This window comes from Filicampus tigris, chromosome 6, assembly GCF_054856515.1.
Source record: "Filicampus tigris isolate MCC_2025a chromosome 6, RoL_Ftig_1.0, whole genome shotgun sequence".
Lineage (NCBI taxonomy): Eukaryota > Metazoa > Chordata > Actinopteri > Syngnathiformes > Syngnathidae > Filicampus > Filicampus tigris.
Genome location: NC_141222.1, coordinates 3,121,628 through 3,193,716, shown reverse-complemented (window position 1 = coordinate 3,193,716; position 72,089 = coordinate 3,121,628). Strand labels below are relative to the sequence as shown.

Here is a 72,089-nt window from a genome sequence, read left to right as displayed (position 1 = left end):
TTTTTTTTTTTGTGGGGGGGTGGTACGGAGCGGGGGGGTCATAATTTTTATGAATAAGGGCGGGGAATGCAGCCGCAAAGGTACCCAAGTCAAGGGTGGAGGGTTGCAGCCGGACCGGCAAAAAAGCGTCAATTGCCCAGCTCTGTTTTTTTCTTTTTTTAAACTCACTCCATCCATGACGGTGGAGAGGTGGTGTGTTCGTGTGTGGGTGGTCTGTGTGTTTCTATGGGCGGGGTGCGAGGGGGGGATGGATGATTCGGTGATGAATCTTTTGAACGGCTCTTTTTGATGAACTGATTCTAATGATTCAGTTCACTGAAAAGACCTGTCATGCCCATCTCTACTACAAGTATTTGCCCAAGGGGATTTGCACGATATGTGGAGCATGCGCAGAAGGTTGCCAAGTACGGCAACTATACTTGGAAAAAAATACATAGGTAAACGTTAACGGGTAAACGGTTGACTTTAAAATATCAATTGAAATTACACATACAAATTATAAACTTTGTAATAATTCGATAGTTACACTTCAAGACATTCTTTCGGCACGGGACAGAAATTTCACCGAATGTCGACAGTTTCCCACTATTTCGGTCAAATCCGCAATGAATTGTGGATAATATGCTTCGGCTGAGGGGCCATGAATGTGGGCTCAGTCGAAGTGCGGAACAAGGGCGCAAAGGGAGCGCAACGACGGAGCACTTCGCAGAAGTGGGACACCGCACACAGGGGTCGGCAACCTTTTACACTGAAATAGCTAGTTTCACCCGGTTTCCACGGAAAAGAAAACACTGGGAGCCGCAAACACTTTTGGACATCTGAAATGAAGATGTTAGTGTCATGATTCTGTTTTGTGTTCCTGTCAGAAGGCTTATTGGGGGGCGTGTCCTTCGGCACCACACCTGTTCAGCATCAGTAATCAGGGGCTTTAAAAGGACTGCGGCGTCGAAGGTTCAGCGTCAGACTATTCTCCTTGCTTACTGTCAGTGCGCCAAGCGAATGTTCGTGACTTACCAAGATTTTGCTACTAGTATTTTTGTCTGCATGATTTTTGTCGAGTATAGGAATTTTGTGTTATCTCGTACGGTATTCTGGTTTATTTTTCTAATTGGAGTGGCACTGATCCCGTTGTGACAGGTGATTTCGCGTTGTAAATTTTCCTTGCCTTATTTGCAAGCGTCTTTGGTTTTCCCCCAAATTTTCCCCAGGCAGTTTGCCTGCGATTTGATTTGTACTTGAGTCAGTATAGTAATTGTTTGTTTTATGTAAATATATTTTTGTTAATTCATTTCTTGTCTGTCTGCATTTGTGGGATCCCATCACTTTCGGTTCCATCAGAACCTTACAGTTAGCCTATTCGTCGCCAACCGCGTCTATAAAGTGCATAATAAAATGAAGCAGACTTACCTCATGGGTCAGGATTGAGGGGGTCTTTTTGCAATGAAATTAATTAAACAAACAAACCAAGGTAATCCAGCGAACCTTACTATTTTCACAGTTATTGTCTAAAAAAATAGTAATAATAATAATAAAAGGAAATCAAAACACCACTCTGCGGTAAATAGGGGTGGCCATTACGCCACACGGCTTCTGCATTCCACAGACAGAGGACACATCATTGTGTCGCACACACACACACAAGTTGTGGTCAAGAGAGGTAGGGTGGGACGTTCCAAGATGGCCAAGAGGTAAGTAGATGCTTACTACCGAGCTCTGCAAGAAGAAAAGTTATAAAGCAGTGGAAAACAAAAAAATTTGGACTTTGTTTAAGACACTTTCAGCTATGTTTAAGACAACATAAAGCTGTTGCACCCAAAAAAAGGACAAAATGAAACCTGTTCGTGAGAACAAAAGGCTGTTGGAAAGCACCAAAGGGAAGCTAATGCTAACAGAAAAAAGTGCTAGCAGTAGCATCAGAGTGGCTCGCAATGCTCTCATTGATAATTGCCATGACTACACTGCTTTTCTGGCAGAAGATATGGCTGAAGAAATTCCAGCTCTTCCACTCACACCCACTAAGTCCCCAGCGCCAAAGAAAGATATGCACGAAAGACGGGATGCAGAAAACGTGGGCATTGTTGCCAGCTTGTCGGAGCTAATCAATGCCAGATCAGATTCTCTTGCTATGAAGATGGAAGGTCTTAAAAAGGCTATGGACTTTGTAAGTGAGGAAATCAAAGATGTGAAAGAAAAAGTGGTCAATCTAGAAGCAAGAGTCTCTAAAGAGGTACTCTGTTTCGACACGTGCCAACAACGAATTATCGAACTGGAGAGGTATTCACGGAGACAGGAACTCAGGCTCTTTGGAGTGAAAGAAACAGAGAAGAATTGAGGAAAGTCATTGAGATCTGCCAAGCAATGTTACCAGAATACAAGACCCGCCTGCCTGATACTGTGGATATTGTACACCGCCTTGCCTTGGTCCCAAACACCAAAGCAACAACAACAAACCAAGGGCAGTCATTATCCAGTTCATCTCACGGGTCTGTAGAGATGCCATATGGAAAGTAGCAAAAACGTCCCCGTTCCTGAAGTAGAATCACCTGAAGTTTGCTGAAGATCTTTCTTAAGAAGATCGAGAACGTCGGAGTAGGCCGTGGCCCGTTATTGAAAAGGCTCACAAGGAAGGTAAAAAGGCCTACTTTGTGGGCTGTTGCAGATTCGTCGAGGGTTCAGAGGTTTCCCTAACTCCAGGATTGTCAGCTTTGGGCACAATGCCGAGGCGTGGAGGACAGTTTAGGATATTTTAATGAAATGGCAAATGATACAGGGAAATACAAATCACATGGTAATGATACTTGCCTAGGCGTGGTGACAAGGCTTGGCTTGACTTGACTTGGTTTGGCTTGACTTAGCTGAGAGAGTTGACTAGGCGTGGCGTGGCTGAGAGAGGTAGGGAGAGATGGAAAACAGGCTGATAGGGTCTCTTGAGGACCGGGATTGAGCAGCCCTGGGTTAACACTATAGAGCGGAAGGAGCACATTTGGACACTATAATCATAGCGAGACCGACAGGAACATTGAGAAAAAAACCCCAACAAGACAGACAGATCATGACAAGGATGAAGTTGGCTCTTTCAACCTGCAGCATTTGGCTGTCTGTATCTTTGCTTGACTTCCATCACAAATTCTATTTTTCTACTAAGATACAAATCTTTTTTTTTTTTTTTTTTTAAAGTTCTCACTCAGGTTAACTATTTATTGATATTGTTCAAATGTTATGCTTTTGCATTCCTACTGGTCAATTTTGCACCTGGTTTGTGAAAGCTCAATTTTCAGTCAATTGCATTTGTGTTCATTCTTACCGAGATCAGGGGCGGAGCCAGAACGTGGCTAAAGGGTGGGCCAGGAAAAATAAAAGTGGGCCTGAATATTTCTCTCACTGAGCACAATCCTCCTATCCCGACACATCGTATATTAAAATACAATGACAAACTGAATAATATGGACAACCACAATTACGCCATTCTTAATATTTACTCAAAAATTTAAAGTGTATATATATATATATATATATATATATATATATATATATATATATATATATATATATATATATCTTCATGAATCTCACTGGGTGGGCAGTCCGTCAATCCATACAAATAAAATCAATAAAAATTACAGACGAAGTAGGGACGGGGCCATTAGAATCGATTAACGGAAAAAAAAAAGAAGGGGCAAAAAAGTGCTACAATGCTTAAGTAGGTTGAAATCCAGCGTAGGGCTACTGCCCCTTAAGACATGTTTTGCTTTCTCCTTAATTGGGATAACTGTTGTTGTGATTTGGGCTAAACAAATAAAAGTTTATTTGATTTAGATTTTTTTACATCCCATTCATCAGAACTACATCCAGTTTTCTTTGGGTGAGCAGAGCGTGTCCGTGGGTGGGCACTGACCACCCTGACCCCCCACCCCGGTAGGTGAATGTTGATCACCGAAATTGCACAAAGTCTGAGGAAAGAAGTAAAAAACTTGGATCTAATAAGACATGATACACGTTTTTTATATAAATAACATATTGACGGAACTGTTGTTGCACTGTAGTTGGGCGTCGGCTACCGCCCACAGTAGCCGCGTTGGAATAATAAAAAGGGCAATAACTAAGCTACGTCTGACGTCGTGTCTTTGGTAAACGTTACAATACACTTCAGTTGGACACTTATGATTTATGTTCCCAGGCCACGCAGAGCCACAACATAAGGATGAAAGAGGCTCCGGAGCCGCGGGTTGCAGACCCCTGCTCTAAGACAAGGGTGCAAAATTATGATCTCTCTGTAAATGTGTAAAAATGGTCCAAAATTGAACATTCAAATTTTCACAACTGTTAATTCCTGTTCATTTTAGACAGTGGCTGCATGGACTTTTTTTGTACTTCTCCGGGTGCTACATGTGCCTGCCAATTTTCGTAGGCCAAGGTCAAGGATTTGGGTTTTTCTACTCTAGGTGGTGCCACAGAGCCATTTTGTCTTCATGATAACTTTTTTTCACCAGGCCCAATAAGTGTGTAAAATTTGGTGAGTTTTCTTGTATGTTTTGGTCCCAAAAAAGGTGATTCATTTGCAAAATAATAATACTACTAATACTACTGCTATTACCACTAATAATAAGAATAATGATGATGAAAATTATTTCTACAAAAACAATAGGGACCTCACAGTGGTCGCTCCTCAGGCCCTAATAAATAAAAGCGTTCAATTTTATTTTTTAAATTGTTTTTATTTTTTGGGGTCCAGAGAGAGCCTGGACAGGTAAAGTACTCAGATGCACAGAAGTTAAACTTGTCTGTTGCAGGGATATATGTTGCATTAAACCATGTTTAAAAGATACATGTTTTTACCAGTCTTGGCGTTAAAAAAAACAACATATCTCTGGCTATGGGCGGAACTCCAGCATCTCGAAAACCATTAGTTTTCAGGAAAAAAAAATGGCACCTTTGTTGATCATTCAACATATGTATCAAATATAGCCTTTTTCAACACTACAGTGAAAAAGAGGGGGTGGGGGTGGGGGTGTTGTTAATGCAACCACTCATCTTCCTTCAGTCAATGACTGTAAAATTAGATCAGGAAAGTCTTCTGCAGATAGCAATATAAATTATATTGTGCAACCTGATCGTCTCTCAGATTTCACGAGATCCAATGTCTGAATTTCAGTGAGTCCATAAAGCGTTGTAAAATGAAGATTATTTTTCTCATTGAAATAGAAGTAGAAATATCTACTCTCAATCTTGAGATCATTATTTCAGAACAGGATTCATGCTGCTGTACTTTATATTTGTATATTTATTTTTATATGTTAGCTTGTTCCCCGGGAGATTTTTGTAATGAATAATAGGCACCTTGGCTCAACAAAACTGATCTAGTCAATACTCTCCTAAATAAAAGCCCAATTAAATACTGTTCATCTTATATGATGCACATAGACTAGTGACGTGTTTGTACAAATGTATAGTGATTTCTAACAGGCGGTAATCTAGTCAGTTCTGTGCTGTCAGTGCTGGCACTTGAAACGGATATCTGGTGCCGGTCGACCAATCTCTTTAAGGTCCTGGTGGTCGTATGTTCGCGGAACCAATGGTGCATAAACAAGGCATGAAATAACAGAGGTGGGCATTCCGTCAGACTGGTTTGTAGAGGACGGACGACAGTGTTGCTGACATGAGACAGATAGACGGGAAACTAAAACTAAAAAAAAAAAAAAAAAAAGATGGACTAAGCACAGAGGGTTTTTGTCCTTCAGTGTAATCGTCACTAACCAATGGACCTCACAGTCCATCACTGACAACTGCCCGGTTTGCTGACGAGTGACGGAAATGCGCGTGTCTCGCGTGTGTTTGTTATGATGGCAGGCTTACTTGTGTGGACTGCATTGACTCTGTATGAACAGTAGGTGGCGCGTGCACCAAAGAGAGACTTATGAGTTAGTCTAATTAATGAGCTAAGAGGTAATAAAGTAGTTTTAAATACAGAGACAGTTTTCAGAGAAGTTCTTGGAGTTAAGTTGTATATTTCTATTTTTATTTTTGAAAGAGTAGGGTTAGGTGGCTGTGAAACGTTATTTTACCGCCCCACACTCCATTTCAGAAGGTGGCAGTAATGCACCAAAAGTTGTTTTCCAACCGCTAAAAGAGAGAAGAAGAGGATGACTGCGAAGAAGAAGAGTGACAACATCGAAGTAAAAATATGAATTTATTGTCATGGACACTTTATTTCAATTTCTATAAGGACTTGGAAGCATTTTAATCAACCAGGATTGTACCTTTGACAACAATGCGATACATAATTATGGTTAAAGGGGAAGTCTATTAATTAGAATGCCCTGTTTCAACTAGTTGGCCTGCTGGAAACATATGCTTGAATAAAATATGTTTGGGTTGATTTCCTATTTGGGTAAGCAACATTTTAAAGTAAAGCTTTTAAGAGTTAAAGCTGCAGTAGGCTCCTGGATGATGAATTATGGCAACGTTTTCTAAAATGCCGAAATCTGTGAATTAGTACGAAAAACAAAACTGTATAGTATAGCTGTTAGATGAGGCTAGTATTAATGCTACATGATAATTATTAGTGCTATTTTACACTGTTTATTAATAAATGAAAAAAAATGTTGTGAGTGCCTATGACTATGACACCTGCAAACCAAACTGTTTGAATGGGTTTCAAAAGTCGTTCCACCCTTATTAATGTTCATGTGTGAGGGAGTGCCATTACTGTGCCTAATGCTAAAAGCATTTATTGGAAGCTGGTTGGATCATTTACCTCACGCTAGCAGGACTACATTTCCCATGATTCTTAGACATGAAAGCAGGAACTAGCTGTACTTCTGGTATGACCAAAATATAGCCCGAGCCGCTATCTTGTCGCATAAAGTGAAGTTGATCATAAATTATATAGTTTGGGTTTATGGATGGAATCAGACTAGTTCTTATAAAAACAATCTGATACCGATCCAGTCATTTTGGCCTGTATCGGACTCGATACTGATACAGTGGATCGGATCGGACCACCTCTAGTAAATTTATTTTTTGTGTGCGTGTAATTTTAATTATTTCTAATATGTAAGTTTATTTTTGTACTTTGTATTAATTATGTAAAGTAAATTGAGTTACCTCGTGTATGAAACATGCTACTGTATATAGCGGCATTAAAGTAGTCTTAAATATATCCACTTTCTGCTGATTACTCTCCCTGTTTTAGTTAAATAAGTCTTTAATGATGCACCTTGACTGACATGTTTCATATTCATAATATTAAATCCATATTGAGTTTTATGAGTTCAAGACTGTCTGCATCACAAATAGGTCTGTATTCCTGTGAGCTGAACTCCTTTTAATTCACATTTCCGGATGTCACTCCCTTGTTGCTCTCCCTACTCATTACTCATCTGTCCTCTTTCCTACAATTCGACATGGGTGGATGAGTTGATATTATAATTATTTATATTGTGGCGGACTTTAAGACCATGCCTCTCACCCAGCAGGTATACAGTTCGGGGCGTGTTTGCATGAATGTTTTTGGCTCAATATTAAATTGTGGTCATTCTCTTGTTGGCAGTCGAAGAATAAAGATGTGTTAACAGTCAGTTGTGTTTCGCTCCTTTTTGCTGCCACGATGTTATTATAATTACAAAGTATTATCACCCACTGATGACAAACATAAGTGAATGAGCTTAACTCCTACTTCATGGTATGAATTGAAGCATAAAGTTCACTCCAAAACTGGATTCATCTTTATGTGAACAGCCAGGAGCTTCACATGCATTGCAGACAAACTTGTCATTTGACATATTATTAATAATATGAGATTTTCTGATGTTAGCTGGGCCAGGGCTGCAGCTAATTAATTGTTCCTACCAGCAGCGATGAAAACTTACTTAAAAAAAAAAACAACTTATATCCATGATTCTTTAGATTCTTTTCCTCCCCCCGTCTGCTCACAAGATACGCGTTAATGTAAAGTACACTCAACGCTAATGGACTGTATGCATGCAGCACCCCCGCGTTAGATGTCATAAGGCACCAAAGCTTCCAGTGCTGGGTAGATGTGATGTAACCCTAGCCGTGCGCTCAAAAATCCATTTAAAAAAACAGGATGTCATGAAGTGCTCATCTCAGTATTGCAGTGGACTATTTACCCCAATGGCGGTCTGTAATCATTTCCCAAGCAGCAGGTAAGTTAGAAAACATCTGACAGTATAGTCTTTAACCGACTCAGCAAGAACAGGGAACACTCCTTTCTTTTACATGAAGACTACCCAAATTCTAAAAGTACAAACTAGATCTCTTAGAGCCGTCATTTTTCTTTGACGCGACGGTCTAAAACGCTTTATGTGCGTGGAAAAAAGCTTAAAGGGATGCTTGGGTTGGGATGGCCATGTTTCACTAACGAGTTCATTTTATATATTTTTTGATCAGGAAAATTAAAAGAGTTGTCATTTTCTATTTTATCAATTCATTTTGGAGAAATTAGGAAATAAGTGACTCCATGTATAACGCTTCTTTTTAATGAGGAAAATGGCTGCGCCCCCTACCGTTCCCTCCATGTTTGGTCGGAGTCACTGGAGGGACCGATCTTCAAACCCTCCTTTGGAAATCATTGTACTTTCATTGCTTATAACGTCCAAAAACAATTGGCACCAAAATTAATGTGGACATCCGTACTAATGACCACTTCAACATCCATCCATCCATTATCTATACTGCTTATCCTCACAAGGGTCGAGGGCATGCTGGAGGCTATCCCAGCTGTCTTCGGGCAGTAGGCGGGGGACACCCTGAATTGGTTGCCTGCCAATCGCAGGGCACACAGAGACAAACAACCACTGCAAACATATGAAAGACTGGGGGTGGCTGGGGGAGCATTTTAATACTGATGTCATTTTGCAAACCTATTATATAAGTGCCAATGTTAAGCTCATCCAAGTGTCCCTTTAACGTGGCTTAATGTTAGAAAACTACGACCAATCACCCCCAAATCATGTCTACATCTCTACCTATGCCCACATCAATCTCTGAAAATAATTAAACAATAATTGACATAATGCAATACGATACGATACAAAACAGTGCAATACAATAGAACTTTATTTATATAGTTCATTTCACAACAGCTGCAGCTGTAACAAAGCATTTGACATATAACATAAAATAGCACTAATACAACAACACAGGAAGGTCATTCCAGAGGGAAGAACCGGCAACAGAAAAGGCTCGATCCCCTCTGACGTTCCGCTTAGAGGTTAGAGCCTCATCCGTAGACCTGAGGCGCTGGGCAGGTGCATAGTGGTGGAGGAGCTCAGAGAGATACAGTATGCAGGCGCAAGGCCATTTAAAGATTTAAAGACGAATAGAAGTATCTTAAAATGAACTCTAAAATGCACTGGGAGCCAGTGAAGGGAGGCCAGAATTAGGGTTATGTGCTCCCTCTTCCGAGCTCCAGTTAGAAGGTGAGCAGCAGCGTTTTGGACCAACTGGAGACGCTTGAGAGAGGACTGGCTGACTCCAAAATAAAATGTATTACAGTAATCCAGCCAAGATGCAACAAAGGCATGGATAACTGTTTCTAAGTGCTGATGGGAAATTAGGGGCTTTACCTTAGCCAGCTGTCTAAGGTGAAAGAAGTTGGATCAAACAAACAAACTCTGCAAACTCTCTTCCAGTTTCAGCTCTCTGTAGTTACTAGTTCCGTTGATAAAGACTTTTTACTCTACAACTTCCGTGTCATGTCTGCATATGGGTCCAAATCTAGATCCTCACGTGACAGAACGTACTGACCTGTCGTGGACCCCTCAGACACAATCCATCAAGCCGAATACATCACCACCTGCTCCTAACCATCCCTCCACCTCCAATCAGGGAGTGATTGTCTCACCTGGCTGCTGCTTTGCCTTTTCATTGGGAACCTCTCGTGTCGCCCCTCCACGATGGGTCGCCCAGGCCATCGCAAGTCCCGGTCTGCCTCCAACCGCCCTCAGCCTGCCAACCACCCCCACACCCTTCGTGTAAACTCTGTCTTTTCTTCCAAGTCTCTCTCATATTTGCCATCCAAATGTCCTAGTTTTGCACGTTCCCCTTCTAGTTTAACATCCGATGTTTTGTTTTTTGACTCTGATTTTTCTGACTGTGAAGATGGCCACGATCTCCTTTTTGATTCTGATTCAGATTTTGACACTGATTTTGGTTTTCCTCTTCCCTACCCCAGTCATTATTCAAGCCCTTGTCAGTTTTTGTCACGTTTTTCCAATGATGATCCCTTAGCTTCCGATTCAGATTTTGACACTGATTTTGGTTTTCCTGATCCCTTCCCCAGTCATTATTCAAGCCCTTGTCAGTTTTTGTCACATTTTCCTGATGATGATCCCTTAGTGTCCACTCCCGAACCCTTCCCATCAGAGCCTTGCTTGGGCACCCGGTTGGCCATTTACATGGGACTGCCGCGGGTTGGCCAATGGAGACGCCCGAGTAGAGGTTCTGGTTCCTCCCGTAAGTCCGCTTTTTCCAAGTCGCGTGATTCCAAACCTTTACACTTAGTGTCTGCCGCTGAACCCTTTCTTTCAGACCCTTTTTTGGGTGCCTGGTTGGCCATTTTTTGGGCCTTTCTCAGACAACACATCAGAGACAACCCTCCAAATTTAAGCATCTCATTAAGCACCGAAAAAGAAAGTAACAAGGTGATTATTTTATTTATTGTTACTTGGCTTTTTCTAAACTCGTGCTGCCTTTATTCAGAGTGTTCCTGTGTTTCCGATTTGATAAGCAACGGAATCACTGTCATTAGACAGTGTCACATTTCAAATGTTATAAACAGAGCTGGGCACTAACCCAAACTTCTCAAACACAGGTTGTTCACTTAAAGGTCAAGCAGAAAAGTAAACAATTAGTTGTTCCCAAAATTTATGAAGCTCTCGTATCAACTTGCTTAGGACATTTCACAGGCTACAAAGGTATACAATAAATGGCAGTTTGTGAAAACGTGCAAAGGAGAGTTAGGGAGTGAGGGGACGCGACAAAGCAGTTTATGTATGTTTATGTGTATGCTGTGGCTATTTGCAGTTGCACTGTCAAAATTGTGACTCTTTGCCTTTGAGTGGTTGGAGCCACCCCTGCACTTCAAAATGTTGAGGGACTACATCAGAGGACAGACTGCTGTTGATAATGGCCAAAACCGATTCACCAATATTCGGGAGAACCTCCTTTAAAGGGGCGAGCACCTTTTGACTAAGAGTAACGATTGAGTACTCTTGTGATGATATTGGAGTCATGTCAGTGTGCAGGCCTGCCAAAACTGCTCCAACAGGTTCCCTCAGCTTGTACATTCGTTGAAGCATTAAAAACGTGCTGTTCCATCTTGTCTCGACTTCTCGAGTGAGCTTTAGTGCTCATTTGCTCTCGCACCCGTGTTAGCCGATCCTACTGTAAATTGGTAAAGTCAACTGTCGCTGCAGCAGCATCTTACAATTAAACTGTGGGATTTAGAATTGCAATGAAAGGAACTCACCTTTGCAGTAGTGCTGCTCATGAAGTAGCCTACTGTTTTTCTGGACTTCTCCCTAATTTCACAGAACACAGAGTTCTGGGAAAGAGCCTTTTTTATTAGGAGATTTAAAGAGTGATGTGAAGCTCCCTCACACAGGCACCCATATTTGCTCATCTGTAGCCCGATTATGCGCCGACAGACGTGTCGCAGACAAACGTAGTGTCTCGTAGCCGATTTTGAGTTGTCTTGACGCATCATAGCCCGTGTAGTGTGACATACTCAACGATCGGTCGTTTGGCGTTTGGGATGCTTCACGAAAGAAATTAAAGCGCCATTAAACCATTTCGTAAACGATTTCAACACTTTGGACATCTAAAATGAAGATAAATTTGTTTGGTTTTCTTTTGAATTCTGCGACAGAATCGGGTGGCTCGGACTAAACGATATATCAGCGCATCCACCATATTGGATGCGGCTATTGCATTAGCCATAAAATAGGCAAATAATATTTTTAAAATTGAATTAGAATGACATAATGCAATCCAAAGCAATGATTCGGTATTAATCCAGTGAGCTCAATAATATATCTCCAAGGAGCAAGTGAATGAGGCATCTTCACAATTTGCTTCACTTTTCCACATCCAATACGGCTGCAAAGTTTGTATAGGTGTGTGCGCGTGCGCGTGCAGGGGTGTGTGTGGTGTGTGTGTTGGGGCTCTGAGAGCATTACAACGAGAAAGAAAGTGGAAACATGATGCTGATGCGATTCGGATTGGTGAAGGTGGTGAGTGGGCCTGGGGGCGGTGTCTTGAACAAAAATGGGTGATGGTTGGTTAATAGCGAGAGAGGGAACTGCTTTCTAAGGCACAGACACTCTGAGTATCAAAGCACATACTGTAGAGTCGGAAGAAAAACATCACCTGAATTTTACTTTGTTGCAGTGATTTCTCTTCTCATTGGAAATTAACAGCATGCAATTCCGAAGTCATACAGCCCTTCTATTTTTGGACACCACTGTTGATGTCAATGGTCAGACTTGAAAATGATGTTTCTTTTTTTTTTTTTTTTTTTTTTAAACTAAAGTTAAATGTCATTTTGGGACCAAAAGCTGTAACTGCTAAAGGAATTTCTGCTGCTACAGTTGGAATACAGCTAAATCTTCACTATTAATTTAATAGACACTGCATCCTTTGCACGACTGTATAGTCATTTATGTTATAGTTTCACATTGTGTTCATACTAACTTACACATTACTAGCATGTGGTCTTGCATAACTGACTTCTTTACCTATGAAACCACTAAATCAGTGGTTGTCAAAAGCTGGACAATCGGCATCATCAACCGGGCCGTCCAACTCCTCATCTTTACTTACTTCATTGGGTGAGTAACAGTCTATTGCCAAACAACAAATCCAAACTGTAACTGTACAATATTGCTAAATACGGTACATAACAGAAAATCAAAAATCTTGCAATTGTATTTTGAGCTTTGAGCGTAAAGATGACAGAACTAGTCAATTATAGATATTTTTTCATTCACTTTTAATGTTTAACCTTTAATCTATTTGAAGTTACTCTTATTGTATCTTGTTATATTCTTTGCGTACTGTAAGTGGACAGATACGAGCAACGCAAGAATTTCACTGTTCTGTGCTAACGGTGCTACCATTCCGTTTTTACTGAACACATGACAAAAAAAAAAAACAACAACAACAACAAAAAAAGATACTTTACCGGCCTCTAACCAGTGTCCCTTGCTGTTTCACGATTTTTTTTTTACAATGTATTTCAGGTGGGTCTTTGTTTACGAAAAGGCTTACCAAGTGAGGGACACAGCAATTGAATCTTCAGTGATGACAAAGGTAAAAGGTTTTGGAGTCTACAATGACAAAGTCATGGATGTTGCAGACTATGTCACACCAACACAGGTATGAAAAATTTCAGTTGCTGACATTCTGTGGCATACAGTGGTGATGTGCTCATTTATTTGTTTAGGGGGCTTCCGTCTTCTGCATCATTACCAAACTGATAACAACAGAAAACCAAGTTCAAGGATACTGTCCAGAGGTCAGCCCCTGTCAATGCTATGAGTGTAACTAGTGAAGTATCACCTTACAAGTGACGAAGCGTGATATGTTTCTCTCTCCCTATTCTATTTCCTCTCACTCTTACTCACCATGCCTTCTGTTTTCCTAAATGGCTGGGTAAAACTAGTACCCCCATCACTGAGGCCAACACAGTATTTATTCACTAAAAACTATACTGCCAACAATAGAATATGTTCCCGATATGTATCCATAGATTGCAATATCATACGATTCACTCAATTTATAATATAATACGATCACTCAATTAATACATTTTGATAAGATATGATGTAACAGTACAATATGATGCAGAACAAAGAGGATTGATGTGCTACTTGGCAGTGTAGAAACCCTTGCATTTTTATCTCTGTTTATATATTTTTAACACATTTAACAATGAGGAAGAAAGACTAACGTTCATAAGTTCATAAGTATATACAGTGCCATGAACATTTTTGATAATTTTTTTCATTGAATAAATTGAGCGACACTATTTCCTCAATGACACTCGCAATTGTGCATAGTTTGGCAGATACGTACGTACCTGTGAGAACCTTGATGAGCGTTGACAACAGAGATGTTTTGAGAAGAAACTGAGGAGCAAACCATTTTAAATGAACCTGCTTGTCAGAAATTCTTGGCACATCTGTATGCAATAGAAATGTCATGTCATCTTCCAAACCGCTTATCCTGTACAGCGTCGCGGGGAGGTGCTCGAGCCTATCCCAGCTGACAATGGGCGAAAGGCGGACTACACCCTGAACTGGTCGCCAGCCAGTCGCAGGGCACACACACAAACACCGTCACTGAGCGCGAACCGATCCCACGCTGCCCGCACAAAACTCAGGCGTGTGTACCACTATACCATCAGTGACCCTCAATAGAAATGTGTTTTGGATAGAAGAAAGAAAATAGTTTTTTTCCTGTATAATCAACGTTCTAAATTAACACCCACCAACCCGCCAATTACAGATTAAAATTCATTTCTGTGGTTGTTGATATAAACTTACCAGCAAGTTTGGCTGGTGAAGCATGAGGCAGTCGTGTCTGTATTTATGCTTGAACTTTTTTGTGGAAGCGCTGATTCTGGCTTCTGTGAACTGTTTTTAAATGACAGTTCATTTTTGTTTATGAGTGCCAGGTTTCATTAGACTTCCAGGAGAAAACTCTAACCCTAAAGAAAAACACACGTTAAACGAGCCTTCATATGGAGAGGGATAAAGACCTTATTTAACGAGCATGATGGCAGTTTGGGAGATTTTTAAAAAAAAACAGAAGAGGAGTGTGACAACAGCAAACAGTGAAAGTGTTACTGTATTGTGAACTGGACAAGACACAAAGCGTTGGAGGGAAAAACATGTAACTGAAATCCAACCGACAAAACAGACAGACCATGACAAAAGCTACCTGGGAATCTATTCTCAGTTGGAGTTGCTATCAAAAAGGGAATTTCAGTACAGTTCAAGAAATCTCACTTAGTACGTGGGAAAAATGGAACTCTCCTAGAAATGGGAACTCAAAGAGCTGACAGACTTTATCAGCTGGATGTTGAAGGAACTGCACCTGTCTGTCATAGTGCATCAAGAGCAGCTAGTCTATGGCACCAGCGCCTGGGACACACCACCAAGCTGAAGGAAATGAAGGATCTGGTCAAAAGAGTGGACTTCTCTGCAGAAACAGAGGTTCCTTTCTGTGAAGGGTTTGTGGAAGGCAAACTCTCCAAACAGCCATCCGAGTCGATTGGGGAAATACGCTCCAAATGCAGAATGCAGATCGTGATGTCTGTGGTCCCATGCAGACTGAACGTATTGGTGGAGCAACATATTTTGTGACATTCATAGACGACTACTCTAGATGCTGCAAGGTGTGCTTCATGACATGCTGCACAAATTTAAAGAATTTGAAAAAACATTCTCAAATGAATGCAGGCAAAATATCACAAGACTGAGAACAGACAATGGTAGTGAGTACATATTAAGTTAGTTACAAGAATATCTGAAGGTTCAAGGCATTTACCCAAAAATGACTGTACCTCACTTAGCACAGCAAAATGGTGTTGCAAAAAGAAAAAATAGGACATTAGTTGAAGCAGCTAGAAGCATGCTATCACATGCAAAATTGCCAAAGATGTAATACTGTAGCCACGGCAGCTTACATTCAGAACAGCCTGCCCACATCTGTCCTGGAGCAAGAAACACCCTACAAAAAATGGGGTGGGAAAAAAAACCTGATATGAGTCACATGAGGGTGTTTGGCTGCATTGCTTATGCACATATCCCCGATGAAGATAGACGCAAACTGGACAAAAAGGCTGTGAAACTTTGTTTTGCGGATATGCAAACAATGCAAAGGGCTACCACATGTATGATGAAGAGAAAAAAGGATCTTAATCTGTCGTGATGTCGTCTTCAACGAATTCAACTTTGATTGGAAACAACAAGTGGAACTAGAGAATGCAATTCCTGGAGAAATTGCGTGTGAAGGTGAAGGAAGCTGTATGGAAACCTCAGAATGCGTTGGAATGAAGTTGAATGAAGTTGAATGACCTTGAAAAAAATCCGAAGGGAAAAAAGAAAAGAGGAAGTAAGGAAACAATGAAAGAAGGAAGTCAGGGAAAAAAATAAGGAAAACAAAGAATGATGGAATCAAAGGAAGGGAGGAAGAAAGGAACCAAGATAGCAAGGAAAACAAGCAAGAAAGAAAACAAAGTAAGAACACAAAATAGTAGGAAGGAAAGGATAACGCGAAGAAATGAGGAAGAAAGGACACTAGGAAGCAAGGAAGGAAGGGAGGAAACAAGGAATCTCGGGAAGGACGGAACCTGCTGATGAGAAATCGGAGTGTCCCAATATTTTTGAACAAAATGGCCACTTCATTAGGGACACCTGGGAATGAGAAATTTGGGTGTCCCAAGTCTTTTGAACAACATAGCTGCTTCATTAGGGACACTTGGGGATGAAAAATTGGGGTGTCCCAATACTTTTGAAAAACATGGCTGTCACATGGGACACCTGGGGATGAAAATTCTGGGTGCCCCAGTACTTTTGAACAACATGGTCACTTCATTAGGGACACCTGGGGATGAAAATTCTGAGTGTCCCACTACTTTTGAACAACATGGCCGCTTCATTAGGGACACCTGGGAATGAAAAATCAGGGTGCCCCAATACTTTTGAACAACATGGGCGCTTCATTAGCGACACCTGAGAGTGAAAATTCAGGGTGTCCCAATACTGTTGAACAACATGCCCATGATGGCCGCCGCACTGGGGAGACCTCGGGGTGAGTATCCCCAGTCTAGCAAATGTCCCTCCCCAAGATGGCCGCCGCACTCGGGAGACCTCGGGGTGAGTATCTCTAGTCTACTTAATGTCCCTGCCCAAGATGGCCGCCGCACAGGGGAGACCTCGGGCTCTAGTATCCCCAGTTTAGCTAATGTCCCTGTCCAAGATGGCCGCCGCACCGGGGAGACCTCGGGGTGAGTATCCCCAGTCTAGCTAATGTCCCTGTCCAAGATGGCCACCGCACCAGGGAGACCTCGGGGATGAAAAACCTCCCAATACTTTTGAACAATATGGCTGCTTCATTAGGGATACCTGGGGATGAAAATTCTGTGTGTCCCAATACTTTTGAACAACATGGCCGCTTCATTAGGAACACCTGGGGATGAAAATTTTGGGTGTCCCAATACTTTTGAACAACATGGCCACTTCATTAGGGACACCTGGTGATGAGAAATTGGGGTGTCCCAATACTTTTGAACAACATGGTCGCTTCATTAGGGACACCTGGGGATGAAAAATCGTGGTGTCCCAATACTTTTGAACAACATGGCCGCTTCATTAGGGACACCTCGGGATGAAAATACTGGGTGTCCCAATATTTTTGAACAACAAGGCCGCTTCATTAGGGACACCTGGGGATGAGAATTCTGGGTGTCCCAATACTTTTGAACATGACAGCTTCATTAGGGACACCTGGGGATGAGAATTCTGGGTGTCCCAATACTTTTGAACAACATGGTCGCTTCATTAGGGACACCTGGGGATGAAAAATCGTGGTGTCCCAATACTTTTGAACAACATGGCCGCTTCATTAGGGACACCTCGGGATGAAAATACTGGGTGTCCCAATATTTTTGAACAACATGGCCGCCTCATTAGGGACACCTGGGGATGAAAATTCTGGGTATCCCAATACTTTTGAACAACATGGTCGCTTCATTAGGGACACCTGGGGATGAAAAATCGTGGTGTCCCAATACTTTTGAACAACATGGCCGCTTCATTAGGGACACCTCGGGATGAAAATACTGGGTGTCCCAATATTTTTGAACAACAAGGCCGCTTCATTAGGGACACCTGGGGATGAGAATTCTGGGTGTCCCAATACTTTTGAACATGACAGCTTCATTAGGGACACCTGGGGATGAGAAATTGGGGTGTCCCAATACTTTTGAACATGACAGCTTCATTAGGGACACCTGGGGATGAGAATTCTGGGTGTCCCAATACTTTTGAAAAACATGGCCGCCGCATTAAGGACACCTGGAGATGAAAATTCTGGGTGTCCCAATACTTTTGAACAACATGGCCGCCTCATTAGGGACACCTGGGGATGAAAATTCTGGGTATCCCAATACTTTTGAACAACATGGCCGTTTCATTAGGGACACCTGGGGATGAAAATTCTGGGTGTCCCAATACTTTTGAGCAACATGCCCAAGATTGCCGCCGCACTGGGGAGACCTCGGGGTGAGTATCCCCAGTCAAGCTAATGTCCCTGTCCAAGATGACCGCCTGTCCAAGATGGCCACCGCATTGGGGAGACCTCGGGGTGAGTATCCCCAGTCAAGCTAATGTCCCTGTCCAAGATGGCCGCTGCACTGGGAAGACCACAGGGTGAATATCCCCAGTCTAGCTAATGTCCCTGCCCAAGATGGCCACCTGTACAATATTGCCGCCGCATTGGGGAGACCTCGGGGTGAGTATCCCCAGTCTAGCTAATGTCCCTGCCAAAGATGGCCGCCACACTGGGGAGACCTCGGGGTGAGTATCCCCAGTCTAGCTAATGTCCCTGTCCAAGATGGCCGCCGCACTGCGGAGACCAAGGGGCAATAACACTGGTCCACTGGAAATGAATGGTGAATACTTGAATTTTTGTGGGTTTTTTAATTGTGAATGAGTTGAATGTTTGGAAAGTAGGAATTTTGGGGGTGTTGAAAAGCTGAATGTGAGTTGAATGAGTTGAATGACTTGAATTTGTGGAAATTGGGAAGGTGTAAATGTGAGAAGTTGAACGTTCCAATGGAAATGAATGGTGAATAGTTGAATTTTTGTGGGTTTTTCAAGTGTGAATGAGTTGAATGTGTGTGAAGTAGGAATTTTGGGGGTGTTGAAAAGCTGAATGTGAGTTGAATGACTTGAATATGTCGAAATTGGGAAGGTTTAAATGTGTAAAGTTGAATGTTCCAATGGAAATGAATGGTTAATATTTGAATTTTTGTGTTTTTTTTTTATGGGTGCATAAGTTGAATTTTGGGGAAGTAGGAATTTGGGGTGTGTTGAAAAGCTTGACGATATGAGTTGAATGAGATGAATGTTGTGAATTTCAAATTGGAATGATGTAAATGTGAATTGCTGGATATGGCAAAGGGAATGAATGGGGTTGTTTGGGGTGAAGAACGGGAAATTTGGGGGAAACCGTAAATTTTTTGAATGAAAGAAAAGGACCCCCGGAAGCCGTGAATTTTTGGAATACATTGAAGTTGGAATGGCGAGAATCGGTTGTAAAATGTGGAAATAGAAGAACGCCAAAAAAGTGCAAGGAATAAAATAGAAGAAGAAGAAGAAGAACTAGAGAATACAATTTCTGGAGAAATTGCGTGTGAAGGCGAAGGAAGCTGAAAAAAAACTGAGCAATGCATTGGAATGAAGTTGAATTAAGTTGAATAAAATTTAATGATACTGAATAAAGTTGAATGATACTGAATGATGTTGAATAAAGTTGAATGAAGTTGAATAAAATGGAATAAAATCGAATGATGCTGAATAAAGTTGAATGAGACTGAATAAAGTTGAATGATACTGAATAAAGATGAATAAAGTGGACCGAAAAAAAAGATGGAATGGCCAGGGATTAAATCCACCACCTCCTGATTAGGAAACCACCACTCCACCACTGAGCTAAACAGCCTCTGATATTGGAACATGAGTTAAATGAAGTGAAGCCTGTGAATGTGCCATTGGGAATGCGTTTGAAGGTTGAATAATTTGAATTTTTGGGAAGTAGGAATTGAGGGTCGTGTGTAATGTGAGTTGAATGAGCTGAATGTTGTGAATTTGAAATTGGAATGGTTTGAATGTCAAGTGTTGAATGTGCCATTGGGAATGAATTCTGAATTTTGCAATTGTTTTTTTAAGGTTGAATAATTTGAATTTTGGGGAAGTAGGAATTGCGTGTGATGTGTAATATGAGTTGAATGAGCTGAATGAAGTTGAATGAGCTGAATGAAGTTGAATGGCCTCCATGAGCGGGAATCGAACCAGGACGGCAGATGGGGAAGTGTTGAATGTCCCATTGGAAATGAATGGGGTTTTTTGGGGTGAAAAATTGTGAATTTGGGGGGAACCGTAAATTTTCGGGGCAAAAAAAAAAAAAAAAGGAAATTCTGATGGCATGAATTTTTCGAATAATTTGAAATTTGAACGGGGTGAATCGGATGAAGTATGTGGAAGTATTAGAACTTTGAATTTGTCATTGAAAATGAATGTGATTTTTTGGGGTGAAAAACAGGGAATTTTGGGGGAACCATAAAAATCAGGGGGGAAAACAAACGGACTCCCGGAAGCCGTGAATTTTTGGAATCCATTAAAGTTGGAATGGCGAGAATCGCCTTCACACAATAATAATAAAGACAGAAGCAGAAGCATTATATGGAGACCATACTCAAGATATATGGAATGAACAATGAAAATCCTGTGGCAATTCCTGCTGACACTAATGTCAAATTAAAGCGCAAGTCAATGCAAACATATATTTTTTCAGGAATATATTCTATGCAGGCCCACTAGTTTGAACAAGGCATTCTGATAAATATTGCGTTTATGGAATAAGAGTTAATCCACCTGTTTTTAGCCATCTATGGGAGTGGCCATTTTGTCACCTCTGTCGACTGAAAATTATATAACAGTTGCTCAGGTAACGACCAATCACAGGTCACCAGTTTTCTGATGCTGAGCCATGATTGTTCGTTATCCGAGCCCTGAGCATCTGTTTTTGTCTTTTTCAGTCGGCAGAAGTGACAAAATGGCCATGCCCCTGAGATGGCTAGATTTTGCTGCTTGACTCATCTTCCACAAACACAATATTAATCAGAAAGCCTTTTTTCAACTAGGGGGCCTGCATAGAACATATTCTTGAAAAAAATATGTTTGGGTTGACTTTCCCCTTCATGGAAAAGTGATGCATTGGTGTCAGTAAGTCAGTAAATCAAAAAACCTATCAGTCAATAGTAGGAAGTCTACTGTATGCTCCAATGGCCACCCGACCAGACATACCTCAGGCAGTGAGTACTGTGTCTAAGTTCAACGCAAATCCGGATACTGCACATCTGACATCTGTGAAGAGAATATTCCGATACTTGGAGGGGACAGCAAACCTTTCTCTCAAGTATGAGCGGTCATATACAGAGGTTTTGATCGGATTTTCTGATGCTGATTGGGTAACACATTTCTTCTAAGTGGAGGAGCCGTGAACTGGCTTAGCAAGAAACAGTTGCATTTTTAACAGCTGAAGCTGAATATGTTGCACTGAGTCAAGCTGCTCAAGATGGTATCCGGTTGAGACGGTTACTGAGTGATCTTGGGATGAAGGCTATGTCCACAGTGGTCTTGGAAGACCACCAAGGAGCCATCCCAATTGCAAAGAATCCTGTGGACCACTCCAGAACTAAACACATAGACGTTCGCTACCACTCCATCCGTGAATGTGTACAGAATGGGCACATTGATATAATATACTGTCCAACAAACGACATGAACGCGATATAGTGACCACGCCACTTACTAAACAAAGATTTGAAAATCTTACGAGGGAAATTAGACTATTTCCAATTTAAACGTAATAATTGGTGTTTGATTAGTGAATTGGTCAAAATGAACCTTGAAACATGTGATCAATATAGAGTTCCAGAAGTTCACTGTGAAAGGGAAATGTGTTTATATTTGTTTTCTTTACATTTTTGGTAAAAGGGTGCACAGCTTTGTAATTTTCCAAGTGCTAGATGCCATTGTAAAATTAAGTGGGAGTGTTGTAGTACAGTAATTTTGTCAACAGGTGGTGCTGTTACTCCATGCTGACATTGTGTATGTCAAGTAGTTTTTCTTATACTTCCGTGTCTTGGCTCTGCTGTATGTTGCTGTGCACTTCGAAAACAAAAAAACAAACAATCCATGCTCTACCTTCAATATTCAGTGTCTAATAAAGGTGCCAGCCATAGATATTAAAGCTCATATTAACACAGAAAAACACCCAAAATGCTGTATGAGGCGAGAATTCATCTGCAAGTCGACTGAGTTGATTAATTGTTAGACCCGGGAAAACAGGATAGAGAAGAAAACTATTAGAAGAAAACTAAAGACTGAAATCATTTTTTTCTTTGTTAAATTGATATAATTATGAGACCACTGTTTTATTATTTACGTTATTGCAATGAAAAAAATAGACATATTTTGTTAAAGCTGGCTTTTCTATAGAAGAGGTATTATATTATTATATTATTTATTTGTCAAGTAAGACTTCAAAAGAGAGGTATTATGTTTTTTGTTTTGTTTTATTTTCCATCCATCGCGGCATACTATAAATTAGGAAAAAAATATAATTGTGATAATGGCACATGCAGTGCAGAATGCAAACGACGTGCAATACAGTCATATATGACTTTATATATGGAAGCTGTGTATGCTTTAATCTAACTTTGACCAATCAGATGTGCATTGCCATCCAAATAGGGGAACAGTATCCAGTGGCATTACTAACACCAAATACCTGTAATGATATAAGAATACATTGAGCCTCCTTATTTTCTTCATGAAAAAAAAAGTATTTCATTGGATAATAAAGATGTCTTTTCGTTAGGAACATGTTAAATATCGCAATAATATCAATATTGCGACACCATACTGCATGTTACTGCAGTCTTACTTTTAGAGTTGTAATGTATGGAAACTTTGAGTAAACTTTGAGTATCATTGCAGTATCTCCAGGGTGAGCAAAGTGTCCTATTTTTGGAAATCAAAATATGGTCACCCTATTTAATACTACAAAGTCAAAGATGAAAGAACATTATGTGACACAGATGTCTTTGCAAAAACTTGCCCAACCCAAAGAAATCATAAAAGCAAAACCAGTAGGATTTCAGTTTGTACAACAATTTAAATTAAAGCAACTTTAAAGAAGAACCCTCACATTCAAAAAATTCTAAAATGTTCAGACTGGATTCAAACCTGTATCTGTGTCTGAACTGTATTCATTTCCACTACTCTGCTGCCTGTCTATAATTAATTGAGATTTATTGATTTATTGTTAATTCATGCAGCTTTAATAATGTATTGAATTCTATGTTTGATAGAGTGAAGATAAATATATTTGTACCCACGACAGCAACTGCACACGGCATGTTAACAAGCCAGGAAGTTATGGTGAGTTTATGATCTCTTTGTACGAGTAAGTTTATAGATCATTCTCACAATTCATCTGCACATGCAAAGGAAAGTGTGAAAAACTCAATTGCACAACTGTTTATTCTTTTGTTGCTCAGGAATTCTTACAGGGAGATGTGTTGCTTTCAAAGCCACTATCAAAACATGTGAAATCAAAGGGTGGTGTCCTGCTGAGATTGATACCATAAAAACGTAAGACACGCTGATTTTGCATATGTGTTTGTTTGTATTCCCTGACTTGTGAACAAGATACTTGAACTCCTCCGCTTGGGGGTGGATCTCATCCTAGAGAAGGCACTCCACCGTTTTCTGACAGAGGACCGCGGCCTCATATTTGGGGGTGCTGATGCTCGTGCAAACTGCTTCACATTGGACTCCGAACCGCTCCAGTGAGAGCGAAAGACCATGGCTTGATGAAGCCAACAAAATCACTGTAAAAAGTGAAGACGCAATATTGAGGTCACCAAATTGGAGAACTCAAGGCCTCGACTGACCCCTCACACTGGTGGTAAGCCCAAGGTAAAGGGGACCCACGTTGTCTTTTTAGGTTGTGGCTAGCCACAATAAGCTTGACCACTAAGCTTGGCTCCAGAGTGGGAGCCTGATGACTCAGATCCAGTAAAGGGGGAGAAAAAGTCCAATTTTGTTGGTCATCATAGTGGGTTCAGAGTCCTGCTTTGTTTTGTCCCCTCCCTAGGAATTATTCGCCCTACGAGGAGCATAAATATGGACATTTTTTTTTACTTTTTGAATTTGATGATTTTTTAAAATGTTTTCTGCCTTTGTCTAAATCAAGATTTCCTGTGCATTAATGTTACCACGGGTTCCACCACGTTTAGAACAGTATTTAGGGGATCTCTCTGATGTAGATTTTGACATCCATCCATTATCTACACCGCTTATCCTCACAAGGGTCGCGGGGAGTGCTGGAGCCTATCCCAGCTGTCTTCGGGCAATAGGCGGGGGACACCCCGAATTGGTTGCCGGCCAATCGCAGGGCACACAGAGACAAACATCCGCACTTACAATCACACCTAGGGGCAATTTAGAGTGTCCAATCAACTTACCGTGCATGTTTTTGGAATGTGGGAGGAAACCGGATTACCCGGAGAAAACCCACACAGGCTCGGGGAGAACATGCAAACTCCACACAGGGAGGCCGGGGCCATATTCGAACCCACGACCTCTGAACTGTGAGGCTGACGTGCTAACCAGTCGACCGATGTGCCGCCCTACATTTTGACAATTCTATGCAATTTTTTTCCCCAGAATATTCTTAGCTTCCTTGATGTTTAACCATTACCCACTTTAGTTATTCTTCATGTGAGGTACTGTAATAAACAAATGATGACTTTTTTTTAAGGCAAATGGATGGAATATTCTTAAAGTGGCCTGACTCTAACCCAATAGAGCATGCTTTTCTACTTACGGCGTTCACTTTTGTCTTCAGTAAGACCCTCAAACAAGCAGCAAGTGAAGGTAACTGCAGTGAAGATCACTGAATATTTCCACCCCAAAACATTTTTTTCAATCACCCTGTAGCAAATGTAATAATGCATTTGAGACCCTGGCCATTGGCATACTTAACATAAATGGCTACAATTCCTGAGTGGTAAATTGCTGTATTATAGTTTTTGGATTTGACAATTTTAGTTCAGGCAAACCTCTTGTGGCGGTGTGCGAAAACAAAGTAGAAAAAAATAGAAACTCAATTTTTATTAACTATCCTGGCAAAAATGATGGAATCACCAGTCTCACAGGGGTCGCTGATGGTACGTGGGATCGGTTCCCGCTCAGTGACAGTGTCTATGTATGCCCTGCGACTGGCTGGCGACCGGTTCAGGGTGTAGTGCGCCTTTCGCCTGAAGTCAGCTGGGATAGGCTCCAGCACCTACCCGCGACCCTGTGCAGGATAAGTGGTACTGAAGATGACATGAGATGACATGACAGTCTCAGAGGATCTTCATTCAGTTGTTTGAATTCATAGAAAGTGAAAGTTTAGTCGGACTTGCCGACAGACGGCCGTTTAAAATTTGAGGCGGACCGGCCTGTAGACGGGTACAATTTTTTCCCCCCCGGAAAAAAAGCCGAATGGCGATGGTAGGGTACCGACGCTGCAGACGGATGACGAATAACGGACGCTTAATTTTTTGTAAAATGCCTAGCTCTGCTTGTTTCAACTGGAGTACAGTTTTATCGTAATACTACGATAATGATCTATTGATATGTCATAGTAACATCCCTATCGGAGTGTGCGCGGGCAACGTGGGAGTCTCTGTGCATACCCTGCGACCAGTTCAGGGTGTAATCCACCTTTCGCCTGAAGTCAGCTGTGATAACCTCCAGTACCCCCCACCCCCCCGTGAGCATGTACACTGGCCCTCTTTCACATTCTGCCCGGCCCCTTGAACAACACCAGAGATATTTTAAGATTTTTTTTTCCAGTCTGGCCATGCGATTGAGACTAATAAACGCATAGAGCATGACATTCTATTCCACCCTTCTGCAGTATTTTTTTCTGTGAAGAAGCAAGAGAGGGTTCCGGGTCCAGTGAGCGCTTGAACGCCCGGGTGTGACGACGAACGAGCCGTGCATTTTCCTTTTTAACTTTAATTTGACCTTTGCTCCTGGATAATATAATCATGTAGATTTAATCGACATTGGATTACAGTACAAATTGACAAGTTTGAGCGACTTTTTACCGCATTTTCCACATCCAGCATGTGACAGCGGAAAATGTATCTAAAGCCTCAGTAATAATACCAATAACAGCATGACCCATACACCAATCAATTTGTTTCTCCTGTGTTCATTCTGAACAAAAATCTACAAAAAATAAGCGTGATTTTTTTCTTTTTTTCTTTGTCTTTCATTTTTCTCTCCTTTTTTCTCTTTTTCCCCTTTGTTTTGTCCTTCTTCTCTTTTTCTTCTTCTTTGCCCTTCCATCCTTCCTTTTTTAAACCAAAAGCATCAGTAAATACTATTAACAACAGAACCCACAGAAACACCAATTAACGATTTTTTTTCTGTTCATTTGGATATTTTGAACAAAAAATTAGCATTGAAATAGTTATCAAAAACATCAGCTATTAACAACAGAACCCACACGCCAATCAACCTGAAAATGACATCACAGTTGCTCAGAGCTCAGATAATGACCAATCATGGCTCAGCTTCAGAAAACAGGTGAGCTGTGATTGTTCGCTACCTGAGTCCTGAGCAAGTGTGAACTCATTTTCAGTTGGCAGAATTGACAAAATGGCTGCCCCCTGAGATGGCTAAAAACGGGTGGGTTAACTCTTATTCCACAAAGGTAACGCTAATCAGAATTCCTTGTTTCAACTAGTGGTACTGCATAGAACATATTCTTGAAAAAAAAATGTTTGGGTCAACTTCCACTTTAAGTTACGTATCTCTTCCAGTATTTCATCTTTAGCCAAGCGCAGTTGTTGGTTTTTAATGCCGAATGACATCGAGGCACCATCACCATTACTTTCATTAGCTTCCACGTTAGCCCTGGGGGTAGCCTGCCACCAGTAGAAACATCCTGGATAGCCGCATTAGCTTCCTTGCTAGCGGGCTGCTCCACACCATGTTGCCCAAAGTCTATTCATTTTGACTGCATCGTTTTTGGTTTGTCCTTAGTCGCTTTTCCACCACCAGGCATTTGCATCAATTTCCATCGTTCTGAGGTGTTTTTTGACCCAAATTTAAGGATTAATAAAGACTATTGCAGAGAGCAGGTTCTAATGGGACTTTCTAGCTTGCGGGCCATAACAGGAAGTCAGAAACCTTTGTTGTTAATGTAAAAATCTCCGGGAATATGTGGATGACAGGTCTAACAGCAGAAAAATATCTCCCATTTTCAAACTACCCAGCTACTTGAAGACAAGGCCTTAATTTCAAATCATCAAAATTCAAAAGTCAAAGCTAGGGTCAGGTGGGCCTGTCAACACAGAATCCGGTTGGGTTGAACAGTTGCGAATACACCAAAAGGAGTTGGTATGGCCCAAATCAGTTGGTCTGAGACATGCCAAGCCTGCCTATTACCACATTTGTCCCCCACATACCGCCCCCCTGCTCTTGGGATGTGGAAATCAGTACTCTGGCAAGGATGGAGTCTAAGCAGGTGTGCAAAGTTCCAATGAGAGACACTCTGACTCACCTTGTCGCATGGCTTTGTTCTGGAACCAGTCATCTTGAGAGGGGTTGGACCCTCTTCTTTTAATCTTTTTTTTTTTATTAACATTTTGATTAGACAATAGGCACACAATCCGTGTCAAGTTGCAACACATAATGTATTGTTGGGAAACCTATCAACTCAATCGTACACAACAAAATGTAACTCCCTAGTGAATTTAACAGAGGATATCCTATAGTATTTAAACCCGTACAAATGTGCAGCACTCGCTTACTTTGAGTGTTCCTGCCTTGCTCATCAACCAGATACATTTATCATATTGTGAATATTGTGACAAGTTAGGAACAATTTATGCATCCAGTTGAAATACATTGTTGATACAAACCAATTTTCTTTCAGTCTTTTATTCACTTTTGACTCATTTTATTTCCCCCCTTAATTTTCTCCCTTTTTCTTCGTTCAGCACACCAATGATGGAAGTGGAAAATTTCACAATTTTCATCAAAAACAGTATTCGATTTCCAACCTTCAACTACACAAAGTAAGTTGATGCGATGAAATGTGAAACGTTAAAATCATGATAGATTTTTTACAATATGCTATATGGTGTATGATGTGATACAATACAGTATATCATGTTTTCTCTGTGTGCAGAGGCAATTTCCTCCCCACCATCACTGGCAAATACATCAATAAATGTAACTTTGACATGGTCAACAATACTTACTGCCCTATCTTCAAAGTGGGAGATGTAGTCCGCTACGCACAGCAGAACTTCACCAAACTTGCAGACAAGGTAGTAGGGTCCAGTACCGATGCATTTCTTTTTGACATTGTTCACACATTTAATCCATCTAATACTTACCTTGATTTTCTGTTACACTATACATCATACAAGACAGCATGGTTTACCCACAACATGAAGGAAAACATGTACAGAGGGAGACATGAAATGGCTAAGTGAATTTGACTTTATATTCATATTAATTTCCACAATCATATATCCCAAAAAGAACAACTAATATGAGGAACTGACGACACTAATTGTTGAAGCTTTGTAGGTATGTAACAGTCCGGGGTCTCCGTTGTCATATTTTATGCTTCATAATGCCAGTAAGAAAAATCAGGAAATATCAGGACTTAATTGGGAGCTGTTTATAGTTATTACTGGTAACACAAGCAGCCTGAATTAATGTACAATTATTTATCATGAAACAAACATAAATATGATGTTAAAAAAAAAAAACATGTACATACAAAATAAACGGAAAAAAAGTCACATCACATAGAAATGTATCTATTGTTACAAGCTAAATCAGCATTCAAAATGAGGCATAATCTGTCAAAAGCACCTTTTGTTCCAGTGTGAGGCTTCACCTTTCAATAAATGGGAATGTCATTTACTGCCTGTGTATGCTCCGGTGGTAGACTGGACCCTTGTCTCTGTTCACGCAGACTCGCCTGACCAGCTATAGGTTGGAAGATGTCAGGGCTGCTGGTTAAACGCTAAACGGCCTGTCACTTGTAATGCGCTTTTCTATCTTAAGTGCTCAAAGCGCTTCACACTGTAACTCATTTACCAGCTGATGACACGGCATCAGGAGCAACTGGGGGTTCAGTAACTTGCTCAAGGATACTTCATTGAATGAATAAATGAATTTATTCGAACAGACTATTCACATATACACACACACATATACATTTTCCGTACGATTAAAAATGTACATATCGAATGCTGTGTCTGGCCGAAAGGCTTAGGGCCGAAGCTAATATCTTATAAATGCCCTAACCCCGCTCACAATCTTAATTTCCTAAAACAAAAATTACTTTCCGCTTAACCTCTTCGAATGACCTATATACACACACACACCTATACAAAAACCCTTACACACATACATATACATGTGCACAAACACCCACCCATGTATATACATATACATATATATACATTGTACATACATATACACATGTACCGTTTATACATATATATCTTACCACTGAACTGAGTATCTAATGACCAATCAAACTACTTTTTCAATATATAAAAATTAACCTTTCAGTTTGTATTTTTCTAGTATATTAAGTTTGAAATCTCTTTTGAAATGTACCACTGCTTTACTTTCTTTAAATTGGGCCGGTAGCCCATTCCACAACCTGACACCCTGAACCAATATGCACACGCTTTGAAGAGTATTGTGGATTGTAGCCTGTTTGAAATGTAGTATCCCTCTTAATCCATATCCTCCATCTCTGTCTTGAAATCTTTTTTGAATACTTGATGGTAATAGTTACTTCGACACAATCACACAACAGATGGGGACCGGTAATACTTCGACACAGTCACACAACAGCTGGGGATCGAACCCACAACCTCTGGGTTGGGAGACGACCATCCTATCGATGAGCTATGCTGCCCCCTGGTTGGGTTGCTGGGGTTTGTCTGGGCCTGATTTGTGTCTCTTTCCAAAAAAGTCAGCAATATCGCCATTCCATTTAATTTTTATCTGTCCCTACACAAAATCAACTGCCTGGTTAGACCTCAAAATCGTTTTAGGCTGAATCTTAAACAACTGGTCCCCATTCTTGTGTTTTATTCTACTTTAAAATCAACTGCTACCTTAGCTACTATAAACTTAAACTAGATCATGTGAATTAGTTAGGGCTAAGTAACTTGGCTGATGTTATCATTTAGACCGTAAAATAAACAAGCTTCATAAACCATTGAAATATTCTCTGGGCATTTATTACAGTTTTATCTGGCATATTTGCAAACTGGGTTAATTATACACTTACTGAAAACCAACAATTACACGGGTTCCCTATGTTATCCTAATTTAGCTATTTTAAGGCTAACGTTAGGATAATGTTTCATAACATTAGCCAACACGCAGAGTTTAACTATTGGTGATAGGGCTGTTCGATTTTGCCTAATAAGAAAATCCCAATTATTTTCTCCCATAACCGATTTTACGATTACGATTTCTTTGTAAAATAATGAAAAATGAACTTAATTTTTAATTAAAAATTAAACTTAATTTTTCTCTCTTTGAACTGAAAATGCCAGTCAATTTAACTTAATACACACAGAACAATCCATTGGGATTGACAGCATTTTACTTACACAATAGATTTCAGATTTGTTCTTAATTTAACCAATAATGAAAGAAGAAAGTGCATATACCATCTGAAACGAAATCATCAACATGAGAGAAGGTAGACAGTCAAGTCTGTAAACCAAACAGTCTGTCAGCAAGTCATTTTGCCAACCAGCTAGTGACTAGCCTTTCACCTTTCTACCTGGTCTTACTTAAACATAAATCAATGATTAGTGCAAAACTGTCACTTAATAATACAATGCACTGTCAAGCTTAAGTACCGATCCATAGTCCTACTGGACCAGAGGTCCGTTGTAGAGGAGAAAAAAAAGGGATGACTTTCAGATGTTGAGTTACTTGCTCACGGGTTGAAATCTAGTGGGTATGCGCAAGGCAAACTGAAAAATAAGTAGGCATCCGCTGTACACCAGCCTATACCCTGGAGTACACCACTGACTGCTCTGTACACATTAGCATCTGGTGGAACATACAGTATATGACTCATTATCTCTCGTTGTGCCTCCTTGTTAGGGAGGAGTGATAGGAATAAAGATTGGCTGGATGTGTGATTTGGACAAATCAGATGACCATTGCAATCCTTCATACTCATTCACTCGACTGGATGCGATGTCACAGAAGAATGCTGTCTCACCTGGTTACAATTTCAGGTATCTAGATCCAAGGTCGGGTAGATGTTTAAGAACCATAAATGTGTATTGGCTAAAGGAAACTCATCCACTGAAGTTTTTCAAAAGATTTATACATCAGGAGTTACGTAAAATGTCTTTGAAGAATGCCTTCATCCATCCATCCATCCATCCATCCATTTACTCCTGCTTATACAACGTCGGGTCACGAGGGCAGCAGCTTTAGAGGAGAAACCCAGACTTCCCTGTCGCCAGCCACTTCATCTCGCTTTTCCATGGGGATGTTAAGATGTTCCCAGGCCAGCCAGTAGACATAGCCTCTCCAGCATGTCCTGGGTCTTCCGTGGGGCCTCCTCCCGATGGGGTGTGCCCGGAACACCTCACTAGGGATGTATCCAGGAGGTATCCTAATCAGATGCCCAAGCCACCTCATCTGGCTCCTCTGAATGTGGAGGAGCAAGTGGCACGACTCTGAAACCCCTCTTGGATGGCTAAGCTTCTCAAGCTATCTTTAAGAGAGTCCATACACCCTGTGTAGGAAACTCATTTTGGCCGCTTTTTTTCTGGGATCTTGTTCTTTCGGTCACGAGCTGTGGGTCGTGAGGGTAGGAACGTATCGACCGGTAAATGAGAGCTGCGTCTTTTGGCTCAGCTCCTTCTTCAACCACGACGGACAGACACAAAGTCCCATTCCATTCTTCCCTTACTCGTGTGTTATGAACACAATCAGTGATAAAGGTCAGCCTTGGCGGAGTCCAACCCTCACTGGAAATGGATCTGACTTACTGTTGGCAATGCAGACCAAGATCTAACACACATCGCGAACCCATCTGGACAGAAACCTGTCATATGCCCCCATACCTTTATAATTCTGGAAGTCCGTCAATTCACAGAATGGGCTTGGGTGGAAAATGAGGTAGTGGACAAGATCGATGTAAATCACAACGGGCAGTGCTTGCGGGTCAGTAATCCAGTCTCTTTGTTTAAGTTTATATGCGTCCAAATCGCCGATCAAACACAATTTGTTGACACACCGCACACTCGCCTTGTTGCGTTTGCAGCTTCGATATCCATATTTCTTTCTTTAGTCAACGCACCAACACAACACTTCAGGAGTTGCAGTATGCTACCATCTCTTCATTCCATCATCAGTCCTCCCGCTCTTCTTGACACACACTCAACCGTAAAGGGGATACAACCGACGTAAAGTGTCCGCACATAGAAAGACATTTTTAATTTAACGACAGTGACAAAACATTAGCATTGCAGTAAATGGAACATATGACATCAAACACAAAACAAATGTAAACATATTGGCGTTTGAGTATATTATTGAACATATCACCCCTTAAAATAAATAATATAATGAGAGCACATAACTTGACACGCCTGCCCGCTCAAAGTTTCAGCGTATTTCTCAATTGCAACAGACGGTTTAAATGCACTAAAAACACATTGTCACGTAAAAGAGTCAATTGCAAAATGGACGATTGCATGGGATCGCATGGGATTTTGGGACATACTTAAAAACAATCTGTAGCTTGAAGACGCACCATGAATGCTTTGTGTTTTTGTAATAATTATTAATACCAACGGGTTTGTTGTTGTTGTTAGTTATTCTTTCCCAACACAGTAACATTTGTTATTTGCCATCAGTAACTTCATTATTTAATAATTTTTATTGACACTTAGATTTAATTTTACACCGTAGGTTTTTTATGTACAGCGATTATGATTCACTTCTCTATGTTGTAGTCCAGTCTGCCACCTGCTCTCTTAAGTTTGATAAGTGAAAGCTTTTTGCACACCAAATCAAGCTGTACTTGAAGTACTAATTACATGCAGTTTGCTGCAAGAGGACATACGACGGTAACACAATCGTAGAAAGAGTGACAACAAAATGTTATCTGTCGTTTTTGCGATATATATCGTCATATCGCCCATCACTACTACTCTATCGTTTTTGCGATATATAGTATATTGTCATACTCATTTTACTACAAATTGAGTGTCCGTTATTCGTCCTCCGTCTGCAGTGTGGGTACCCTTTCGTCGTCCGTCATTCGTCTTTTTTTCAGAGGGGAGAAAAATAGTACCCGCCTATAGGCTGGTCCCCCTCTGAATTTAAACGGGCTTCCATCAGCATTTCTGAATTATAAAAAAAAAAAAAAAAGAAAAAAAAAAGAGAGAGAGCGATCAACCCTGCCTTTTGTGTGCACTGTGTACCACAATCAGAAATGTTGTTGTGTGCTTTCAATGAGCCATCCATCCATCCATTATCCGATCCGCTTATCCTCACAAGGGTTGCGGGCGTGCTGGAGCCTATCCCAGCTATCTTTGGGCAGCGGGTGGGGTACACCCTGAACTGGTTGCCAGCCAATCGCAGGGTACAGAAAGACAAACAACCATGCCTAAGGACAATTTAGAGTGTTCGATTAACTTACCATGCATGTTTTTGGAATGTGGGAGGAAACCGGAGTACCCGGAAAAAACCCACGCAGGCACGGGGAACGTGCAAACTCCACACAGGAAGGCCGGGGTCGGATTCCAACCCACGACCTCTGCACTGTGAGGCAGACGTGCTAACCAGTCGGCCACCCTTTCAATGAGCTGTTATTATTAAATGATATTAAACAAGCCAACGTAATCCAGCGAACCTTACTTATCAGCAGATCGCCGTGTCGCACACGCTTCCGGCCATGAAATCGTGCTTTATTTGAGTATTTGTTATTTTCACCGCTTTAAATTGGCCAGAATTGCATAACAATTACAGACGAAGTAGGTACGGACCATTCGAATCGATTGGTGATGTAAAATAATAATAATAATAATTTGACCATATTTGGACGTCCAAGATTTTAAGATGACATGATACACGTTTTTGAGACAAATAACATACTGTAACGAATTGCGTTATCTTTGTTGTGGTGACATTTGTGTTTTGCTAAGTCGTGTTGTTTCCGAGGTTCCTGAATGCATCACGCGACTCGCTGGATTGGAATGGTGTGCGAGTGAGCAGACGGCGAAGGACCAGAGATCCGTGTGTACCTATGACGAAACTGTTGCACTGTAGTTGGCTTCGACTGCAGCCCACATTAGCCGTGTTGTAATAGTAAAAAGGGAGAGAACTAAGACGTCGTGTCTTTGGAAGACCTTACAACACACTTCAATCGGACACTTATAATTTATTTTCCCAAGCCACACAGAGCCGCAACATAAGGATGAAAGAGCCGCATGTGCCACCGGAGCTGCGGTTGCCGACCCTTGACCTAGGGTGTCCTGGTGCCCAGTGCACATGCGCATGGACATCCTTATGTTTGAACATTGTGCTTGTTATAGACAATCCGTGAATAGTATGCCCACACCTGTTTGATGACTCTCACCGTGGCCAACTTGAGAGATTGGAAGAGAGTCCAACCCCTCTCATAAGGACTGATACCAGAGCCCAAGCTGCGTGTGTGTGTGTGGAGGTGAGCCCTGGTAAATCGAGTCAGAATTTCTCAGACCGCCAAGTTCCCTGCCTTTGGCTGCCGCCCAACTCACAGTGCACCCGACCCCTTTGGCCCCTCCCACAGGGGTGGTAAGCCCATAGAAAGCTATGCCTTCTTATAGCATGGCATATCAAGAATTACATGAGTAAAAATATATATTCAAATCAATAGCTGGTGACTCAGATTCACGAGCTCTAATTTGTTTTATATAACCCAAGGTTTTGTTTTCTTTATCGAAGGTTTGCCAAATATTATAAGATGGAAAATGGGACTGACTATCGTACACTGGTGAAAGCATATGCTATAAGGTTTGATGTGCTCGTCAATGGAAATGTGAGTATTGTTATAAACTTTGGTATTGTTTAAAATATTTGTATTAATTAAATTTATAAATGTGTTTTCCATTTCAGGCAGGCAAGTTCAATATGATTCCCACACTTATAAACATGGTAGCGGCCTTCACTTCAATAGGAGTGGTGAGTGTTGCTTATGGAACATTGTACGGAATAGATAAGATGTAATATATATGTTGTCAGATTCCACTTACTGGAGGACTATAGTCCTCGCCAGCTCTCCATCAAATGGGTTTGAACTTCTCCTTTCCCCCCCGCCCGCAGTAACGCGGCCTCATGGGGGGGACAGAAGCCCTCTTAAGCTGACGTCGAGTTGGACACGTCTTGGTACTAACTGCCGTAGTATTGCGAGGTCAACCCGTCTCCCGTCGGCCACGCGCTCTTGATGAGTGGCCACTTTTAGAATTAAGGCGTATGATCCGACCACTCTCGTTTTTTAGGCAGCTCTACCTCAAGAATCGTTTGCACTTGTTACGACCTAGAACATTTAGCTAGCCTTGGTAGGATGGCTCGGGCTTGTTTACATTTAGCCGCAGTAACTATTTGAATTCATGTAAGGCATAGTCCGCTGTTACGTGTGTAGTCGTTCATTCATTGAAGAGGTTGGATGGTTGAATCAAAACTAAAATGATATTGAATAACCAAATGGAATTTGATATTTAGTTTAACAAGAGTTTAATGAAAACACAATAATTCTGGATCAAGAATGGCCACACAAGACGTGTAATACAGTCGATAATCCTGAAACATTGTAAAATTAAAAATAATATCCAAACCGTAATCGACATCATGCAATATACGTATTATAAAAGACAATAATCAAAAGGGGTAAGTACGACATTGACTTTGCTATGCAATGAGAGATTATTCCTTCTAAGCGAGAACCATCCTCCCTTCCCGAAGTTAACAATTGCAAGACAAGGTACACCTTAAAACAGAGTAAAAGATTAAAATGAAATGATAATAAAGGGTTAAATGCGGTTAAATATCAATATGTTCAGGGTGGAATTCAGAGTGATCAGTCCTCAATTACACAAAGTCTAATCGTCGACAAGGTAATTTGGGGATTTGAAGATTTGGAATGCTGACTGGCTTTCTCTCATACTCGCAATAATGTGTGTCTTCTATTTTACCTTATCGTAGATAAAATTTGATTAAGTCCCATCGAAGACGAATAACCCCTTCCCGATAGGCATCTAACTCCGGAGTCGGAAGGGCTGAAACTCATCCTTTGTCCGGCATTCCGAGATTCCCGAGCCCCCGTAGTAACCAGGGAAAAGAAAAAAGCCCAGAATTTGTGAGGACCTGGCTTTTATAGCCTCTATCCTTCAGGATGAGGTCATGGATAACTCCACCAGTAACCATGTGCATTACCTCATCACTCTAAATTTCACCTTACTTCACCTCTGAAGAACCCCTTGAGACTCCTCCCTCGGCCGCCGGCCTGTGCCCAACCAAGCGTCTCGGAGCGTAGGTGTGTGTCTCCATCCACGCATATCAACGTGTGTGCGTATGTATGTATGCGTGTGCGCACCTGTGTTTGTGTGTGTGAGTGGGTTTTTCCCCACTTGAACATTTACTAATGACACCACACATATATCATATTTATTGTTTCAGAACCACAAACCTAAAATAATTGCTGAATATATACATCAGCACTAACTAAAAATGCATGGCAATCTTAATAACGGTTTTGACCATCACAACCACATCTAAAACAGTAAATGGAAATCACATCATATCACTGCAATTCAAAGTTCAAGAAGTACACACAAAATTATGCAAAGCTATTAGTGCCTATTTCATTAATTGATACTGCATAGCATCACATCATCACAAGGGTTGTTTTTTAATATCATGAAATACTTCTCCAATATTAGTACCATTGCTGTATATTATAACCACCTTGGGACTTATGCTTGTTTGTTGTGTTTGTGAGACATTTATTCAATTCATTGTACCCAACATGATATAATTACTTCACCCTTGTGCTTATCCCATGCTTCATTAATACTGCACTATCGTTTAAACAATGTTGCATTGAGCCTGTCTCTCTGCCTGAATTGTGGTCCTGTTTTGAAGTATTGGCGACCTCTAGTGACTAAATTTGGAACCTAAATTTTAGAAGTGAGGTTAATTCCCTCAGTGCTATCCTATGTTGCTACTTGAAATTAGTCCATTTAACCCAATCTCCAAACGATCCATCACCTCACCTGACATGGCGCCTACTGGTACATCTCCCACCAGTTCAATAACATACACGCACACACACACACACACACACATATATATATATATATATATATATATATATATATATATATATATATATATATATATATATATAGATATATATATATATATATACATACATACATATATATATATATATATATATATATATATATATATATACATACTTTATATATATATATATATATATATATATATATATATATATATATATATATATATATATATATATATATATATATTTACTTGAGATCACTTTATTAATGCAATTCAATCGACTTATGCTGCAATTGTTCAAAGGCTAATATGAGGGAGTGAGATCAAATTCAACACCAACAATTAAACCATCTCTTCACCAACCGTCATTTGTGTGAATTCAAATATTGTCACATTTTATGTCAGCTTGTTTATATTGTGTGTTCCGGAATTCACTAAACATTCACCAGATTTAATCAACATTCGAGGACCTTGTTCCTTCATAAGTGATAAAAGCTGTTCTTCACTCATGTTTTGATCATCTCCTTATTTAGTATTTTTACTGTCATTTAGGGAACTGTGCTGTGTGACATAATATTGCTGAACTTTCTAAAGGGAGCAGCGCTGTACAAGGCCAAGAAATTTGAAGAGGTAACGTTAATTCATTTTTTGAGTGTTTAAGATGCAGGTCCCAGATCTTGGGACCACAGTATATGAAATTAGTGTATTATGGTCATATATCTTTTAAAACTGGTTACATACAAAGGGTTCAAGTTATAATCACCACACCCGTGCAGAGCACACCTATACTCAAAAGATTAAGTCCTCAATCTGACCTGGGCTTCTATACATTGTCAATATGATAAACCAAATTCAACCGTTGTTGAGTCAAAAGCAATTGACCTCGGACATTTTACACTACCTTTCATGCATCCGTCAAGAGTTTGTTGTGATGAAGTAGAGGCAAAGGAAAGGAGTCAAGCGCAAAGATCCAGGCAAGTCTCAATGTTCGAGGTTTCTAAGGCTCAGGGTCAAAATGAGTCCAAGTCCAAAACAAAAACCAAGCCACTATGAGCACAGGAGCCCCTGTCTACGACAGGCAACAAATAGCATGACAAAAGACAATAACCAGAGGACAACTGAAGGAAGTCTACTGACACTGATACCCATTACACACATACGGTAAATAGGGGTGTACGTAATAATTTTGGTGTGGTTCTCAAATTAGTAGTAGAGGTTGCTGTTCGGTGCTCATTTTTTTTCCGACCCACTGACCGAACAAGTGGAGCGGCTTCTTTTCAGTGTTCCCAATCCCAAGTCAACCCAAAATTTATTTTTTCAAGAATGTGTTCTATGCAGGCTTGCTGCCCAACTCATATTCCACAAACGCAATATTAATCAGAATGCCGTGTTTCAACCAGTGGGCCTGCTGGGAACATATTTTTAAAAATATATGTTTGGGTTGATTTCCCCCTTTAAGATATACTATATGTTTGCAGACAATGACGATATCACCAGCTTTGTAACAGAATAGAGGATGGTAATTACCACTTGATTTTTTAAAATTAAAAATAGCGCTTCTCTTGCACTCACGCTTTTTCAGTTTTGATTGAAACTGAAAATGATAATAAACTTAGGCCTGTCTGAAAGCCACATCTTTAAGCTCTCAAATTCTTTTGGAATGATGTTTGTATCTCCTACAGGGGCTGAGATATCACTTTTGTGTTGACCATCCGGGAAAGTGTCAGCTTTTACTTAGTTTTTACTTAGATTTTACAGAGAGAGATAATTCGCCAGGTACTTTAGACCTTAATGGGGTAACAGCACACACATCTCACCAACGGTGTCGCCCTCACGCATGTATATTACAATATAAAACGAATTAAAGAATGAGAAAATACAGAAAAAAAAACCGCTTGATTCCTAATACTATAGCGCTCACTCAAGTCAGTAAATAAATAACCACCGGTATTCATTACAGAACACGCAAGAAAGGGAAACATTGGTATTTACAGCTTGAACATGGTGAAAGGCAGTGTAGGAGTATTCAAAGTCTCACTCGTGCTGAGGGAGTGACATCATCCTTTACAGCGCAACGACTGCTCACGTGTTCATAAACAGCAATGGAGGAAAGAGTCAGAGAGATTTGCATTTTGAAGTTGGAAGTCTAGTCAATATTTCGATTATTTATAATAATAATAATTATATTAATGATAATTAAGTTTGTGTCAGCTAAAAACACACATTTTACGGTTTATTGCACACTCTATTAGAGCAGATCCAGAGGGTCTGAAGCCAGTTGTAGGTGTCAGCCCTCTCACTGACTAGCAATGAGTCCTATGTAAACCCACCACTAAACCACTAAACATGATTGGTGTGGATGGATGAATATACCGCATACTTGACACAGGATGACCAAGGTATGGGGTTAAAGCTCAAATCAGTAACCTGCACCTCCTCTTTACACCAGACATCCTCCAGTTGTGTGCTTCTCAACATATGTTATTATTTTTTAACAAGCATATGGTTCTGAAGGCACTCTCATCTAGAGAATTCCTTCCCACCAATGTCCATAACCTGGATCTCCCCCATCTTAAAATGACAACAAATGTAATGAAAATGTCAAATTATAAATCATATCATCATTGTTTATTTTCGGAAGACATTATTTACATGTTTCTTCCATAAATTCCCGAAGTCCCACGGATGGATGGATATGTTGAGTGGATGTAATTGCACAAGTTTGCATACTTAACTTGTCTTTCATATATTGTAGGTATCGGACAACTCACTGGACTCTCAAAACAACAGGCTTTATCGCAGCCAGCTTTCACTTCAAAACAATGAAGGCTTTATGAAGTCCAGTGATTTGGGAGCTTATTCCATTGAATATTACAGCTAACAATGAGAGTGTCCAAAGAGGTGGTGGTTTTTAAAATAATAAACTTTGTATTTTAAAAAATATACTAAAATGTTTGCATGGTGAAAGTTCGTTTTTTTTTCCAGAAATACAAATCATCTTATTTTAGATTTTAATAAAGGAATTATAGTGGAACCTCAGTTTTACGAACAACCTGGTGTCACACTGATGTGGACTGATGTGGAAGACCCAAATGCAGGAATGTGAGACGGGGTAGGTTTAGGTGTTTTTAATAACACGTGATTGAAGAAGTGGAGCTCGATGTGGCTGGAGAAACAGGGCCGGACGCGACCGAGGAAGCAGCGCTTGATATGACCGGGAAATCTGAGCTTGACATGATCAAGGAGGCAGGCCTTGACATGACCGGGAAAGCATGGCTGAACTCTATGAATAAAGTGATCCAAAATACCACAGGACAAAAAGACACGCGCACAAAAACCAGCAAAGACACTGAAAATGACCCGACTGAACCAAAACTAGGAACTTAAATACAGGCATACTGACGAGACAACGAGAAACACCTGGGCACGCATAAGGTAGGAGGAGGGTGCTGATTGGCTAACACTAGAAAGTGGAAGGCACACAGGTGGACACAATAATCATGACGAGACAGACACAGAAACACTGATCAAAACACAAAACAAAAAAAACAAAACAAAACAGACCAAACATGACACCCAGTTTACGAATAATTTGGTTTCTGAACAATTTAAAAAAAACGAAAATTAGCTCGGTTACTCACTACTTTCAGTTTACAAATAGTTTTGGCGTGGCTAAAGAAGGCTCAGAACTTTGTGCTTGGTAGATGGTGGCCATTTAGGTAGCCATTTATCAGTAACCACTCTAAACATAAACATTACTGTACCCAAAAAGGCCATAACGCTGCACAGTGATTTCCTACTCTTATTTCATCATCATCATCAAATAGAGTATTTCGATATGGCACACAACGTAATTTTTAATCACACGATGAAAATACGGCAAAACGAATGCCATTTTGCAGCTGGAATGGATTAATTGAATTTCCATTCATTTCAATAGGAAACATTACCTCGTTTTGCAAGCGTTTTAGTTTGAGAATGGGTTCACGGAACATATTAAATTTGTAAACAGAGGTTCCACTGTACATGTTTATCATCATCTGTACTGAAACATTACTTTCATTTCATAGATTTGCTATGTCATGCTGATTATTGTTAATGCTGTATTAAACAACAGATGAATTTGGACCTGTGTTGTCATATACTCATTATATAGTGTCAATCCACATACCCACATGCAGAAACATTTTTTGTTTAACTCGATAGAACACTTGAATTCATTGTGTGGAGAAAAAAGACAACAGTTTGAATAAATCAGCTGCTTGAAACTGTTTTTTTAATTTCTCTCATATTTACAGACTGCTTTACAGGAAGCTCATAACTGTTCCTTTCTTCCCAACCTGGTGAGGCTGCAAACTGTGGAATTGAAGGGTAATCCTGTAAATCAGAAAAAAAGTTGTCAAGCACTTACCAAAAACTTCGAATTTTGAAAAGACCCAGCTAGCAATGTCATATGATGAGAAGTCTGATGAGTCCTCAAAAAGCATGAAAGTAGCAATTATCATATCTTTTTTTAAAAAAAAATTATGCCTATATTAAAAAACTCAACTCAACCTGGCAGCGCTTTCACAACACTTGAAGCTGTAACAAAGTACATTACAGAATACAAGATAAAATATAAACTAGATCTTGGTGAATCGTACGACCAGGGGTGCTTTGTTAAAAATGTATATGGGGCACCTGAGCCATTTTTAAGAAATCGCACAATAACCCCCAAAATTTCTAATCTTTTTGCCAGGCCTGAATTTCATGAGTTTTCACCTTAGGTTTTAAACCTCAAAAACAGCATCCTTTTTCTTTGCAAAGAACACATTGACACGGCAACGGCGAGTGATGGAAAAAAAATATAAAAAAATAAATAAATCTACTTTGCATCTGAATGGCGTGTGATGAAAAAAAAAAAACTTTTCATATCTTTAGATTAAAAACCCAATGTTTGAATATGATTGGATAAATTCTAAGAGGAGTTGATCAAAATATGACTTCTGTAAAAGGCCAAAAACTGCGACAAATTCCAAAGTAAATTAAAAATGCAAATAGCATGGAGGCTTTTGAAGTAGTTTGCAGCGAGACAAAGACTGTGTAGATGTGTGCATAGAATAAGCATGCATACATCAAATTTGTGTTTTGATTTCATTCATATATTAATTTATTATAATTAATTAATTTTTTTTTTTTTTCAATGTTTGTTATTGTAACAAATGCCATGTTCTATATTTTGTTTAAAAATAGGAATTTGTTCAATGGGGGACCCAAATATTTCAAAATAATACATGGTACACGTTTCTTAATGTACCAAATGTTCTTGTTGGAGCTTATGTATTAATTCTTATATAATAGTCCATCTATATGTAGCAACTATGGAAGGTCACCTGGTGGTGAACTCAGGCCTGCAACCATCCCCCTCTTTTCTGCTACCATGGATACACATTACAGACGCTTTCAACAATCCTGGCTTTGTTCACACTCCCTTTTTGCCAACGAAGCATGATTGTGACAAGACAATCCTCTTATCTCACCAAGGAAGGAAAACTCCAGGACAGAGCTTGGAGTCCACCAGAATCCACATCCATACATCTTCCATCCAGCAATAAATTGAATTAGCGCATCCCTGGCAGATCACGCCATTGAGGTTCAAATCGCGGTTGCCCATCCGTGACCCGACAAAGGGGCATCAATGTGACACTTTATAAAGATAAGATAGGGGGGGAGTGAATGTTTAATCGGACTCGCCGACGGACGGCCGTTTAAAAGTAGAAGCGGACTGGCCTATAGATGGGACTATTCCCCCCCTCGGACGACGGATGATGGAAGGGTGCCCACGCTGCAGACAGATGATGAATAACGGACGCTCAATTTTTAGTAAAAGGCCCAGCTCTACTAATCTGGTTACTTGGATTTACATATTTTTAATGTAGCTCCTTCAAATACTAAGACTAAATTAACAAGGATTTTTCTGCCCATTTTGTCCTAGAATTAAACAAAAAGGGTGTGGTCCCCTTAGTGGTAATCGAGGTTTAGTGCAGGCATTGAATCCCGAATCACTGTCCATTTATTACATTTTTGATACCATTTTCGCTACATACATTAAGTTAATGATATTTTTTTTGTGTGTGTTGAAGGAGTGAAGAGCGAGACAGTTTGTTAACCACTAAACACTGGATCACTAAAGTCTAGTCCAGGGGTATGGAACTCTGCATCCTCGAGAGCCATATCGTGCCTGTTTTGGATCTCTTCCTACTACATCACACCTGATTGAAATGATCAGTTCATCAGTCTGCTCGGTAGAAGTCTGAAGCGATCCGGATTATTTGAGTCAGGTGAGTTGTAGTAGGGAGGGATTCATAACAGGAATGATATGGCTCTCGAGGAACTGGAATTTCTTACCGCTGGTCTAGAGGATCAATAGCTAAATAAGTTATTTGCTTCTTTGTTTTGAAGTCAACCACTGAGATGTACAGTATATTTGGTTTGAAAATAAAATGGATTGTACTCAATGAGGGAAAATGATATTTTTATTGACCTAAATATTTTGTAAAAACTGCATTTTAGACCTCCAATTTCAATCCGGTGATACCGTGATATTTTTTCTAAAGGTTATCATACGGTCGGAATCTGATATCATCCCATGCCTAGCTCTAAAGACTTTTTTTTGCAGCTCGTGGGCTGATACAGATACCTTCCAATTTTCGTAGATCTAGATAAGTGAAACGTCCAACCGAGAATGCTTTGTTCGGATGGAATTATGAAACGCAGAATATGATGCCCTGAACCCTGGTCATATAGTATTAAAAAAACTCAAGATGTTTTTTTTCCCTGTTATTGTCACAGGTGTTGAAATTGTACCGACCAAGTCTGAAGTCAATCGAGTTAACCTTCAAGGACAGGTGTCCCCAAACTTTTTCCTGTGAGGGCCACGTAACTTTTCACTTCTCTGATGGGGCCGGCATCAGTTTGTAACAGAAAAAGTGTGACGATCGCAGGGGTGCCTAAACGTCAACATGAATGTTTTCCAGAAAGCCACACATAACCAAATATTAATACAGGAAGTCCTCGATTTACAAACGAATTCCGTTCCTACGCTGGCGATGTAATTTCCGCACAAGTCGGATTTCACCTTTAAAGTCGAAATGTACGTCAAAATACTTCTTATAAAAAAAACTAAAATACATTAAAATAAAAAAATAAGATGCTGTACTTCCCATTATTGCTGACAGGTGGATAGAGAATAAGGAGGGGAGGGTGAAAAAGGCAAAGATACTCCTAGCGCACAAACACAGACAAGCATTATGCACTAGCTAAGCAGAAACACTGACTATGTTTACATGCAGACAATATAACCCTTTTAAAACCCAAATGTTGGCAGTATTGTTTTTTACAAACACATGCAATAACCCGAATATGTGCGCATGTATACGCCAATCAGAATACGCCGATTGGACGGGACACTGCGCATGCTCAACGGAAACGGGATATTCAGAATGTTTCAGAAATCGGAATTTTGACCTTAACTTGAATATTGACTGAATATTGAATATGATGCTGGGGACAAAATGAGTTGTACTGAGTCGAGTGGTCATTTATTCGAGCAAAGTTACGGCGCTCGCTCGCTCGCTGAACGCGAGCGTAGCGCACAGCCGCCGGGCCCGCGAGCGTAGCGCACGGCCGCCGGGCCCGCGAGCGTAGCGCACGGCCGCCGGGCCCGCAAGCATGCTCCGTTGAGTTAACAGCTTCTTCTTGTTGATTTAAATGCTTCTTCCTCATTGGTTTAAAAGCTGCTTCTTCTTTGGTTTACACGCTTCTTCTTCATGTTTGGAGGCGGAAGCGCGCTGCCTACATCACGCACCATGCTGCGATCGGCTTTGTTTCTCTTTTTTCTATTGAACATTTTATCGAAGGCATTTTCTATTGGTATCGATCACGTGTCAATCGCGATACATATCGATATCAAATTATCGGCCCAGCTCTATGATGAGGTATAGCATAAACACAAAACAGAAAGTTCTGATACACACCTGTCTTCAGTAAGAGCAAGCTCTCTGGTCAGAAACTCAAAGAGCTTGGCACTGTGCTCCTTATTCTTGTCAGCAGTGTCAGTTACCCCTATAGCCGATATTGACAGCATCACACATGGTGCGCAAGATCCTCCCATCAACATTGGTAACCCTGGCTTCACGATCAAGTGCATTCTCTGAAAGAGAGAAATTGGTGGATAAATCATTAAAATCATTTATTCAAAACTTTATAAAGACAAAGCAACCACAGAAGCGTATTGTTGAACGTGTCGGTACGTGCGTTGTGCAATGTGGCTAACCTCTGTCCCAATCAAACAGTGCTTTTGTATTTTTTATGGGTGTCAAATATGTTTGTACGTATGCGCCAAACCCCGACTGTCAAATTCTGATCACAATATGGTGTATCTCATCCCCACTTACAAAACTGCTGTCAAAAATAGCAAACCGCAAACCAAAATGTTTAATATCTGGACCAGCGAGAGCATTGAGGTTCTTAAAGGATTCTTCCGGTCTACTGAACGGAGCATCTTTCATGAGATGGATGTGAATGATGCTGCTGTGTGGACAATGTCATACCTCGTAAAGAAATAACTATCTACCTGTTATGTTGGTGGTGGAAAGAAAACAAGATTTAATCTTCAATAGTTTTCTTTTTTAATCCGGAGAGTGTGCAAGCTCACAACATGGCCCGTTTTATTCTATTTCTTCTTTTCTTCAACCTCACAAAATCCGCTTTGTTATTGTACTTCCACAAGGTCGGTGTACTGTCTCTCTCCTTTCCCAACATGAAAAAGCTTGTTGCGGATTCGAACCTTGTCTCCGACTGCAAATTTGGGTGGTTTAGCATTCCTCTTTTTGTCCGTGTAACTCTTAGTTTTCATCTGTCGGAGAGCTACTCTTGACCTCAGCTCTTCATACGGTCCTGTGTGGTCACCTGGGGGCAATATGTGGAGCTTTGTTCTCATGGTTCTTCCTCGCAGGAGCTTGAAGGGAGACTCACCGGTGGTAGCGTGTGCTGTAGCTCTATTGTTCAGTAGCATAGCCGTTACTGTCTGTTTCCTTGGCTTTTGTGTTGCATGTGCTCCCTAGATACAGTCTTTGAGAACTCTGTTGAACCGTTCGATACACCCATTTGCTTGAGGGTGGTACACGCATGTTTTGATGTGGTTGATTCCTCTCTCCTTCAAGAAGTCGGCAAATCCACACGAGGTGAACTGTGGTCCGTTATCACTTGTTATGGTGCACGGATTACCTTCACGTGAAAAGACAGCTGAGAGGAATGAGAGGACAGCAGCTGTTGTTGCATTAGAGGTGAAGGCAGCTTCTGGCCATTTGCCGAAGTAGTCAATCAGTGTGATTGCAAAGCTACAGTCCTGTGGACCAAGTTAAAAAGGACCTTCAATGTCAACGGCCACGTGTTGAAAGGGACCTTCGGTGAACTCAACAGTAGTGGAGCAGGAGACGCTTTGGCAGTTTTATCACATGACTGACAAACTGAGCATGTGGAGGGGATTCTGTAAACCAAACTGTCCATGTTTGGCCACCAGTACAGTTCCCTGAGTCGTTGTTTTGTGCACACTATGCCTTGATGGCCCTCATGCGCTAGATTAACAAGGCGCTCCCTGAGTGACTCTGGGACGACCAATCGTGTGCCATGAAATATCAGTGGGGAGTCGACTGCAAGTTCATGTCTCACGAGAAAGTAGGGCTGTAGTTCCGTAGAAAGAGACTTTTTAGTTTTGGCCCAGTGAGACTGGCTCACCTGCCTGAGTTGTTTAAGTTCAGCCCAATCCTCTGATTCCAATTTAAAGTCAGCCAAAGACAGTGTGGAGAAAAGTGGTGAGATGTCAGCTATCTCAACCAACAAGTCTGGTTCGGGTTTAGTCTGTGAAGTTGACTCAATGGGCAGATGTGAGAGACCGTCTGCTAGAACATTTTGGTTCCCTGGGCGATACTCAAAGATCATACTGAAAGCACATCAGCCTAGCTGACCACCTAACAATTCTCATCCCTGCTCTGTTCATTCCCTTTGTGTTGAGGAGCGTAGTCAGAGCCTGATGATCTGTTTGAAGTATGAATCTGCGGCCCCAGACGTATGCTCTCCATCTCTCAACAGCCCAGAGGCAGGCGAGAGCTTCTTTTTCTGTAGTTGAGTATTTTCTTTCAGCTGGGGTTAGTGTACGTGAAGCAAATGCTACGATGTGCTCTGTACCGTCTGAGTGAATCTGAGTCAGGACAGCACCTAAACCATAATCAGAAGCATCTGTTATGATTATTGTCGGCAGTTGAGAGTTGTAAATAGCAAGTGCAGCGCTTCCAAGGAGCGTTTGTTTCAGTTTTGTGAAGCTTGTACTTGCCTCCTTATCCCACGGTAGTTCATCTTGTGGACTACTTTTAAGATGCTGACGCAGGGGCTCAACTAGTGTAGCATAGTTTGGAATAAACTTGCTGAACCATGAAGTTAATCCAAGGAATGAGCGTAATCCTGGCATGTCTTGTGGCGCAGGTGCTTGTGCGATGGCAGCAAGATGATCCGCACTGGGACGCAATCCATCTTTGGAAATGACGCGCCCGAGGAAAGTAATGTTTGTTTGGACAAATGTACTCTTTGAAAAGTTTATCTGTAGTCCTGCTCCACTTAGGTGCTTGGGGACTCTTTGTAGACATAGGTCATGCTCTTCCTTTGAAGCTCCATAGACCACGATGTCATCTAGGTAGTTCTGTACTCCTGTTAAGTCTTCCAGTATGGTCTCCATCATTTTTTGGAAAGCGGATGGAGCAGATGCGAGACCAAATGGGACACGTGTGAACTGGAATAAGCCATCATGGGTTATGAAAGCTGTTAGTTTGCGACTTTCTGGATGCAGAGGTAACTGGTGATATGCGGAGTTTAAGTCTATCTAGCTGTAATGCGTAGCACCAGACAGTTCTGCGAAGAGGTCTTCCATGTGAGGAAGTGGATAACAGTCTATTATGACACTTTTATTTGGCTCCCGCAAATCAACACACAAGCGTAGTCCTCCCTTGCGTTTCTTTCCCACGACCAGAGGACTCACCCACTCAGATGCATCCACTCTTTCAATGATGCCTGCTTGCAGTAATTGGTGTAGTTACTCTGACACTTCTTTACGTATGCTCAGTGGTAGGCGTCAAAGTTTTTGTCGTACTGGTTGTGCTGTTTTGTTGACTTGTACTTTGTGCAAAAATCCTTTGACGCATCCAAGTGTTTGGGTTGGAGTTATATTAATATTGTCCACTGTTCCGGGCTCACCAGCAGGTGGCGGGTTTGCATTGTCGTTGTCCCCATTCAGTCTCACTTTGCCATTGATGATGTTTCACTCCCAGGGCTTTCATCAGGTCCAAGCCCAGCAAAAGAGATCCGGCTTTCTCTATGTAGAATGTTGCTGGCACAGTCTTTTCTTGTCTAAGATTTGTAGTTTCCGCTGGGAGACAGCCAAGAACAGGTAAGGGGTCCTTGGAGTAGGTAACAAGTTTCATTTTTGGCTTCTCAAGTGCGCAACTACTGAAGTGTGTCTTGTACAATGACTCTGGCAAAATGGATACAGAAGCGCTAGTATCCATTATTAACTCTACTGAATGTCCATTGTATTTTGGCATAATGTCCCCTTTTCCCACAGTTACATAGTACTGAAGCAGCTGGACAATTCTTGTCAGTAGCAATGTGCTTATTCGATCCACATCTATAACATCTTCGTTGCTGCTTGTTGCCATTTGTAGTAGGTTTGCTCCGATCGTGTGCATTGGATTGTGCGAGACCAGCATCTCTCTTCCCCCAGTAGCTTGATCTACGCCCTACTGCCTGCACTGACGCCGTATGGACTAATTTGTTAGTTGTTAGCAACGTAGCATTCTTCACCCCAGCTTGTACATGAGCAGCAATGGTTACTGCTTTGTCTAAGTCAATTCGGACTCGAGCAGGAGTTTATCTCGTACAGCACTGGATGTGTATTTGAGATGAGCTGATCCCTTATCATCTCACCTTCCATTGCTCCGAATTGGCAAGATGCGGCCAGTTCCCTCAGTGCAGCCACGTACTGGGTAGTTGACTCGTCCGAGTGCTGAACACGTTGTCTGAACGTATGTCTACAGGTGACGTTAACTTTAGGGACACAGTGTTTTTCCAACGCATCCATTACTGTAGCCATAGTATCGCCTTGGTCCGGTAAAGTGTAGAAGAGGCGCTGTCCTTCTGCGCCCAGGCAGTGAAGTAACACGGCCCTCTTCCTTGCATTCGGCCATGCATCCCCGGTAGCATTGATAACCATCATGTAGTTATCGAACATCTTCCAAAGTTGCAAAGGGAATAGGCGGCTCACCAACATGTGGAAGAAAAAACGGCGGGCACGGCACTGACGCGCTCATCCTCGTCGCCAAATTGTTATGTTGGTGGTAGAAAGAAAACAAGACTTAATCTTCAATAGTTTTCGATATTAATACGGAGAGTGTGCAAACTCACAACAAGGTCCGATTTGTTCTACTTCTTATTTTCTTCAACCTGCTTGGTATTTACCCATTCATGTACCATTGGCGCCCTCTATTGGTAAAGCCTATCACATTGACATTCACATCATACACTATGTATTTGTAAGCACAACACTACCCAAACAACAAACTTTACATAACCAGGGAGGTGAAAGAGTGCATAAATCGTAAAAAGTTGGCATTTAAGAACCCGGACAGAATGCAACTAAAACCTGTACAAAAAGAAATTAACTGCAGGCTCAGGGAACCAAGGAAGAGACATATAAGGACAAAATTTAACAGAACTCTCATGCTGAGTATGAACTCTAAGAAGCTGTGGGGTACTATGAAGGCCATCACCAACATGACCACAGCCAAGAAATGTCTCAGTATGAATTGTAAAAAGCAAATTAATAAAATTTCTTCTTTTTGAGATTTGAGAACCAGACCCAATCCTTTTAAAGAGGTTCCGTCCTTACGTCTGCCCCCACCCACCCAAAAAAAAAAAAGCGTCAGTCCATGAACGCGCCGTGGGAGCGATGCTAACGGCAAAGGTTTATTTAAAGGTCATTAGCTGGCTAATTTACTATTCAAACCCGCTATGGAGAAACTTCAAACGCGCCACTAGTAGTTACCCAACTGCGCGTACTTACTTCCATTGGGAGCCCCGGCGGAAACCAACGCTGTGCACTGCACACGTTCGGTCTGCACGGAGAGAAGTGTTGGCCACTTGATTGCGATGCCGAAACCTTTTTTTTTTTGTTTTGCCAGTCGTCGTCTTCTACCAAGCAATAGCTCTCCCTCTCTGATGCGCGTGAATGAAGCGGCTGCGGTATTCAGGTTTCAAATTTCCCGCGGTCAAACGCCAGCGCTCCTTCTTCTTCGTGTCATTCTTCTTCTCCTTCCTTTTCTTCTCCCCTCTGTGCAGAACGTACGTGTGAAGTAAACAGCATTTTTACAGGAGCTCCCAATGCAAGTGTAACATATCATTGCTGTTCTGTGAAAAACACTTATCTCCAATTTTGGAACGTTTTTTAAATTTTCACTTTAATGCGAATTCTGTAACGCGGAAACATGATTCAGGTAAAAATAAGAAAATGAAAAAAAATGGAGATGAAGTGTTTTTCACATGACAGCGACGATATGATTTAGTTGTCAATTGATTATATTGATTATAACATGCGGCAATATTGTGTTGTGAATATATATTTATTTTTATCCTGCTTAAGTATTTGTTCCTTTTGGGGTTGGTTTGCTACGGCGCGTTTGCGGAAAAAAGAAGAAAGAGAGCGAGAGGTGAATCAGAGCGAGGTTGTTCAACTTCAGTGAAGACGCAACGAAACACTGTCCTGCTGTGTCGGTTGTTTCAGAATGGAAGACGCCAGCAGATATGTATGAACTCGACATGCTCGCATCATCCACGAACAGTGCTGCGCGCAGATTGACTTTATACTTCCACACAATCCACACCTGTTGTTTAGAAAATGTGTCACAGTGTCATTCCAAGTCAGGGGCGTGGCTTCAAAAAGAAGGCGACAACAATCGATATAGTGCCTGCTGGAACAAAGGGACCTAGATAACTAGACGATGCATTTAACCGTATTGCGAAAACGATCTGGAAGGTGGCGGCGAAGGTGGTGCGTGCGTAGCTTCTTTACACACACATATGAGTGAGGGACCAGACCAAGCACGGCTCAAATGACTCCTTATGGTGAAAAAAAATGAATGGATCACGTTTTCCCTTGCCCGGGTCACCGGTCTTGTTCGGGTCACCGGGGCCCCCCTCTGGAGCCAGGCCTGGAGGTGGGGCTTGTTGGCGAGGGCCGGGTGGCCGGGCCTGCACCCATGGGGCCCGAAAAGGCAACCTGGGTCCTCCTTCCCATGGGCTCACCACTGGTGGGAGGGGCCTAAGGGGTCTGGTGCCGTCTGAGCTGAGCGGTTATAGGCAGGGACCTTGGCAGTTCGATCCCCGGCAACAGAAACTAGCTCTTGGGACATCAAATGTCACCTCTCTGGCAGGGAGGCAGCCCGAGGTGGTGTGTGAGGCTGAGAAGTTCCCACTATCTATTGTCGGGCTCACCTCCACACATAGCTTGGGCTCTGGTACCAGTCCTCTCGAGAGGGGTTGGACACTTCCACTCTGAAGTTGCCCAGGTGAGAGGCACCGCGCAGGTGTGGGTACACTTATTGCTCCCCAGCTTGGTGCCTGTACATTGGGGTTTACCCCAGTAGACAAGAGGGTAGCCTCCCTTCGCTGGGGGGACGGGTCCTGACTGTTGTTTGTGCCTATGCACCAAACAGCAGTGCAGGGTACCCACCCATTTTGGAGTCCTTGGAGGGTGTGCTGGAGAGCGCTCCACCTTGGGAGTCCACTGTTCTGCTGGGGGACTTCAATGCTCACGTGGGTAATGACAGTGAGACCTGGAAGGGCGTGATTGGGAGGAATGACCCCCCTGATCTGAACCCGAGTGGTGTTCTGTTACTGGACTTCTGTGCTCGTCATGGATTGTCCATAACGAACACCATTTCCAAACATAAGGGTGTTCATATGTGCACTTGGCACCAGGACACCCTAGGCCGCAGTACGATGATCGACTTTGTAGTCGTATCATCGGATTTGCGGCCGCATGTTTTGGACACTCGGGTGAAGAGAGGGGCGGAGCTATCAATTGATCACCATCTGGCGGTGGTTGGCTCTGATGATGGGGGAAGATGCCCGTCTGACCTGGCAGACCCAAACGTATTGTGAGGGTTTGCTGGGAACAACTGGCAGAATCCCCTGTTAAAAGGAGTTTCAACTCCCACCTCCGGCAGAACTTTGCCCACGTCCCGGGGGTGGCGGGGGACATTGAGTCCGAGTGGACCATGTTTCATGCCTCCATTGTTGAGGCGCCCGATCGGAGCTGTGGCCGCAAGTTGGTCGGTGCCTGACGTGGCAGCAATCCGCGAACCCGCTGGTGAACACCAGCGGTAAGGGATGCTGTTCAGCTGAAGGAGTCCTATCGGGCCTTTTTGGCCTGCGGGACTCCAAGGCAGCTGACAGATAGCGGCTGGCCAAGTAGAATGCATATTTGGCGGTTGCTGAGGCAAAAACTGTGTGGGAGGAGGTTGGTGAGGCCATGGAAAATGACTTCCGGACGGCTTCGAGGAAAATCTAGTCCACCATCCAGTGTCTCAGGAGAGGAAAGCAGTGCACTATATATATTGGGGATGGGGTGCTGCTGACATCGACTCGGGATGTTGTGGTTCGGTGGGGAGAATACTTCAAAGACCTCCTCAATTCCACCGACATGCCTTCCACTGAGGAAGCAGAACCTGGAGACTCCGAGGTGGGCTCTCCTATCTCTGGGGTTGAAGTAAACGAGGTAATTAAAAAGCTCTCCCTTAGAGATAGGGTGAGAGGTTCGGGAGGGACTCAGAGTCGAGCCGCTGCTCCTCCACGTTTTGAGGAGCCAATTCGGGCATCTGATTAGGCTGCCTCCTGGACGCCTGCCTGGTGAGGTGTTCCGGGCATGTCCCACCCGCAGAAGGCCCCGAGGACGACCCAGGACAGGCTGGAGAGACTATGTCTCCCGGCCTGCCTGGGAACGCCTTGGGATCCCTCCGGAAGAGCTGGAAGACGTGGCTGGGGCGAGGGAAGTATGGGCTTCCCTGTTGAAGCTGCTGCCCCCGCAACCCGACCTCGGATAAGCGGCAGATAATGGATGGATGGTTACTTTGCATTTATGTGATAGGCTTGAACTGCTCTTTGGTAAGCAAAGTCCTTACAAAGAAGGCATATCACTCTGTCTTTATGAATAGTGCCATTAGGACGTTTTTTTAAATTTACCATTCATCGGACCGACAACTTTCACATACTCCTCCATTTTCACGTCTTCTCTCTCCTCCCGAACTTGCCGAACCTACAATAGGAGTCTATCATGTTATGCCACAATGACAGTGTCCAATTCAGGGTGTGACATTGACCATTATTTTTTACACCCTCAACAACTCAAGCACAAGCCCCACGCATCAAAATGGATATCATGCAGAAACAGTTAGAGATAATGTAAAGCTTTCACTAATACAAAAAGCGGATAACGATACAACTGGAAACACATTTGCTTTTGTGCTTACACCTCCAAAATACGCAAAATTGAAATGTCCTAATTGCTTTTGGCCAAACTGTGAGAATGTTGTGTAGCCTATAAACTTTGCTTTTTTTTTTTTTCCAACTGTGAACGCGACCATGTCAGGTTGCTTCCCAGAAGCCAGTTGACACGCAAATGCCATCAGATTGAGCACCCAGCCAATTTTTTTTAATCTATAGGTGACCAGTTGTACGCAGTACACTGTAATCACTCGTATAGGCTAGTGAGCAGCGGTAATGCAACCTTATGTACCGTTTTGACATGATGGGTTCGAGTACCACTGTTGTCCATATCTTTTTATTTGTTTATTTCTAACTTTTACTTCCCACTTTCTTGCAGTCGATACAGAGTCGGGAACGAGCCGCTGTGTATCGCCTCGACTTGGAGGACACTTGCACCGTAATCGCCCCTAAATGAGACATACAGAACACTCAGTTCCGATTGCTGCAAAATGGTCGAATAATGAAAATAAGAATGTTGCTGTTGCCCAAGACGACTGGTCCATATGTGCTGTTCCGCGCGCTTATTTATGAATGAGTAAGAAAACAGTGCGATCTTTGTCTTCATGTAGTAAAAGAAAATTAGAACTAACTGAACTTTCAATTATTATAAACAGAAAAAAATAATAATGAAAAAGGAAAAAACATTTAGTCAGGTCAGTTTTGACTTCAATACATATTTTTGCTTTTATTACACATGCCCTGTCTGTGTGTATCTATCTATCTATCCATCTATCTATCTATCTTGTTAGACCAATTATCGATTATATGTTATGCATCACTAGTATTTGCGTGTAAATGGCAAATGGACTGTCACTTGTATAGCGCTTTTCTACCTTTGGTACTCAAAGCGCTTCACACTGTACCTCATCAACCCCCTGATGACGCAGCATCGGGAGCAACTTGGGGTTCAGTATCTTGCTCAAGGATACTTCAACATGGTCACAATGGCCGGGGATTGAACCCACAACCTGCCGGTTGGGATTGGACCACTCTACCACTGAGCCAAGCCGCCCCCAGTGTGTAAATTAATTTGAGAATAATGATAATTTCATTTGTGGTTTACAGTCTGTGATTATTTATTTACTGGACAAAATATCAGTTCCAATATTTATATTTAAAAAGTAAATCTTATTGATACAAATATTGATCAAACGCAGTGATGTCCCACCACACCATAGGGTCGAAACATATAATATTATAGACCACACTAATTGGTTAAATATGCTCATAAGTTAACTTTACCAGCTACAGTATGGCAGCAAATTTTGCATTTTCCTTTTAAGGTCTTGAAATCATTATTAAATAAATTAATCCCCGATTTTTGAAAAAGTAACTGAAAAGTAACTTAAACTTGAGTAACGCATTGCTCTGCAAATAGAGTAATATTGTAAAGAAACGTATTACTTTCACATGCAAGTAACTAGTAGTATGTAATATATTACATTTTGGAAGTAACTTGCCGAACACTGGTTATAAGTCCGGCAGTTCCACATTCAGTGATTCCACCATGGATACTTTCTGAGCTAGGAGTGGACTTAACATTATTAAATAGGAGATTGGAAAATGGGGAGGGGTATTGTGATGCAGGTAGAATGAATAATTATATATCCAGTTATGCTAATTATCTAAAAATATATACTGATGCTTCTAAGGACAAACAAGATAGAGTAGGAGTGGCCGTGTATATCCCGGAAATCCGAAGAGAATTGGGTAAAAGGAATAAGCAAAAAGCAGAGACTGCTTGCGAGGCGACATGAAGACACAGGCTCATCTTCACCTCCACACGCTGGGCAGACAGTCAGGAGCTAATGTTGTTGTGCTAACGCATTTTGTTTTAACAGCCTGAAGCTAGTTGTTGCTAAACTTCCGCTGTCCCAATCCTACCTTAAACCAGGGAGGGAAGCGGGGGGCACCAATCTGCCTGCTGCTGCTGCAAGCCGTTGTCTCTCTCCCTCCAGAGACACGGGTTTAGCTTCGCTAAATGGCGGAAATATAACCAGTCGGGGTTCGTGTGCGCATTCATGCTCTTGTCCGCTTCACCTTGTGAAAGTGGAGGAGCAATCGCCACGGTATTTTTGATTTTGTGGAGGTGATCATGATGAGATCACGTTTTATGTCAATAAATCCAAACTATTGTGCAGAACACTTTTATACTGTCACAGTTTGAAGTGGACAAGAGTAGTAATGTGCATTTGCATTTTGGTGGCGATCGGTCACCATTTTAGACAACAGAACTGACAAAGCGAGCATTACCAAGCATGCCTTCCTCGCGTGACGTAGACCGCTGAGACCGAAAACATTACATAAGCCACGCCCCTTTTTGGGGCGTGGAAATTTGTCGTAAATCTAATCACCAAAAAAGACAATAAATCACTACGGAGTCTTTTGAGGAGGGCATTTTAGTACTAATGTCGTTTTTACATGCAAACCTATTATATAAGTGCCAATGTTAAGATCATTCAAGTGTGCCTTTAATATTTTCACTCTCCTAGGGTATTAGTTTAGGGGCATACCTGGTTCACACTCCTTACCAGTAGGTGGCGGTAATGCGCCTGTAAGTTTCTTGCCAAAAGCCAAAAAAAATCCCATTAGAAGAAGAAGAAGAAGGAATCGGGAGCCAAGTTGAACCGTAACACCGGGAGTTCAGTCACCTTAAATAATGGCATCATGGCTAAACTCCATTTTCTAATACAGTATGTCTGACAATATTAACATTTAGTTCGACTAACGCGACGTGCCAATCCGCGAAGCTTCGTTTGAAAATGTGCCCAGAACTTTTGACACGAGTATACCTTATAACACATATCTTTCGTCAAAAATCCTGGAAATCTCTATTGTTTTCCTTTGAGTAAGACAATTTTGATTGTTGACAGTAGGGGCGCTGAATAGGTGCAGAGATTAAATTTGAAAATGTATAATGTAGAAGCAATCTGTTTTTTTTTCATGCGATGCTGAATTGTAAAATTACTCACTTCAACTGGCTTCCCCAAAACAATCGCAGCGAATGAGCACAGCTTTTTCAGAAACTCGTCGGAGAATGAGCTTGCTGGTAAATTGCTCTGCAAGTCGACAAATGGCATTTTTTCGGTGTGCTGGAATCAATGGATTCGACGTCCTGTCCGGTTCAATACTCGCCTTCCTAACGGAGGGGCAACTCATAAGTCTATGTAACATGGGATTCTCGTTGAGTGCTGTCTCATACGTCGACATCACCGCCATATTGGATGTGGAAAAGCTCTGCTTTGTGGGTACTTCGAATGGGGACCTCGATGACCCGAAGCCCGTTGACCAGAAGTGTCTTTCGGCAGCTTTTAGTTTTCAAAATCAAGATTCACGTCAAAAATTCCAGTTTGGTCGTTTCTTTGATAGCAAAATATAGTTAAATATAAATGTATATTTAAAGGTGTATATGGTTTTAGGTTACAGCAATGAATAAGTTGAAGGAAGGAATAAATAGCTTGCGTTAACTTCTTAATGTAGGCCAACGGGAGTCTGTCAAATAACCTTGGACTTTTAATTGTCTCTTTTTATTGTAGACTGTAATGTTAGATTGTTAGATTTTATATATATTTTATTATGCTCAACAGAATTCAACTGGTCTGGCAAGGCTAATTGAACACAATAGATATATGAACCACATAAATGTCTGTACACTTGTGTTTTTTTTTCTAGATGTTTGTGACCATTTGGACTGCATCTAAATGGCGGCATTTGCCCTTACAATTTGTGACAGTGCAAGTAAAAAAAATCCTCTACTCATGCATGTGCAACCTGTGAAAATGATGTTTGTTTTCATTATTATTGTTGATTATTCTTTGCTGCACGTACTGCTATCCAACAGCTTCTGGAAACTTGAGGCTTTTATCAGTAATATAGTGAAAATGAGTGGAAATGTGAATATCGCTGGGATCGGGCAGAACTCTTGTGCCTCCAAATTCATCACTTAGTGTTTCTAGGAGATAAAAAGCCTTTAACCTTGCATCAGCAAAGAGAGCAAGTGCGGACTGACCAGTATACATAAGTGATGTTTTTACACCCAAGTCCAGCGATTTTACTTTGGTACTTGCTTTACAGTGTGTGCCCCTAAATTGTCCCCTACTTTGCAATTTCTTGACCAACATTGATGCATATAAGTACAGTACATTTCCTGTTAGCTAAAACGGATTGTGCTGACGTCAGTGACCTTTGTCTGGGTGATGGACAACAATACATGAAGTCAGACAAAACAGTACATATACACACACACACACACACACACACACACACACACATATATATATATATATATATATATATATATATATATATATATATATATATATATATATATATATATATATATATATATATATATATATATATATATATATATATATATATATATATATATATATATAATATTAGCAGTATTGATTCCTAGTTGCTCTGTAGTTGGCCCCTGCCTGTGTTTGTCAGGGAAAACTCAGTTTTTAAATAAAGTTATACGATTTAAAAAAAGAGGCACGGGACCGTACCTCTTTTTTTATCCATTATCCTTTCGTTGAAGGATTACAAAGGCAAAAGGAAACCTTGTAACAATAACCAAGTGTGTGACTACAAAATGTTACAAAAACATGTAAATAGGAATTAGTTCTTGTCATTTGTTCCCATTTCTGTTTCTTCAGTTTTTCGAACTCACCCGTTCTACACACTAAATGGATTCTTCTTAATATGGCGGCCGTTTCCGTAGGTGCAAAGCGAAACTTTACTTTTTAATCAAATAGCATGACATTTACAGAATCTCCGGGAGTCAGGCTTCCTCTGATCGAATTCTGTTGTATACGGACACTCGGGAGCTTCAAATTGATTGTGAGAAACAAGCGGCGTTATCGTGTGCTTCGTTATCAAACCCTTGGCTTCCTTCGAAGTTGATGGTCGTATTCATTGACGTTGCTATTATTCCAACTGTTGTAATTTTACTGGTAAAACCGACAAGTGAGATTGGACATCTCTTGATTAATAAGAAATAAGTCTTTTAAGGAACGTGGATAGCACTTATTTCAGTTAGAACAGAACGGCGTCCCGGTGGACGTTGACGTTAACTTGCCCTAGTGAATCTCTGGTGTTTGGATGTCACTCCCAGTCAATATAAGGGGGGATTTGGTTCGCTAGCATCGTGTAAGTACTTGTACCAACTTTATTTACCATCCTTGACTACCTATGACTAAACTGTTCAAAATATATAGTCTATATGCTGTATTGAGACCTGGTTTGAATGGACATTTTCGACCTATTGTCAAGGCATATTAAACTGAGCAGTGATGCAAAAAATGTGAGCAGCCACTTCCAGACATAGTGGTAATTCCTTTCTGGTTCTTGTACGATGACTAGTAATCCTGACAAATCAAATGGAGAAGATTCTTGACCTAAGCCAATTGGAGCTCCTGGAACTTCTGGATCACCCGGAAAAGGTGGCGTCTATGGCCCACGACTCTGACGAGGTGAGAGCTAAGATGCATCTCAGAAGTCACGCATTCAACACACAGTCAAACATTTTTGTGCATAAAGTAGTTTCGTCGGGACCGTCTAAAACTCTTCATGTATAAAAGCTTAATCTCGACTAATGTCAGAAAACTATGACCGACGTGAAGTCAGGACGAGGAAATACAGGCATGCTTAACGCACACTCCCGTCTCGTGTTTCTCTAAACACAAACAGCCTCTCCGCGGCCATTGAAGCCTCATCGCAAATATAGACTATAGACGATTATTTGAACAAAAAGAGTGATTCACTGCACCTTGGAAACTGTTCACAGCCGTGGTCCACCACTCAGATCTGTCCCCCAGGCAACTCCAACTCACTATTGTTCCTCGCCGTGCTTGCCACGGCCATCGAAGCCCTGCTGCGAAAAATACAGACTACAGATGAATGACGGATTAATTAAAAGTGCTTCTGACTATGCTTAGTCAATCTATTTTAAAATTTTACCCGTAATTCGTCAACAGTCAGCAAAATGGGCGTCCTCAGTGACCAATAGACAGACTGTCACATAGGCGAAACGCCCAGCTCTGCTTTTAACAATGATGACTTAAGGCCCTGATACATTAAACCGACGTCGGAGGTCGTTAAGCGACGTTGCGTCTTTAAGCGCCGTCTGATTAGTGTAGTGGACACTGTCGTAGTGTCGTAACCCGTCTGTAAGCATCTTGGGGGCGTTTACGTATGTTGAATCGCTGTCGCCAGCCGTGACATTTGGTCACTCTGATTGGCTGTTAGCTAGCAAATCAGCGCGCGGAGCAACAACATGAAGGGACAAAGGCGGAAAAACAGTGAGCACGCCTCCGCTGCCTTAATCTTCTTACAAGTACAAGAGCGAGGGTTGACAATGTAAGTATTTCACAATACCGTGTCAAGAACGTGATGGTTTACTTCGCGTGGGAGTTCATCGTGAGCGAAGAATAGAGCCGAAAGCATTGTTTACATTGTTAGAATCAGCCCCCGGCCAACAGCTTTCCGGTTGTAGTTTTCTAACCATGAGAAAGGGTGACTACCGCCGGCGATGTTATGGAAGGGTATTACATTTTATGCATGCGCAGAAGGTACTTTAATGGTCAGCGTCGCTGTCTGTCGTTGCTGTGTGTTTTGCCAGCGTGACGTGCCGACAGCCGGCCGGGCGCCACAGGGGGTAAGCGTCTGTCACTGTTGGTGAACGTTGTTTTGGTGTATCAGGGCCTTTAAAGCAGCACTGGGCAGGAAAATGACCTTAAAGTTTTTTCACAACTCTTTTGATGAAACATTGATTTACAAGTAGTTGAATGGGACTTTTGTCATTCCCTTGGGGGGGGTTGTATCGTTTTTACTGGCAGTAAGCAACTTTGAGGAAGATGGAAGCAACCCTGGCACACAAAAAAAATACAAATATCCTGAATTGCTTTACGGCTAGCCTTGTCACGATACTAGAATTTCAACTTCGATACCGATACCCAGTTCAGTATCGATACTCGATACCATTTTGATACCACATGGAACAAATTAAAGCACATAATTTTTTTACTGTAGATGTTTTTTTTATTGCCAAAAACTTAAATTATCATTAATATAATGTTTTTTAAAGAGGTAGTGCAAAATTAAGTTGTCTGGGCTTGGGGTAGTGCAAAACAAAGGAAGAAGTAGTGCAAAGAACAAAACACACAAAAAACAATTATTAATCTGTAAATTGTCTGAACTAGTGCAAAGAAATAACCATACTGTGCAACACCAATGGCATCTGCGTATGCTATAATCAAAATATTAGCTGGATATGTGCATTTGAGTGTTGAACTTGTTGGCTCAATGTTGCCATTAGACGTACTTGGCTGATTCTGAATTTTGGGTCATAAGTTGCATCGCGTCAGTCCTATGGCTAGGCATTGGCCGAATGAGCCAGCCGGGCCGACCCAGGCAGCATCACCGACCCCGCGAAGAGCGAATGCTGCCACCGCGGTGTCCCAGCTGCCGGCGCCGCTGTGGAGATCCATGGGAAGGACCGGCCGGGCGTGCACACGCCCAGAGTCGCCGCCGCCGCGGTCCGTGCTTGCGAGCCGGTACAAAGCGAGCAGAGGGGCTGACCGAGAGGACCACGGCAGCTCGGGTGGGGGCGAGCTTCCGTGCTATTTTGACGCAGCTTTGGCGGCAGGAGCCGCGCGCACACTTTTTTTGTTTTTTAATCGGTCGTACTTCGTTCGTAGCTCTCCCGCGCGGCTAACTAGGGCGTCGGCGAGCAGTCTGCACTCGGCAGAGCAAGGGGGGAGGGGTGCACGGGGCAGGTTTCCGCAGTGTGTGCAGGATCAGCAGACCATTAGGAGCAGACGTTGGCAGCGCTTGTTGCTATCGAAGTCAGTGGTTTGGTATCGGTAGTATCGATGCCACAGCAAGCTAATCTTGTATCCGTTCAAAATGTTAAGTATCGAGTAAGTACCGAAGTATCGATATTTTTTGCAAGCCTATTTACGGCATACTCACTTCCTCCTTTCGGTACAAGGAAGGAAGTCGATTTGATTCTACGCGCTATTACTGTTGTCATGACAGAAGCCCCAAAACAAACAAAAAAAACCAATGTATTGTTTAATCAAAATTTGATTCATTACCTCATCACTATTCATCTTTCAAACAGCCTCTGGAAATAGAAATGCATTTCAGTCCAACTTGCAGGCGAGCGAGAGCGCAAGATTTCACGAAACTACGGGCTGGCGCGTATGGGAAATGTGATTGACTTTTGCCAAAACACTACCGCTTTTGTCGCTCCTTTACATTTGATAATTTTATAAGCTGCACTACTGGATGCATTAATCATTTGCTACAGGTCTGTTTAATGTCACATCAAAATTAAGTGGGAAAAGGTAAGCCGACATATATATATATATATATATATATATATATATATGTATATATATATGTATATGTATATATATGTATGTATATATATATGTGTGTGTGTGTGTATATATATATATGTATATGTATATATGTATGTATATATATATATGTGTGTGTATATATATATATATATATATATATATATATATATATATATATATATATATATATATATATTAGGGCTGGGCGATATGACTGAAAAGTATATCACGATATAAGTGTTTCATATCGGTCGATATCGATATATATAGAATTTTTTTCTTTTTTTATACTATTGAAAATAATGACTCGAAGAAAAAATACATTTACTGGTAGGTTATTTCATTTTAACATAATCCTTAACGTTTAATAAGAGGTCAATGTAACTATGAAAGAGTGAAATAAACTGGTCGATATAAAGATTAAATAAACTCCATTTTAAAGATAATGTGCTTAGAAGGGCTGAGAAATGTTTGAAATCTGTCACAATCTAAGTATTTCATATCAGTCAATATTGATAATTATTGATTTTGTTTTAAACCTTACCTTTAAATAACAGTTAACTGTTTTTTGTACATCGTTATGTAGTGTAATGTGCAGTTTGTCCTCCATCAGTGCATTGTAAATGCTGATTTGCATTAGGTCTACGCCAAAGCAGTTGTTGACACATATATTAGCCTTCATTCAATGTTCATCCAATGTAAGTAAACGAATACTCTCTTGCGGTGCATACATCATCGTTGACCAACCGTCTTAGGACTACTTTATCTTTTTAGCGGACTCATTATTGCCTTAGTCCATTCATATTTTACTTGCTTGATTTTACCTTGAGTGCGATGCCGGTGTCGGATAAGGCTAACTACTGCTAACATGTCAAAGACAAGAACTCCTCTACTTGTACACCATGGCTCCATCCACAGGTTTTTAATAGGGTTATCATGCATAATATAATTTAATTGTAAGAGTTGTACTGAGTCGAGTGGTCATTTATTTGAGCAAAGTTATGACGCTCGCTTAGCGCACGGCCGCCGGGCCAGCGAGCGTAGCGCACGGCCGCCTGGCCAACGAGCGTAGCGCACGGCCGCCGGGCCCGCGAGCGTAGTGCACAGCCGCCGGGCCCGCGGGCATGCTCTGTTGAGTTAACAGCTTCTTCTTGTGTGTGTGTGTGTGTGTGTGTGTGTGTGTGTGTGTGTGTGTGTGTGTGTGTGTGTGTGTGTGTATATGTGTATATATATATGTGTATATATATATATATATATATGTGTATGTGTATATATATATATATATATATATATATATATGTGTATGTGTATATATATATATATATATGTGTATGTGTATATATATATATATATATATATATATATATATATATATATATATATATATATATATATATATATATATATATATATATATATATATATATATATACACACACACACACACATATACACACACACACACACACACACACACACATATACATGCATATTTATATTCTCATATAAATCACCCACGGAGAGGTGAATCCTTTTGATATGTTGAAGTGGGCATTAGTAGAGATGTCCACATAAATATTGATGGCCATTTTTGGACATTGTAAGCAATAAAATTACAATGATTTCCAATGGAGGGTTTGAAATCGGTTCCTCGCGTGACTCCGGCCGAACAAGGATAGAACGGTCGGGGGTGCGGACATTGTGCTCATTATCAGGATAAATGATAATAACGTGATTGGATTAATTATCCAAAATTAATGGATAAAATAGAAAATGGCAACTCTTTTCATTTTTCTGACCAAAAAATATATTAAATGAACTTGGCCATCAGGCCCCCGTCCCTTTAAGAGAGAAGACTGACACACATTAACCGGGTTTACATGGACACTTTTTGTCATTCTGACTGCAATCACTACGAATAAAGATCTCTAGTCACCTGTTTACCTGTGATGTGGTCTTTTCCAATCCGCCATTTAATGCCCCACTCCGTTAATCAGATCAACCGTGTTACGCATAGATTGATACGAACACATGATTTATCAAGATTGAGTTCATTCATCAGTTTAGCACAGTAGTCGCAATGCTTTTAACACTTTTATTAACGAATTCCATTCGGATTCAGCCTTTTTATTCCGATTGAGGTGTTTACATGGATCATTTTCATTCCATTTGGTCATTCTAAGCCTTTGGCTGGCTGTGCATTTGGGATGAAATGCATAACTGACGCTACTACAATCTATACTGGCGGGATGGGTCAGTTGGGATGGCCAGTACATTTATAGGGTGGGCCGTGGCCACCCCTAGCCCCTGGTGGTGCCATTGCATATCAAGATAGGTTTTCTTTCAGTGTAATTTATAGTTAGTCTGTTCGCGTTTATCATTTTACTACAGCATTGCTTTGTATCTAATAGAAGCAAATTGCGCTCAAATTGAGTTTTCTGAAATCCCACTGCAAAGATCCAGAACATCCAGTTGGAGAGGGAGATGGCTTTGGCATCCAATCGCAGTCTTGCGGAGAAAAACCTGGCCATGAGGCCACACCTGGAGTCAAGAAGAGAGGTTCTGGTGGAGAGATATACACAGCTCGAGGCTATCAGAGAAACTTACAAAGAACACTACGCCATTATAGGTATGCTCAAGTAAAGGACAGAGTGACTATGTTTGCATGCAATCAATATTCGGGTTAAGGTCAAAATTCTGGTTTCTGAAACATGCGGAAGAACCTGAGCGGACAGATTTACTCCCGCGTTTGAATATGATCATTTAATTGTTATGTTATGATTCATTCATTTCTCATAATTGTTTTCCTTGATCTCCTGCACAGATAGGATAGTTGACCAGGTGTCTCCAGAAGCATTCTTCTCCAGACTACAGACAGAGGGCAAAAAAGCTGAAGCTGAGTCAGAGGTCAGTACTAAACTATTCATTTACATTGGTTACCTGACATGTGAGTTTCAATTCAGTGGCCAAACTTGGAACTCAATTTACTTGTATTTTAAATCAGTACAGCACGCCCATCCCAGCTGTCTTCGGGCAGTAGGCGGGGACACCCTGAATTGGTTGCCAGCTAATCGCAGGGCACACAGACAAACAAACAACCGCACTCACAATCACACCTAGGGGCAATTTAGAGTGTCCAATCAACTTACCATGCATGTTTTTGGAATGTGGGAGGAAACCGGAGTACCCGGAGAAGGTACGACCTCTGCACTGTGAGGCGGACGTTCTAACCAGTCCTCTCTTAAAGGGACGGTGAGGCGGACGTTCTAACCAGTCTAACCAGTCGACCACCATGCCGCTGCCGTCCCTTTAAGAGAGGACTGGTTAGAACGTCCGCCTCACAGTGCAGAGGTCGTGGGTACGATCCCAGCTCCAGCCTCCCCGCTTTAACACGTCGTTGTAATCGTAGTCCTTTCTCAGAAACAAAGACGTGTGGAACCTTGAGATTATATATATATATATATAATATATATATATTAAAGCCAACCAATTTATTCCTGACAGAGGAGTCTATACATACTTCAGAGCTCTGGGTCACCCACTACGCCTATCTTAGCCTTAGCAGAGATGGTGTAGACCGGAACGACACGATTCTATTTCTAGACCCAGCCTTTATACAATGCATCAAAAGTGAAAGTATAAAGATGTCTGGTTGGTCCAGAGTTCACTGACGTCCTTGTTGTCATGCCTGCATGCTTTCTTGTAGGGGTGGGCGATATGACGATATTAGATCGTTAAAGACTTTAACGTGTTGACAATCTCATAAAGCCGAAAGATCGTCTACAGGGCACATTCTATACAGTTTAGCTCTATGGCGGCTCAAAGTCGCTGACGCATACCCAACCAACCAATCACAGCACGCACAGTGCACCGTACGTGACACTCCCCACCTCCCCAATTGTTTGTATAGCCGGAAGCTATAGCAGAAAGTCACCACGAAGCAGAGTTGGTCCCGAAAAGAAACTCCATATCCACAGTGTCAATTTGGTTTGGCTTTTCCTCGGAGGAGAAATCGCAAACCAGTTATTTGCAAAGATTGCAAAGACTTGGTTCGGACCTCAAATGGCAACACGACAAACCTGTTTAATCACTTGCGGAGACGCACCTTGCACAAATCATATGAGAGTGAGCGAATGACTGTACAGTAAAGGCACTGTATTTAGACTTTACAGTATTTTATGTCTGTTATTTATATTATTAATATTGTATTTACATGTTTCTAACTATTCTTTAATGTTCTAATGATAACATATGCATTTTTATGCGTATAGGGTTTTATATATACACTTATTGATATTATATACTCAATATATCCCTGTACAAAAAATATATATATGTTGAAAATAGGGTCCGACGCTACTTCACAGTTTTTCACTTATCGCGGTAGGTTCTGTGCCCCCCCATTAACCGCGATAATCAAAGGATCACTGTATTCAAATTAAAAGCTGTTCAGAAAGCTTAGCTTTCTTGAAATGTCTTTTTTTTCTTTTAGGGTTTTATATACATTTTAAGTATGTTTTATATGTTTAACATGAGAAAAATGATCAAAAATGTGCAAATTAGTCTAATAAAAACGATGTAAAAAAATAATCATGATAAAATCATGATCGTGATTTTAATTTTAAAAAATCGTGATATTTTTGCCATATCGCCCACCACTACTTTCTTGGCAACGCACTCCGGTAATCCGGGTCATCCGTAATGTAAACAGAAGAATTGTGGGTAGTGGTGTCATGGCTCTCGAGTTAGCGTTACCCTTAGCAACCCGCACAGCCTGTCTAAATTCACAATATATGAATATTGAAGGAGATTAAAAGTCTCTACATATATGCTATATCACATAATTACAAACAATACTGTAAAGCAACAAAAATAAACATCCATTACTAAACAAATAAACATACATACATACATCCGTAAGGAATTTGCTCTGAGGTTTACCTTATTCCGCCGACCAAGGGTGCTAATAGAATCAAGTGCCGGTGTGTTACAAACTGCCACGGACGGTGTGTAGCACGTTCTTAAAAAGCCGCAGTGACTCGTCACTTCCTTTACCCATACACAGTTGAACTCCAACACAAATGCAATATCGCTACTCTTTGGCAACTACCTCAACAATAAAGCAAATCATCTTGGGACATTTTATAAATTATATTTAATTGATATTTATATACTAGATTTGCTGCATTTACTCTCAGTACGCCAAGTTAACACATGTCCTGTTTTCCACAAACCCTTAATGGCAAGACCTAACAATAAAAGACATAACATACCAACTCGTTATGAAGTACTAATTTAGATTGCTAAAAAAATCATATTCCCCCTAGTCGTTAAAGTTCCAAGTGAGGTGATTAATTTATGCATATTAGGGAAGCAAAACAAAACGTTTTGCATTAAGGATGAATAAAAACCAATACAAGTGTTAATTTAGTTTTATTTAGCACAGTGTATATACTGTATAACCGTTGGTACCATACATTTTTCAGTCCAATAATGTCCATGACTTGATCATTCATAAAATGCTGAATTTTCTTCCAAATACATAGATGTAAAAGGAAGGGTGCCTGTTAAAGGAAGTGCCTCAAGGGACCACACACACATTAAAGGGACACTTGGCTTAACATTGGTACTTAGATAATAGGTTTGCATGTAAAAATGACATCAGTACTTAAATGCCCCCCTCCTTCCCAAAAAACTCTGAAGTGATTTAAAGGCTTTTTTTGTGATTAGATTTACGACAAATTGGCCCACCTCCTTTTGGAGCTCGGCTTGTTATTTTTTCGTTCTCAGCGGTCTATGTCACGGGAGGGAGGCAAGTGTGGTAATATTGCTAGCTTTGTCAGTTCTGTTGTCTAAAACGGCGACCGATCGCCACCAAAATGCAAATGCACACTACTACTCTTGTCCACTTTAACCTGTGAAAGTATAAAAGTGTTCTGCACAATAATTTGGATTTATTGACGTCAAAGGTGAGCTCATCATGATCACCTCCACAAAATCAAAAATACTGTGGTGATCGCTTCTCCACTTATACAGGCTGAAGCCGACAAGAGCATGAATGCGCACACGAACCCAACTGGCGATATTTCGGACATTTAGCTACGCTAAACTCGTGTCAACTCTTAGGAGGCAGACGGCGACAAGCAATCAGGCAAGCATGGATCTTTATGCAGTTGGCGCATGCCCATTGCTGTCCCTCTTTGTATTGCCAATAGACAGTATGTTTTATCACGCATGTAGTGCACATGCTGACATTTAACAGTCTGTATAATACAGTAAGTATTCCCACCTACGGACCTCTGTCAAGTGGAAATTCGCTCATTCGGAAAAAAAAACGTATGCATTAAATTTTCTACTACTATGTTACATTAACGATCGATTCCTTACAACGGAGTTCCGGTACTGTATCCGGAACCCGAAACCCATAGCGAAGCCCGCAGTAGCGCAAATCATAGCAGTTCCCACTCGATACTACGGAAAAACTTTGACCGTTCCGCCATCATCGGATCCAAAACGGCGACATGTAAGTTACTTCTTTGGCATGCGTTTTACTGAAATTGCAAAAGATTTCAAATGTATTCATTTACATTTTCGTCTGTAGCTCATGGCGTCCAAACGAAGAAGAACGGTAATGACCGTGGAAGAGAGAGTGAAATGCATCCGATTTAAGCGAAGCTGGACACAAAGTAAAAAACATCCAGGAGACACTTGGAGTCGGAAAAACTCAAATCTACGAGACTTTTAAAAACAATGAATCGATTCCGGCAGTTTGCCTGCTCGGAGGAAATTACTTGCGGCTCGACGGACGAAGTACAGTGGTGTAAATGCTAAAAACTTCCCGCTAACTGGACTACTAATTAGATAGAAGGCTAGCTCGATAGCACTTTCTATGGGCATTGTGGACTTCGAAGCGTCTCGGGGCAGGCTTCAAAAGTTTGTTGCACGAAATTAGCCGAGCAATGCCGTCTTGTGTGGTGGGGGAGGGGAGGGGAGGTGAAGTTAGAAGATATCTATGAAACCCTTGAGCAAAACACCAGTGTGTTCGAGTCTGACGAAGATGATGATGTGCCCAATTCAACTCCTGATGTAAAGCCACCGTCCAGCAAGGAAGCTATGGAGATGGCATCAAAAATGCTTTTGTATGCACAAGAATCACCAGACATCAGTGATGATCAACGGGACAGTTACTTGCACTTAGCAATAAAACTGTATGATACGCAGACAAACATTTTCATACAGCAAAGAATGAAACCAACACAACAACTCAAAATACTCATTTTTTCCTGAGTCTGATCAAAATCAACATTAAAATACAGTACAGGTTACTGTAGTTAAGTACAGTACTGTCTTGCATTGGTGTTACAGTATTTACATTATTTTTTTTTCAACAGTATTTGGACCATGTTTGTTATACTGGAGTTTATTTTTGATCATACACCTGTAGTTTATAGTGCAGTTTTTGTTTAATAAAAGAAAATACAGGGGTGAAACACTGATTTGATCATATATGAAATAATATTTATTTTGTCTTGCTATTGTTGAAGAGTCTGGAATTGATTGAAACATAATCAAAAGCTTTAAAAACAAGTGTTTCAATTCAGACCAAAATTGAAAAATAGGCTGATCTTCTATTTTGGTTTCATATTTTTATATCCAACTCCAGACGAGTGAGTGCCTCACCAGTCATGAACCTCACTGCATGTCACTGGTCTGTCTACAGGTTCTAGCTGATGTATTTCTGGAGGGCTCTGTGCCATTGGAGTCATTCCTTGACCGCTTCCTGGTTCTACGTTCCCTTGCTCACAAAAGACGTGTGCGAATAGAGAAATTCCAGGAGGGCATGGGACAGAAAAGAGAGGATAAGCCCACAGCTATATCATCATCATCATCACCAGGCATTAGCCAAGACCCTCACGTTAATCAGTGGAATCCACAAATCGCAACAGCAGAAAATCAGCAGCTACAAGCAAACAACAAATGCCACACCTCCAGCTACTATAATGCTTCCCAACATCTTTCTTCATCTGCAGGCGCTTCCAGTGGCGTCCCCTACCTCCAATGTCCTTCTTCTCCTTCCTGCACTGCCCCACCAGTTGCGTTATTGGCAACAGACACGAGCCCAGTCATTGCCTCATCGCAGATACTGTCATATGCGGGCTTACCTTTTGCTCCGGCAGGGAGCGTCACTGGCCCCAGGCCAGCATTCGGTCCTATTGCTTCAGCCCCATGCCCTTATCCAACTCAGTCATCTTTCTGTGCCCCAAACCCAGGATCAGCTTTCGGCCAGTACACACGGAGCCATCCCCAGAGCAATACCGCAATATACCCAGCTTCATATAGTGATGGTGGTTATAATTATCCGTCCAGATCTGCTTCCTCCAATTCTCAATCACAAACTGAAAGACCAATTTGCAGACCTGGAAATGGAGTACCGCAGCCATATTCTTAAAAGTGTCTACTCCAATTTTTTTTTTAAGAGGCCTCTTAATTTCACTCACTTTATCCACCCTTTCCTGCCAAGCTTTCAGCCTCATTGCTTCCCCCTCTTGTCTTTCTGTCATCTACTGTGTGACCTTTTCTTTAACTTTCAGATTATAGATCATTATTCTGTCTTTAGGTGAGTTTTCTTTATTCCCATGACCCCAACTCTAGTCTCAGGTTGTTTGTGGTCCTTTATGCAGAAATGGGGGACTTGAGTCATATGACTTGACCCGAGTCGTACTCAAGATGCTATTTTTTGGATTTGCGACTTGCTTGCCAAAATCATTAGGAATGACTTGACTTGACTTGACTGGGGACTTGGCATCTGAAGATATGTTCCCATTAGCCCCGCTCCACACTGAGACGGCCTCGCTTGGCCCCTGATGTTTGTTTTTCCACATTAGACTTTTTCAGGGCCGAGCGGGCCTAATGGAACCGCTTTTCAGAACTATCTCAGAGGTGGTTCAGTGCGAGTGAAAATGTAGTCGGAGTCGCCGATGGCCGGCCGTTTAAAATTAAAGACGGACCGGCATAAAGATGGGTATATTATCCCCCGCCCCCGGAAAAAAGGCGAATGACGGACGAGGGAAGAGTACCCACGCTGCAGACGAATGATGAATAACGGACGCTCAATTTTTAGTCAAATGTCATGTCAGGTCCGTACCTGTCATGACACCCCGGCGCATTAAGATCTCCGACTATTTATTGTGAATAAAAAATATTTATTTTAAACTGTATTTTATTTTCTTTGTTGAACATTTTGCATGTTCGCGCCATTTTGTTTCCCTACATTGCATTGTAGTCTGTATTAATCTGTAGAGTCAACATCGATGTGTATTACTTTTCCAAGTGCATTTTGGGTAATTTTGAGTGCGCTATAGTTATCCTCCCTGGACATTCGGACACCCCCTACAAAATAGTGCAACTTCTCACAGCACACAACAGTGGGAATCAAAGGTTTGGGCACCCAAGGTAAAAATTTGTACATAAAGAAGGCAAGGAAAGATGGATAAATCTCCAAAAGGCAATAAATTAAGATGAGACATTCTTATATGTTCAAAAAATAGTTTTTATTTCCATTATTTACACTTTCAAAATAACAGAAAACCAAATAACGGCGTCTGCAAAAGTTTGGCCACCCAGCAAGCGTTTATAGCCTGCAAGCTTGGAAAGCTGAGACCTGACACTGGCATGGATCGTACTGAAGCAGGGGCGGAGCTATTGGTGGGCCTGGTTGTGCACAGGCCCACCCAGATTGAGAAACTGCCCACCCTTTTAATTTTTTTGTAAATTATGATGAAATTGTTTTTGAATTTGTGTTTCGTTGTGTTTTTTTTATTGTATTGAA

General features: G+C 41.3%; 3 protein-coding genes across 7 annotated transcripts; 2 read left to right on the top strand and 1 right to left on the bottom strand.

The window, feature by feature from the left end:
* The first annotated feature begins 12,729 nt into the window (after positions 1-12,729).
* Positions 12,730-40,756, top strand: LOC147145475 (P2X purinoceptor 3-like). The gene is made up of 12 exons (XM_086033653.1): positions 12,730-12,851; positions 13,263-13,398; positions 13,466-13,537; positions 23,189-23,258; positions 23,378-23,471; positions 27,884-27,961; positions 28,075-28,216; positions 31,047-31,183; positions 34,893-34,986; positions 35,064-35,129; positions 37,809-37,886; positions 40,012-40,756. Exons 1-12 carry the CDS (start codon positions 12,730-12,732, stop codon positions 40,135-40,137), a joined length of 1,215 nt encoding a protein of 404 aa, XP_085889779.1. The 3' UTR covers positions 40,138-40,756.
* Positions 40,757-41,515: 759 nt separating this feature from the next.
* On the bottom strand, positions 41,516-57,048 carry ddt (D-dopachrome tautomerase). Its single transcript, XM_086033917.1, has 3 exons — positions 56,858-57,048; positions 45,272-45,447; positions 41,516-41,633 (listed from the first exon to the last, which is right to left on the bottom strand). Exons 1-3 carry the CDS (start codon positions 56,963-56,965, stop codon positions 41,561-41,563), a joined length of 357 nt encoding a protein of 118 aa, XP_085890043.1. The 5' UTR covers positions 56,966-57,048; the 3' UTR covers positions 41,516-41,560.
* Positions 56,492-71,473, top strand: vps37c (VPS37C subunit of ESCRT-I). Of its 5 annotated transcripts, none has more exons than XM_086033915.1 (5): positions 56,492-56,578; positions 59,256-59,365; positions 64,718-64,889; positions 65,085-65,167; positions 69,981-71,473. In XM_086033915.1, the coding sequence occupies exons 2-5, from the start codon at positions 59,273-59,275 to the stop codon at positions 70,707-70,709; spliced, it is 1,077 nt and encodes a 358-aa protein (XP_085890041.1). In that variant the 5' UTR covers positions 56,492-56,578; positions 59,256-59,272; the 3' UTR covers positions 70,710-71,473. The 5 variants fall into 5 exon arrangements, with proteins under 5 accessions (XP_085890041.1, XP_085890040.1, XP_085890039.1 ...); XM_086033914.1 differs by lacking the exon at positions 56,492-56,578 and adding an exon at positions 58,515-58,610; XM_086033913.1 differs by lacking the exon at positions 56,492-56,578 and adding an exon at positions 58,531-58,733.
* The last annotated feature ends 616 nt before the right edge of the window (positions 71,474-72,089 follow it).

What these genes read in the sequence shown, in the direction of transcription:
- ddt (XM_086033917.1), bottom strand. Translation starts at nt 56,965, where the DNA reads ATGCCATTTGTCGACTTGCAGAGCAATTTACCAGCAAGCTCATTCTCC. An exon ending in TTTTGGGGAAGCCAGTTGAA is followed by an intron (nt 45,448 to 56,857) that starts GTGAGTAATTTT and finishes TCTCTCTTTCAG; the next exon opens with AGAATGCACTTGATCGTGAA. An exon ending in CTTGCTCTTACTGAAGACAG is followed by an intron (nt 41,634 to 45,271) that starts GTGTGTATCAGA and finishes TCTGATTTACAG; the next exon opens with GATTACCCTTCAATTCCACA.
- LOC147145475 (XM_086033653.1), top strand. Translation starts at nt 12,730, where the DNA reads ATGTGGTCTTGCATAACTGACTTCTTTACCTATGAAACCACTAAATCA. An exon ending in CCAACCTTCAACTACACAAA is followed by an intron (nt 27,962 to 28,074) that starts GTAAGTTGATGC and finishes CTCTGTGTGCAG; the next exon opens with AGGCAATTTCCTCCCCACCA. An exon ending in CCTTCACTTCAATAGGAGTG is followed by an intron (nt 35,130 to 37,808) that starts GTGAGTGTTGCT and finishes ACTGTCATTTAG; the next exon opens with GGAACTGTGCTGTGTGACAT.
- vps37c (XM_086033915.1), top strand. Translation starts at nt 59,273, where the DNA reads ATGGAGAAGATTCTTGACCTAAGCCAATTGGAGCTCCTGGAACTTCTG. An exon ending in TGGCCCACGACTCTGACGAG is followed by an intron (nt 59,366 to 64,717) that starts GTGAGAGCTAAG and finishes CCCACTGCAAAG; the next exon opens with ATCCAGAACATCCAGTTGGA. An exon ending in AAGCTGAAGCTGAGTCAGAG is followed by an intron (nt 65,168 to 69,980) that starts GTCAGTACTAAA and finishes GTCTGTCTACAG; the next exon opens with GTTCTAGCTGATGTATTTCT.